A 70,704-nucleotide genomic window follows, 5' to 3' on the forward strand; every position below is an offset into this window, starting at 1 on the left:
CGCTGAGCTGTTGGATCTGATCAGTATATGGGGAGAGGAGTCTGTTCAGTCACAGCTGCAAGTGACCCATAGGAATCAGGACACATATGGGCAAATTTCTCAAGGCTTGTGTGAAAAGGGCTATGATCGGGACACGCAGCAGTGCAGAGCGAAGATAAAGGAGCTGAGGCAGGCGTACCATAAGGCGCAGGAGGTGAACCGTTGCTCCAGTGGTGCACCTAAGACCTGCCGCTTCTATAAGGAGCTGAATGCTATCCTCGGTGGTGATACTGCAGAAAAACCGGAGAGTCTCTGGATAAAGTTGAGAAGTGTGAGCAACAAGGGTGATGTCGTGGTCGGAGTCTGCTATAGACCACCAGACCAGGGGGTTGAGGTGGACGAGGCTTTCTTCTGGCAACTAGCAGAAGTTGCTAGATCGCAGGGCCTGGTTCTCATGGGAGACTTTAATCATCCTGATATCTGCTGGGAGAGCAATACAGCGGTGCACAGACAATCCAGGAAGTTTTTGGAAAGTGTAGGGGACAATTTCCTGGTGCAAGTGCTGGAGGAACCAACTAGGGGCAGAGCTTTTCTTGACCTGCTGCTCACAAACCGGGAAGAATTAGTAGGGGAAGCAAAAGTGGATGGGAACTTGGGAGGCAGTAACCATGAGATGGTCGAGTTCAGGATCCTGACACAAGGAAGAAAGGAGAGCAGCAGAATACGGACCCCGGACTTCAGAAAAGCAGACTTTGACTCCCTCAGGGAACAGATGGGCAGGATCCCCTGGGAGAATAACATGAAGGGCAAAGGGGTCCAGGAGAGCTGGCTGTATTTTAAAGAATCCTTATTGCGGTTGCAGGAACAAACCATCCCGATGTGTAGAAAGAATAGTAAATATGGCAGGTGACCAGCTTGGCTTAACAGTGAAATCCTTGCTGATCTTAAACGCAAAAAAGAAGCTTACAAGAAGTGGAAGATTGGACAAATGACCAGGGAGGAGTATAAAAATATTGCTCAGGCATGCTGGAGTGAAATCAGGAAGGCCAAATCACACTTGGAGTTGCAGCTAGCAAGAGATGTTAAGAGTAACAAGAAGGGTTTATTCAGGTATGTTAGCAACAAGAAGAAAGTCAAGGAAAGTGTGGACCTCTTACTGCATGAGGGAGGCAACCTAGTGACAGAGGATGTGGAAAAAGCTAATGTACTCAATGATTTTTTTGCCTCTGTCTTCACAAACAAGGTCAGCTCCCAGACTGCTGGACTGGGCAGCACAGTATGGGGAGAAGGTGACCAGCCCTCTGTGGAGAAAGAAGTGGTTCGGGACTATTTAGAAAAACTGGATGAGCACAAATCCATGGGGCCGGATGCGCTGCATCCGAGGGTGCTAAAGGAGTTGGCGGATGTGATTGTGGAGCCATTGGCCATCATCTTTGAAAACTCATGGCGATCGGGGGAGGTCCCGGATGACTGGAAAAAGGCTAATGTAGTGCCCATCTTTAAAAAAGGGAAGAAGGAGGATCCGGGGAACTACAGGCCAGTCAGCCTCACCTCAGTCCCTGGAAAAATCATGGAGCAGGTCCTCAAGGAATCAATTATGAAACACTTAGAGGAGAGGAAAGTGATCAGGAACAGTCAGCATGGATTCACCAAGGGGAAGTCGTGCCTGACTAACCTAATTGCCTTCTATGAGGAGATAACTGGCTCTGTGGATGAGGAGAAAGCAGTGGATGTGTTATTCCTTGACTTTAGCAAAGCTTTTGATACGGTCTCCCACAGTATTCTTGCCGCCAAGTTAAAGAAGTATGGGCTGGATGAATGGACTGTAAGGTGGATAGAAAGCTGGCTAGATCGTCGGGCTCAACGGGTAGTGATCAATGGCTCCATGTCTAGTTGGCAGCCGGTTTCAAGCGGAGTGCCCCAAGGGTCGGTCCTGGGGCCGGTTTTGTTTAATATCTTTATTAATGATCTGGAGGATGGTGTGGACTGCACTCTCAGCAAGTTTGCAGATGACACTAAACTGGGAGGTGTGGTAGATACGCTGGAGGGTAGGGATCAGATACAGAGGGACCTAGACAAATTGGAGGATTGGGCCAAAAGAAACCTGATGAGGTTCAACAAGGACAAGTGCAGAGTCCTGCACTTAGGACGGAAGAATCCTATGCACTGCTACAGACTAGGGACCGAATGGCTAGGTAGCAGTTCTGCAGAAAAGGACCTAGGGGTCACAGTGGACGAGAAGCTGGATATGAGTCAACAGTGTGCTCTTGTTGCCAAAAAAGCTAATGGCATTTTGGGCTGTATAAGTAGGGGCATTGCCAGCAGATCGAGGGACGTGATCATTCCCCTTTATGCAACATTGGTGAGGCCTCATCTGGAGTACTGTGTCCAGTTTTGGCCCCCACACTACAAGAAGGAGATGGAAATATTGGAAAGAGTCCAGCGGAGGGCAACAAAAATGATTAGGGGTCTGGAGCACATGACTTATGAGGAGAGGCTGAGGGAACTGGGATTGTTTAGTCTCCAGAAGAGAAGAATGAGGGGGGATTTGATAGCTGCTTTCAACTACCTGAGGGGGGGTTCCAAAGAGGATGGAGCTCAGCTGTTCTCAGTGGTGGCAGATGACAGAACAAGGAGCAATGGTCTCAAGTTGCAGTTGGGGAGGTCTAGGTTTGATATTAGGAAACACTGTTTCACTAGGAGGGTGGTGAAGCACTGGAATGCTTTACCTAGGGAGGTGGTGGAATCTCCTTCCTTGGATGTTTTTAAGGCCCGGCTTGACAAAGCCCTGGCTGGGATGATTTAGTTGGGAATTGGTCCTGCTTTGAGCAGGGGGTTGGGCTAGATGACCTCCTGAGGTCCCTTCCAACCCTGATATTCTATGATTCTATGATTCTATGACCGCACCTCCATCGCTGATTGCCCCATGGATACTTCAGAGGCAGCAGAAAGAGGGGGTAACCCGGAGGCTGAAATTCTGGATGAAGAAGTCGAGCTAGAAGAGGACGTGGAGCTCCCAGCAGGGTTGCCCAGTGGGTCAGACAGCCAGGAATTTTTCTCCACTCCAGAAGTGCTCTACGGGGAGCAGGAAGCAGATGAGACGCCGGGTAAGTTGCTGTGGCTTGTGTAGGGAATCGAAAAGTGGGAGGCAGGTAGTGTTCTCTGTGAGCTGGACGTTGCCCTGTGTAGCTAATCTGCATGGCTAAGCAGGGTGTTGATGGACATCGAGAGCTGCAGGGAATCCTCCAGAGAGAGGCTCTGGAAAGTTTCCAAGAGGTACTTGTTAATCCTCTGCCGCAGATTCCAAGGGATTGCAGTCTTGTTAGTTCCCCCATTGTAGGAAACTGTCCCCTGCCATTTAGCAATCACTGGGGCTGGGACCAAAGCGGCACATAGCTGAGCTGCATATAGACCGGGGTAAAAGCCGCAAGCATTCAGCAGCTGAGCCCTGGTTTCTCTGGTCACCTGCAGCAGCGAGATGTCAGCCAGCGGTTGGCCGCCTGTGAAAAAGTGTGGGATAATTTTATAATGAGTTTCCTGCCCTCCCCCCATCCCGACACACACCATGATTGGGGTGCTTGCGGAGCTGTGTGCCTGCCTAGAGCCAGTGAGAAAGTGATAGCTGCTACTTACAAAAGGCCCTTGTTACTGAAATGTTTCAGTCGTTTGCTGGAATGTAACAATCCCTCTTCTGTGAATTGTCCCCAGCAGCCGAGACCTTGAGGAACACACCACACACCCCCGCCGACTGGCTTCAGCAGATAAGGAAGAAGCCGAGACGCAGCAAAGAAGACATGTTCAGGGAGGTGCTGCAGCGTGATGAGAGACAGACCAGGGACAGAATAAAGAATGCAGTATTTGCCAGGCAAGCAACAGAGCGGATGATAAAAGTGATGGAGGATCAGTCAGAGATGCTCAAGTCCTTAATACAGCTGCAGACTGAGCAGATCCATGGTCGACCTCCACTGCAGCACGTGCACATGCACAATTCTTTGCCACCCCCTCTATGCCCACACATTCCTTTTCACTTCACAGTACTCCTCAGTTTCCCCATCACTCCACCCCCTCTCACAGCTTGGACAATGATAGCTGGAGCTACACACAGTTGTGAGGTTTTACACTTTTTACACTTATACACTTTTTAACAATAAATAAAGGCAAAGGATTTTAATGGTACAATGTTTCTTTTCTGTGTTCTACAAAATCGTATACCAATCAATTCAGTATCAGGAACAGACTTCTAAAGCATTGTATTGCATGTGTCTGGGGCCCCAAAAGTTAACATGGATGCACCAGAGAATCAACTCCAAAGCAGAAATGTGTTAGTGTCCCTCATTGTTAAAGTGGTTCCTCAAAGCATCTCGGAGCCTGTCCACTCTAGCGCTTTAAAGCACTCAAACTTGCTGCACTCGCGGGGGGTGGCATTTTTTCACACCCGTGAGCCAGGAAGTTAGAGCGCTTTAATTTGCCAGTGTAGACATGGCCTTAGTGTCCCCAAAAGCAAAGAAGAAGACTGCACATAATCCAATTATGTCCTATGGTTAAAGCTGTCAGTGATCCCAAGTTCCCACTGCTTCTCCTGGAAAAACAAGAGATCATTATCATGTAGTAATTGCAAATCAGACTTCGCACAGCAAACTTTTTACAGCTCAGGAGTAGCTGCATCACCTGCTCACACCATGTCTCTGCTATAATCTTACACCTGTATAACTACAAATCTACACCCCTGAGCAACATAGTGACACTGACCTAACCCCTGGTGTAGACAGTGCTATGTTGGTGGCAGAGCTCTCAGAGAGGTGGATCGACTGACGGGAAAAGCTCTCCCAGCAGCGTAGGCAGCATCTTCATTTAAGTGCTACAGCTGCGCAGGTGCAGGGTATAATGTGTAGACTGACCCTCATTCTGGTGGGCACAGAGGCTGCAGAGTTTGCTCTGATCCCACTCACACAGGTTACACACTGGTACAACTTCACCTAGTGGAGTTACTCCTGATTTCCAATGGGATGAGTGAAAAGCGGAGTCAGATCCAGCAACTGCAGTGGAGTTACTCCACTTTTACACAAATGCGATTGATGGCTCAGAAAGAAACATTTCCAAATATTGTAACTTTGCCAAATCAAAATCAGATTTCAGCTGGACACCTCCTGGCTGGATTTCCAAATTTCCACCTTTGGCCTGTTTCAAACAAAAACAAATAAATTTATAATAACCAAAGTGTACATTTTTCACTATCTTTGTTGTTAGAAAAAAGATAAAACTGTTTGATTGATTAAATTTTCCTGAAAAAAAATCACCCTCAGGTAACAGACAGAGCTCTGTGCAGGTTGATTATAGACAATGCAGTCATGAGGGGATTGAGGGAAAAGGGTAAGAAATTAAGTGTGAGACACTAAGGCCTTGGCGACACTTGCGAGTTACAGCTCAATAAAGCCACCCACAGTGCTCTACCTCACTCCCCGTGCACACCGGCAAGGCACGTACAGCGCTGTATCTCTGCGGCTACAGCACTGCTGTATTCCACATCCCCGAGAGGAATAAATTTTATTGTGCCACCGCTGCTGCACAGCGGCGCCAGTATGGCTGCCCAATGTGCTCTGATTGGCCTCCAGAAGTATTCGGCAGTATCTCACAATGCCTGTTCTAGCCACTCTGCTCATCAGTTTGAACTCTACTGCCCTGGCCTCAGGTGACCAACCATCAGAACCACCCTTTACATTCTCCGGGAATTTTAAAAATCCCCTTCCTGTTTGCTCAGCCAGGCGTGGAGTGCTATCAGCGAATCTTTCCAGGTGACCATGTCTTCACGCGCCAAGCGAGCCCCAGTATGGAGCAATGGCGAGTTGCTGGACCTCATCAATGTTTGGGGGGAGGAAGCTGTCCAGTCCCAGCTGCACTCCAGCCGTAGGAATTACGATACCTTCGGGCAGATATCAAGGGCCATGATGGAAAGGGGCCATGACCGGGATGCATTGCAGTGCAGGATTAAAGTGAAGGAGCTGTGGAATGCCTACTGCAAAGCCCGTGAGGCAAACAGCTGCTCGGGTGCTCCTGCCGTGACCTGCCAATTCTACAAAGAGCTGGACGCGATACTTGGGGGTGACCCCACCTCCACTACAAGCACCACCATGGACACTTCAGAGCGGGGGGAGGAGGAGAAGGAAAGTGGGAGTGAGGGTGCTGGGGCGGGGGGAGACACCCCAGAATCCCTGGAGGCATGCAGCCAGGAGCTCTTCTCGAGCCAGGAGGAAGGTAGCCAGTCGCAGCGGCCAGTACTTGGTGGAGGACAAATAGAAGAGCAGGTTCCCGGTAAGCGGCTTTTTTTTTTTCGGGAAGGAATTTTTTTGGTGCGGGCTCTTTGGGAGAGGAGGGTTATGGCTGCATGCATGCCTAGATGCGGAATAGCGCATTGATGTGGTCTATCACATCGCGGTTTCTTGGGAGAGCCACCGTGGTCCTTTTCCCAGTCAGGCTAACGTGTCCGCACCACTGTGCCGCGAGGGGAGGGGGAACCATTGCTGCACACTGGCAAGCTGCATATGGGCCAGGGCGGAATCCGCATTGCAGTAGAAGACCCTCCCTTGCTTCCCAGGTCACCCTCAGCAGCGAGATATCGTCCAGGACGAACTCCTGTAGAAAATGTTGGGACAGTGTTCAGTGTAGGTGCCCCCTGCAGGTGTTGGCTCTCCCCAAGGCACAGAAACCCAGAGGACAGTACAGCTGTGAAACAATCAGTCCCCCTTACTCACCGTTTTGGGGCTCCCGTGCGTTATGTGCGCTCTTTGGGACGGGAAAATTATGCTGTTGTGTAGACTGTGTGTATGCCCTCCTTAAGTGTGGGGAAATCATTACTCTGTCTGGTATAAACAATACTGCCTCTGTTAAGTGTTGCATTTTGCCTTTACAGATGAAACCTTGAGATCTCAGCCGTCCGTGTTATCACCGTCTGAGAGCCTGCAAAGACTCAGGAAGAGGCCGCGAAAAAGCAAAGAAGACATGCTGCAAGAAGTGATGCAACAATCTCTTAAAGAGAATCAAAAAGTGCAGGAGTATAGGGAAAGCGAAAGCAGGATCTGCCAGGAAAACGCAGCGCACCGGTGGTGAAGCACGGAGCACCGGCAGCAAAGCACGGATCAGCTGATAAGCATCATGGAGTGCCAAGTGGACTCTATCTAGGGTCTCGTAGCCATGTAGGCGGAGCACTACCACCCCGCCCCCCCACAGCACTTGTTCCAATACTCTTTCCCTTGTGCCCCCATGTCACTTCCAACCCACTTTCTCCAACATCCGGGTTCTTACCGCCACAAGCTGCCTCCAACACCTGTATCTTCACCACCCAGCCCTGAAAACTACGACCCTTACCCTCTGCACTCAACCCCCTCACCATGCAGTATAGCCATCCTGAAGTTCAGCACTCATTGCACAGCACTGCAGACAGGACATACGCAAATCTGTGATTGTACCATTCCCCACCCCACCCCCTTGCGCTTTCTGATTCCCAAACCGTTGTGTTTCTTTTCAATAAATGAATTTTTTGGCTTTGAAAACATTCTTTATTATTGCATAAAGTAAAAGACTCCTTAGCCCAGGAAAGAAACAGGCACTGCAAATCAGCTTAGCAAACACAGATTCCTACTTTGAACCCCTGCACTTCACTCCCGTGCAGGGCACCAGACATTACTGCTGGTTTTCAGCCTCAAATTGCTCCCTCAAGGCATCCCTAATCCTTGCAGCCCCACGCTGGGCCCCTCTAATAGCCCTGCTCTCTGGCTGTGCAAATTCAGCCTCCAGGTGTTGAACCTCGGAGGTCCATGCCTGAGAGAAGCTTTCACCCTTCCCTTCACAAATATTATGGAGGGTACAGTACGGGGATATAACTGCGGGGATGCTGTTTTCGGCCAAGTCCAGCTTCCCATACAGAGATCGCCAGCGGCCCTTTAAACAGCCAAAAGCACACTCCACAGTCATTCGGCACCGGCTCAGCCTGTAGTTGAACCGTTCCTTGCTGCTGTCAAGGCTCCCTGTATAGGGTTTCATGAGCCATGGCATTAACGGGTAAGTGGGGTCTCCAAGGATCACAATGGGCATTTCGACTTCCCTTACTGTGATCTTCCACTCTGGGAAAAAAGTCCCGGCCTGCATCTTCCTGAACAGGCCAGTGTGCCGAAGGATGCGTGCGTCATGCAACTTTCCGGACCAGCCTGTGTTAATGTCAATGAAACGCCCACGGTGATCCACAAGCGCCTGGAGAACCATAGAGAAATACCCCATCCGATTAACGTACTCGGATCCTAGGTGGGGTGGTGCCAGAATAGGAATATGTGTCCCATCTATCACCCCTCCGCAGTTAGGGAAACCCATTTGTGCAAAGCCATCCACAATGTCCTGCACGTTACCCGGAGTCATGGTTCTTCTGAGCAGGATGTGATTAATGGCCTTGCAAACTTGCATCAACACGATTCCAACGGTCGACTTTCCCACTCCAAACTGGTTTGCGACCAATTGGTAGCTGTCTGGAGTTGCCAGCTTCCATATTGCAATAGCCACCCGCTTCTCCACCAGCAGGGCAGCTCTCAATCTCGTGTCCTTGCACCGCAGGGTGGGGGTGAGCTCCTCACACAGTCCCATGAAAGTGGCTTTTCTCATCCAAAAGTTCTGCAGCCACTGCTCGTCACCCCAGACTTCCATGACGATGTGATCCCACCACTCGGTGCTTGTTTCCCGAGCCCAAAAGCGGCGTTCCACGGTGCTGAGCATGTCCGTGAATGCCACAAGCAATTTCGTGTTGTATGCGTTACGCGACTCGATATCATCGTCGGACTCATAGACTGTCAGGGTTGGAAGGGACCTCAGGAGGTCATCTAGTCCAACCCCCTGTTCAAATCAGGGCCAATCCCCAGATGGATTTTTGCTCCAGACCCCTAAATGGCCCCCTCAAGGATTGAACTCACAACCCTGGGTTTAACAGACCAATGCTCAAACCACTGAGCTATCCCGCCCCCCACTGTCACTTTGGATCTTAAGGAATAGCTCGACTGCCAAATGTAACGTGCTGGCGAGACTCGTCAGCATACTCCTCAACAGTTCGGACTCCATTTCCCGCAGACCAAAACGGAACACAGAAACCATTGCAAGATGGCGTTGAAAGATGGCGCCAAATGTGGACGGAAACACAGGGATTTCTGGGATGCGAAGCGATGCATCATGGGGAGTTGGGACAGGACGCAGAATGCCCCGCATCCCCCTCCCCTTCCCACAACCCACGGCGCCAGAATGGGAAGAGGTGCTCTGTGGGATAGCTGCCCATAATGCACTACTCCCAATGCCACTGCAAGTGCTGCAAATGTGGTCACGCCAGTGCGCTGGCAGCTGGCAGTGTGGACAGACTGCAGCACTTTCCCTACTCAGCTGTACGAAGGCAGGTTTAACTTACAGCACTGTACAGCTGCAAGTGTAGCCATACCCTAAGCATTTCCTGAGCCACTTTAGTGGGATCAGAATTCCCGTCCCCTCTGCTTGTAGAAGCAAAGAGGACAATGTGGGACTCACACACACTGATCTAAACCCCTTAAATCAATTGAAAAGTAGCTGGGTGGAGTTCACAGAACTTAGATCTGACTTTTGCTACGTGTTGGTTCAATGTTACTTTCAGTTTTGCTGTTAGTCATCTCAGACTTACAGGAAGAGAGAGGGTGGGGGGTGAAACACACACGGATTATCCTATTTCTTCAACTTCCCCAAGAAGGTCCCAGGGATGGAAGCACTCAGGGGTAGAAGGTAAGAGATTTTGTGCTCCAGGGTGGGTTGGTGAAATTGATTCTCGGTGTCCTTTTAGCAACTTCTTCACGGCAGAAAGTTGAAGGGACAACTGATTGAAACTGGTTGCTCTGCAGGTCACATAGAAAATAGCTTCTAGATACTGCATGTTCATCAACCCACAACACTAACTCCACCCTCGTAACCCGGCCATGGTTGGTGACACTGAAATGGTTTGTGAATTTCAGTTGGTTTTTGCCAAATTGTTCGTTGGGGAGAGGGAGGGGGGAACAGGGCACCCCAAATGCTGGGAAAAACCAGAAGTGTTTCCCTTTGACATTTTCTAAATGACAAGTTTCAATTTCTTGGCCGGAAGCAGCTTTTTGTTTCAAAATTTCCTGTTTTTTTTTTAATTCCAAAATTATTTTAAAAAGGGGAAAAACTGAAACGAAACTTTCCTTTGTCCCAGAACTAAACAAAAAATGTCTTGTTGATTACCTGAACATTTCAAAAAGTTTTGTTTTTTCCTCAAACTCAAATTCCCCTCACCCCCGACTTTTCAAAATTGCCAACAAACTGAGAAACCCATTATTTTCCCAGCTCTAGTACCCCCTACTCTCCCCAGCCTGGGGGGTAGCTACAAAGGAGACTTCTGGCAAACAGCGTGGGCCTGTTGAAGACATGGCTTTTAGCTACAGCTGGGCAAGTCTTTACTGGCATAAAATATTTGCCAAAAAATGCAGCTTTGGTCAACTCTGAACTAATTGCGAGTTCATATTGAGTTCACCAAATAGTTTCAAATGAACCAAAAAAATCTAAATGTTTCAGTAACGTTGAAACAAAATGGTTTGTTTTGAAGTTACTGAAACATTTTAATTTTTCAGGCTGGCATCACAAAATATCTGGCTGAAGGGGAAGTGGTCTCCTTGTAGCTTTTAGCCCAGTGTTTAGAGCTCACACCTGGCCTATGAGATTCAGGTTCAGTTATCCCCTCCGCTTGATGTGGAAAAGGGATTTGAATTTGGATTTGCGATCCTGCAGGAGAGCACCCAAACCAACAGGCTTTTGACTTGGCTAGCATGAGTCTTTCTCAGTCTGTCCTGTTGAATCTCTTCAACTTTGTACAGATAACTAGTCAGTTGACCCGGTGTGACATTCTATACCTTGGGGGAGTACGTTGTAACCCCATATTCCTCATTTCCCTGTAATTGTGATCTTAAGTATAAAGCATGACTTGTAAGGTATCAGGGGAAAGATTATGATCTGCTGAAAGTTATTTCTCTATCCATATATGTGTATCATTAATGCATATGAAGTTATGAGAATTGAGTTGTATGGTGGTCACTAAAACATGCTGTGCATTGGGGGAATCAGCCAGATATTAGCTCCCCAGAGGCAACAGCAAGGAAAGTAACCAACGCCCAGGCGGAGTGTCAAACAACCCATCACCAGCCATTGTTCAGCAAGGGAGCTACAATGCAATGACTCACCTGCATGAGGCCACACCAGGGGAATTGCTCCACCTTGACTGGAGAGAGTCAGTAATGCTCACCTGACTCTGAAGGGTGGGGCAAAGCCAAGAGGGAAGAAAGGACATGATAAAAGGGAGAGACATTGCCATGCTGTCTCTCTTTCTTCCACCTACATCTACAGACACCACCAAGTGACTGAAGCGCTGATCGAAGGGGAGAACCTGACTGAAAAGTAACGAGCTAGCCTCTGGTGAGAAGCATCTAAGTTTGTAAGGACATTGAAAGTGTTAAGATCAGCTTAGAATGCATTTTGCTTTTATTTCATTTGACCTAATCTGACTTGTTGTGCTTTGACTTATAAACACTTAAGATCTATCTTTGTAGTTAATAAATCTGTTCGTTTATTCTACCTGGAGCACTGCATTTGGTTTGAAGCGTGTCAGAGACACCCCTTGGGATAACAAGCCTGGGACATATCAATTTCTTTGTTAAATTGATGAACTTATATAAGCTTGCAGCATCCAGCGAGCATAACTGGACACTGCAAGACGGAGGTTCCTAGGGTTGTGTCTGGGACTGGAGATATTGGCTAGTGTCATTCGGTTGCATAATCCAAGCAGCGTACATGCCAGAGGCTGTGCATGAACAGCCCAGGAGTGAGGTTCTCACAGCAGAGCAGGGTATGGCTGGCTCCCAGAGTCAAGGATTGGAGTGACCTAGCAAATCACTGGTCCAGATCACACCAGAGGGAAATGTCACACCTCACTCTGAGACTCACTGCTCTGGGTTGTTGCATTTTTTCCACTGTGTAGACATAGCCTTTGGGACTAGGGTTCAAACCCTCCTAATAATCCATGGGAAAGGATGTTATAGCTCTATATGCTGTCATTTCCTCTCTAAAACTAGTATATTAATTTAATTTGAACCTACTTCGGGGCAGCCGAGAAAGAAAACAAAAGAAAAAGGAAGCTCACCTGGTGTATCAGCTGATGAACATATGCACAACCTCGTTACCTCCTAAGACACAGAAATCTAATCATCTTCTTAAAAAGGGTACATTTTATTGAAAAATGGAAGAAAACAGATCTGAAAACTCAGGCTGTTAGGGATTAAACACCAAAAATGACTTTCTTGGGGTCCAGCTTAATGGTTACAAGCAAACAAACCAAACCAAATGCACCTGGGTGTTAGCACAGAAGAATCCACAAGCCCAAAATGAAGAATTAAATCTGATCACATCTAACTAGACATTCCTGATCTACTTACATATCTGGGGTTTCAGAGGAGTAGTTTCTAGGTGAGAAGCTGATGATTTTTATACCTGGCCCAAATCTTATAACGTGTTGCTGCCCCATCGGCTTCTGCCCGACAGAACAAAAGACCCCTACGCCCAGCAGTTTTTTCCCAATTTGAAAAACAGCTTCCTTATTGGTTCCCCTGGTCAGGTGTCAACTCGTTTTAAGCTTCTCTTAACCCTTTACAGGTACGGCAATTCGGGTACAGCTGCTAAGGAGGATTCTACAGCTAACTGAATGCTTTGGGAGTTCCAGCGCTCTGGCCGCCGGGGGGAGAGCCGAGCCCCAGCCGGGGCTCGCCGCCCTCTCGCCGCCCTGCCCCCGGCGCTCTGGCCGCCGGGGGGGGGAGAGCCGAGCCCCCGCCGGGGCTTGCCGCCCTGCCCCCGGCGCTCTGGCCGCCGGGGGGGGGAGAGCCGAGCCCCCGCCGGGGCTCGCCGCCCTCCTCCCAGGGCTCTGGCCGGCCGCCGGGAGGAGAGCGGAGCCCCCGCCGGGGCTCGCCGCCCTCCCCCCCCGGCGCCCTGCCCCCGGCCGCCGGGGGGAGAGCGGAGCCCCCGCCGGGGCTCGCCACCCTCGCCCCGGGGCTCCAGCCGCCCTCCCCCCGGCGGGAGAGCGGAGCCCCCGCCAGGGCTCGCCGTCCTCCCCCCCCCACGCCCTGCCCCCGGCCGCCGGGGGGAGAGCGGAGCCCCCGCCGGGGCTCGCCACCCTCGCCCCGGGGCTCCAGCTGCCCCCCCTTGGGTTCCGCCCCCCCCCGTGGGGGGGGGGCGGCCGGAGGCTTTTTTGCCTGGGGCGGCAAAAAAACCAGAGCCGGCCCTGCCCACCAGCCTGGGTTACTCTTTGCAGGGTGACGCCAGCACACCCACAGTCCCAAATTTCCCCAAAGCTGCCTGCCCTGAAGTGTCCAGCCCTCTCCTGGGATGGTCAGAGATTGGATAGGTTCATTGCTTCTTTAAAGAGACAGAAGCCTGAGCTTATTAGGGCTGGTCTACACTATGAGGTTAGGTTGAATTTAGCCATGTTAGGATGATTTTATAAGCAATGCGGCTACACAACCAACCCCGCTCCATCGACCTAAAGGGCTCTTAAAATCGACTGCTGTACTCCTCCCCGACGAGGGGAGTAGCGCTAAAATCGACCTTCCTGGGTTGAATTTGGGGTAGTGGAGATGCAGCACTGTGCAATTTGATGATATTGGCCTCCGGGAGCTATCCCAGAATGCTCCAATGTGACTGCTCTGGACAGCACTTTCAACTCCGATGCACTAGCCAGGTACATAGGAAAATCCCCGGGGACTTTTGAATTTCATTTCCTGTAGGTCAGCGTGGTGAGCTCAGCATCACAGGTGACCATGCAGTCCCAGAATCACAAACGAACTCCAGCATGGAGCGAACAGGAGACACTGCTTCTGATTGCAGTATGGGGAGAAGAATCTGTGCAGACAGAACTCCAATTCAGCAGAAGAAATGCTGATATATATGCCAAAATCGCACAGGGCATGGTGGAGAGAGGCTACACCAGGGACACACAGCAGTGCCACGTGAAAGTTAAGGAGCTCAGACAAGCCTACCACAAGACAAAGGAGGCAAACAGTCGCTCTGGGTCACAGCCCCATACATGCCACTTCTGTGATCAGCTGCATGCCATTCTAGGGCAGGGAGACCCTACCAGTACCCCCACCACCATCCGTGGACACCTGAAAGGGTGGAGTTTCACGCAACATGGAGGAGGATTTTGTGGATGAGGAAGAGGAGGAGGAGGAGAATGTGCAGTAGGCCAATGGAGAATCCATTCTCGCAGGCAGCCAGGACCTTTTCATCACTCTGGAGCCAATAACCTCCCAGGGCGAATTGTTCTCAGACCCTGAAGGTGGAGAAGGCACCTCTGGTGACTGCACATTTGTAACTACACTACAGGGGTTAAAAGAAATTGTGTTTAATGTTTGATTTGTCCCGAAGAATTGGGATGCATTCGCAGCCAGTACAGCTACTGGAAAAGTCTGTTAACATGCCTGGGGATGGAGCGGGAATCCTCCAGGGACATCTCCATGAAGTTCTCCTGGAGGTACTCTGAAAGCCTTTGCAGAAGGTTTCTGGGGCAGGCTGCCTTATTTCGTCCTCCACGGTAGGACACTTTACCACAACAAGCCAGTAGCAAGTAGTCTGGAATCATTGCAGCACAAAGCATGGCAGCGAATGGTCCTGGGTTTTGGTCGCATTCAAGCAACATTTGGTCTTTATCTTTCTGTGTCAGCCTCAGGAGAGTGATATCATTCATGGTCACCTGGTTGAAATAGGGGAATTTTTGTAAGGGAACAGTAAAAGGACCCCGTTCATGCTGGGCTGTTTGCGCTTGGCTAAAAGTAATCATCCCAGAGAATAGCCACGCGGTGGGGGGAAGGGTGTGCTGCACATCCACCCCAAAACCGCAGCCCCTCCTTTTAAATGGCAAACCCAACCGGCATTACTTGCTATGGGAAAGGAGGGCGCTACAGTTTGAAACCGTTCCCACATGTTATGAAGGCAGAAGAAGCCAACCCCACATACCCTTTGGCTTACCATGGCTGCCTGGAAACCGAATTTTGTCACCCAGCCGTGTGTGATGTGTCACCATACCAGTAGGCACTCAATATAAAAGGCAAAATGCGACCTTGTACCTAAAACACATGTGCTGTCTGCTGTGAATTGCTTGATTCACTGTGAAAGAGTCTCCCTTTTGTTCTCAGAAATGTATCGTCTTAAATTGTACTCTCCCTTTCCCCCCCTGCAGCTGCAAATGTTTCTATGCTCCCTGTATCATCTCCGTCCCTGAGGTTATCGCAGATTAGAAGGCGAAAAAACACACTCGCTATGTCATATTTTCAGAGCTCATACAGTCCTCCCGCACTGATAGGGCCCAGCTGAATGCATGGAGGCATTCGGTGGCAGAGGCCAGGAAAGCATACAGTGAGCATGATTGGAACACAGAGGAGGAGATGCTGAGGCTAATGGGGGAGCAAATGGACATGATCAGGCATCTGGTGGAGCTGAAGGAAAGGCAACTAGAGCTCAGACCCCGCTGCATCCATTGTATAACTGCCCGCCCTCCTCGCCAAGTTCCATAGCCTCCTCAACCAGATGCCCAAGAACACGGGAGGGGGAGGCTCCAGGCACCCAGTCACTCAACTCCAGGGGATGGCCCAAGCAACAGAAGGCTGTCATTCAAACAGCTTTGATTTGTAGTGTGGCTACAATAAGCAATGTGGCCTTGTCCTTCCCTCCTCCCCCCAGGGCTACCTTGTCAGTGATCTCACTTTTCTTTTAATAAATAAAGAATGAATGGATTCAAAACAATAGGGACTTTATTTCCGTTGCCAGCTGTGGTCGAAGGGGGGAAGAGGGATTGGCTTACAGGGAAGTATATTCAACAAAGCAGGTGGTTTTGCATCAAGGAGAAACACACAACTTTCACACTGTAGCCTGGTCAGGCGTGAAACTGGTTTTCAAAGCCTCTCTGATGTGCAGCGCGCATAGCTGTGCTCTTCTGATCGCCCTGGTGTCTGGCTGCTCAAAATTGGCAGCCAGGTGATTTGCCTCAACCTCCCACCCTGCCATAAACGTCTCCCCCTTACTTTCACAGAGATTGTGGAGCACACAGCAAGCACAATGGGGATATTGGTTGCGCTGAGGTCTAACCTACTCAGCAAACAGCACCAGCGCGCTTCTAAATGTCCAAAGGCACATTCTACCACCATTCTGCACTTGCTCAGCCTATAGTTGAACTGCTCCTTACTACTGTCCAGGCTGCCTGTGTATGGCTTCATGAGCCATGAGTGCAAGGGGTAGGCTGGGTCCCCAATGGTAATTTTCTTGTCTGTGAGGAAAGACCCTTCTTGCAGTTTTTCGAACAGCCTGGAGTTCCTAAAGATGCTAGCGTCATGCACATTTCCTGACCATCCCACGTTGATGTCAGTGAAACATCAACCAGTTTGCAACACCATTGAGAAGTACCCCTTGCGGTTTGTGTACTGTTTGGCAAGGTGGTCTGGTCCCAAGATAGGGATATGCGTTCCATCTATCGCCCCACCACAGTTAGGGAACCCCATTGCAGCAAAGCCGTCCACATGACCTGCATATTTCCCAGAGTCACTACCCTTGTTAGCAGAAGGTTACTGATTGCCTTGGCTACTTGGATCACAGCAGCCCCCACGGTAGATTTGCCCACTCTGAAATGATTCCTGACTGACCGGCGTTGCAAGCTTCCACAGGCCTATCAGCACTCGCTTCTCAACTGTCAGGGCAGGTCTCATCTTGGTATTCCTGTGCTTCAGGGTGGGGGAAAGCAAGTCACACAGTTCCATGAAAGTGCCCTTATGCATGCAAAAGTTTTGCAGCCACTGGGACTCATCCCATACCTGCAACACTATGCGATCCCACCAGCCTGTGCTTGTTTGCTGGGTCCAGAATTGGCGTTCCACTGTATCAACCAGCCCCACTACCGCCATGATATCCCAATTGCCACATCCGATGCTTTCAGGAGTGTCTGTGTACATGTCCTCCTCACAATCGTCCTTGTGCTGGCAATTCCTAGCTAGGCTCTGCACATACTGCAGGATAATGTGCGAGGTGTTTACAATGCTCACAACAGCAGCGGTGAGCTGAGTGGGCTCCATGCTTGCCGTGCTATGGTGTCTGCATGGATAACCCAGGAAAAAAGGCGCAAAATGATTGTTTGCCATTGCTTTCAAGGAGGGAGGGAGACTGACAACATGTACCCAAAACCACTCAGGACAATGTTTTTGTCCCATCAGGCACTGGGAGCTTAACCCAAAATTCCAATGGACAGCAGGGATTGTGGGATAGCTACCACAGTGCACCACTCCATGAGTTGATGCTAGCCATGGTATTGAGGACGCACTCTGCTGACCTATTGCGCTTAGTGGGGACATACAAGATTGACTGTATAAAATCACTTTCTAAAGATCGACTTCTATAAAATCGACCTAATTTCGTAATGTAGACATACCCTTACTTTTGCTGGAGTTACCACTCACTTCAGTTCATACCCAGCACTGCGGGGGGTTAGATGAAAAGTAAAACAGGTTTGTTAACAAGAGAGAGGTTGTAAGTGAGTTCAGGTACAAGGGATAAAGACAAAAATGATGACAAGCAAATAAAAGTAAATGCGCTTTCTAGTTGCTCAGACTTAGCCAGCTACAGTCTTGGTTCAAGTAGATTTCTTCTAACTTTGTCTTCTTCCAGCCACAGCTGAAATTCTCTCTCTCCATGAGCTCCCTGGTGCCTCCACTATCCCCCTCTATTTGAAGGACTCCCTGCAGCCCCAACCCCACGCCAGGGGCTCTGTATGCTCCCCCTCCCCCTCCCGTTATCATGTCTTTTCTTTCTGTCTGCGAGATCAGTCATTAAGGTGTCAACATGTTACTTTCCATGGGGAAAATATTGTTTGTGATGTAGCTGTATCCGTTTCAGTCCCAGGATATTAAAGGTGAGTGCGGGGATAGCTTTTATTGGACCAGCTTCTGTCGGTGAAAGAGACAAGCATTTAATCTAGTAGCATTGCCTACTAACAGGCAGGCAAACAAACAAACAAACCAACCAACCAACAAACAAATGCCATCAAGTTGCACGTAGGACCTCACATAGTAATAATAATAAAATAATTAAGGGGCAGATCCCAGTTGGGGTCAATCAGCTGTGGCCTCAGGATCTGGCCCTAGGTCCTGAGGACTTCTGGTCGATATAACAGCAGGGTCATATGGGAGATTAATTCCATTTATTTTTAATAACTGAAATATTTGTTCTCCTTTTCAAAGACTGGCAGCTGAGGTCGACTGAGCTACTCACAGGAAGTCACAGTAAAAGTCCAGCAATTCATCCAGTAGTGGTTGGGAATAAATCTCCCGCTATGAGTGAAGGCGAATTCAAAGCTGCTGTCCAAGAAGGAAACCTTAAAAAAGCAGCTTTGATAGTGCAGCAGATGATGAAGTCACTTGGATGTTTCCACATTGCTGTCATCGGGGAGTCGGATTCTGGAAAGTCATCGTTTGTCAATGCCTTTCAGGGCTTAGGTGATGATGATGAAGGAGCCGCTGAGGTCGGGGTGGTGGAAACAACAAAGCGGCCAAGCCTATATTCACATTCTGAATACCCTAATGTTTTCTTATGGGACTTTCCAGGAATTGGAACTCCAAATTTTCAGTCAGATAAACTTGAGTTGACTGTTACATGCTTAATGTATGATTTTTTCATTATCGTCACAGCTACACGCTTCAGCGATATCCATGCCAAACTTGCACAAAAAATTCAGGAGAAGGGGAAGAAGTTTTATTTTGTGAGCTCCAAAGTGGACCAGCACTTGGAGGTTGAAATGAGGGGAAAAAACTATTGTGAGGCGAGAACCCTGCAGCAGATCAGAGAGGACTGCAAAGCCCATCTACAAAAAGCAGGAGTGAATGACCCTCAGGTTTTTCTCCTCTCCAACTGGGAATCTGACAAGCACGATTTCCCCCTCCTGAAGGAAACTCTGGAAAAGGTGCTCCCCTATCATGGTACACGGCAAAAGCTGCTTAATATCTCGAACCAGACCCTGCAAGAAAAGAAAAAAGCCATGCAGAAGACCACATGGAAACCAGCTACCTTGTCAGGTGGTCTTGCAGCTATTCCTCTTCCAGGTCTTTCTCTTTTTGCTGACATTTCTATCATGGTGGATTGCATGAGAGATTACTGCAAGGACTTTGGCCTGAATTCTGAGTCCCTCACTGCACTCGCTAAGGAGGTTGGGAAGCGGGAGGAAGATCTGAAGGCCGTGATAAGGTCTCCATTGGCCACAGAAATAACAGTTGACCTTGTACTGAAGCTACTGGCAAAGTCTGTAGGTGGGGGAGTGAAATATATGTCTTACTTTGCCTGGAGTATGCCAGTGCTTGGGTCACTGTTTTCTGCACAGGTTTCTTTTGGCACAACAATTATTATGCTGGATAACTTTATAAGCGACCTTGCTGAAGATACCCAAAGAGTCCTGGCAAAGGCTTTGGGGGAAGAAGAGAAAAAGTCAAAATAGCATTACTGAGAAACAAGGGCAAATGTATAGAAGCCCCTCAAGTTTTGTACCCTAGGTGGGAGCAACACTGCTTACTCCTCTGCCTCCTCCCCTCAGCTGCCAGGAGCAATATGGCTCACCCTCCCCCCCATCTTCCCCTCCCCTCCCTGGGCTGGCTATTCTCTGCTCAGCCAATAAGAACGCAGAGGTGTATCTGGCAAAGCCAATAGCAGGGCTGGGAGCTTCTGCGGCACTCTTTTCAAATTCATTCCTGGCACAAACACGTTCAGGGGGAGGTCAGAGGAAAGAAGCTCTGGGTTTAGGTTAGGAGATGCCTGCTGCAGACATAATCTGCCCCTCCCCTTCCCATGGTGACACGTACAAAGGCAGGAGCAGCCCCTTGGGACACCAGTAGACAGGGAGCTGCTCAGACAGGGGAGGGGCTGCTGCCCCAGGCACATTCAGGGGTTAAATATCCCCACAGCCAGCCCCGCTTTGGGGGTTTCAGGCTGCAGGAGCAGCGCTGCAATGAGCACCTGTAACCTCTCCCTGCTGGGAAGAAACAAACGTGCTGTCACACCTCAAATAGTGTTTACATTACAATGAAACTTTCCCATTTTTCCCAACTCGCTATTTTTGGGGAATGGTAATATTCCAGCATGGCCATTTATTCTCTGAACTTTTCCTTTGCCTACACTGGGGTTTGGGTCAGGTTCCCAGGTAGGGCCACTTGGGCTGTTACACTCAAAGGGCACGTCTTCACTACCCGCCGGATCGGCAGGTAGCAATCGATCTATTGGGGATCGACTTATCACGTCTAGTGAAGACGCAATAAAATCAATCCCCGATGGCTCTGCTGTCGACTCCGGAAATCCACCGCGGCAAGAGGCGGAAGCGGAGTCGATAGCGGCGCAGCAGCGGTGGACTCGCCGCCGTCCTCACAGCCAGGTAAGTCGACCTAAAATACACAACTTCAGCTACGCTATTCATGTAGCTGAAGTTGCGTATCTTAGGTCGACACCCCACCCCCCCCATAGTGTAGACCTAGCCAAAGGCTGATTCCTCTGGGAATACCCTGATCTTACCAAATCTCCCCAGGGCTGCACTTTTCCCGGACCTTTTCCCCAGAACACCTTTTGAGGAGCTGCTGCTCCTTTACATGAACAGATACAAGCAGCTGCTGCCCTCAATCAGCCATTGTATAGCTGTGTTTGTGTGTCTGCTGGGCTGTATGTCCTTCTCTTCCAGTGGTAAGTCATTTAGAATGGATATAAACTGGCCGTCGGGAAGTTTAGGCTTGAAATTAGACGAAGGTTTCTAACCATCAGAGGGGTGAAGTTCTGGAACACCCTTCCGAGGGAAACAGTGGGGGCGAAAGACCTCTCTGGCTTTAAGATTAAGCTTGATAAGTTTATGGAGGGGATGGTTTGATGAGATAAATTGGTTTTAGTCAATAGCTCAATAACGTGTCATCGCTGGTAATTAGTAACAATGGTCAATGATGGGATATTAAAAGTTACTACAGAGAACTTTTTCCAGAGGGTCTGGCTAGAGAATCTTGCCCGCATGCTCGGGGTTCAGCTGATCGCCATATTTGGGGTCGGGAAGGAATTTTCCTCCAGGGTAAATTGGCAGAGGCCCTGGAGGTTTTTCTCCTTCCTCCGCAGCATGGGGCAGGGGTCCCTTGCTGAAGGATTCTCAGTGATTTGAAGTCTTTAAATCATGATTTGGGGACTTCAACAGCTGAGTCAAGGGAAAGAATTCTTCCAGGAGTGGGTGGGTCAGCTTTTGTGGCCCGCATCATGCGGGAGGTCAGACTAGATGATCATAATGGTCCCTTCTGACCTTAGAGTCTATGAGTCTATGAGCTCCTGGTTATGGACTCTTCAATATTTCTGAGGGTGGCAGAATCTCACAAACTTGAGTACCAGCTATGAATTTCATTGTTGTGATGTTTATTCTCTCAAATCCTTCCAGCTTAATCCTTTGTATTTATCATAACCCTTTGTATAAACCCTTCCATGCACAGAAACCCAAACCAATCTGAACAGTTTGTAAGATTTGGCTGCAAAAATGTATTTGTTATAGACCCATATGCTGCTAACATCCATCATTTAATTACACTCTAGGTAGTTTTCAGAGGGGTAGCAGTGTTAGTCTGTGTGAGCAAAAACAATGAGGATACCTTGTGGCACCTTAGAGACTAACAAATGTATTTGGGCATAAACTTATTTTTAAAGGTGTAGACCAATGTGTTAATTAAAAAACTGTTTAAATAAATAGATTGCGTAATCGACAAAACACAAATTGTTGGTGTTTTATGGTGAATGCAAACCTATCCTGTAATTCTGGGTGTAGGAGTATGGCAAAGAAACAGTTAGCCAAATTGATCACTGAGAAGTATTTGGAGGTGGCTTGTACTTTCTGTATAATCTGTGTCATATCTGACACAATTGGAGCCATAGGTACAGATCCTTTATTAATCCTTCTATAGTCTATAGTTAACCGCCAGGACTTCCCGTCTGCCTTTAAAACTGGCCACATGGGAGAGTTAAAAGGAGAGTTAGTTTTTCTAATAACTCCCTGTTGTTCCAAGTCCTGTACAATCTGTATCAGTTGGGCTTCTGCTTCCTTTGGGTAGGGATATTGTTTTTGAGGGGGTACTAATTCACCTATAATTTTAACACAGGCCTTGATCTTTCCACAGTCTGTTTTTCTTTGTGTCCAGACCATGGGGAATTTTGAGCGCCACTCCTCGGCTTGCTCTGTAGTGAGAGCAGCAACAAGTTTACCTCCCCCTTTGGTTACAATGAGATTCTGCTTTTCCTGGTCAGAGCAGTCAGAGGGGATTTCTTGTTTCCATAATATGCCCCCAGGTAAATTGATTATTATGTTGTTATGATACAGCCCATCTGCTCCTAAAATAATGTCATCAGTCATGTCAGGGATCTGCATTAAGTTCCATTTTGTTTCAAAGCCTTTTATTGAAAATGGGACCTGTGCCCATTCCCAGCCCTTACTTGGCTTTCCTTGAAAAGATTTCAAAGTGACTTGCTTCACTTTCTCCCCTGCCTTTGGAGTGGCTTTAATCAAAGAGACAGAGGCTCCGGTATCAAGTAAAGCCAGGGTAGGAGCGTGATTCTCCTGCTGGACAGAAATGTACGGTCGCCCCCCAGAATCCCATGAAATGTTACCTGTGAGCCCCATTGCTGCACTCCTATATTATGTGGGGTGCTCGTGTACAGCCAGCCCCCCTAGTTCTGATTGCTCGGGGGGAGGCACTTGGTAGTTACACACCCCTGATTCTCTTGTGGTTTTAGGGCTTCTTGGACTAAATCTTGGGTTGGGGCTCCATCTCAGTGCTCCCGATCACCTCCTTGTCGCATTACAGCCCGCAAAGCCAATCAGCAGATCTGGGAGTCATAGGAATCTTGTCCCTCTTTTTCATGTCGTTGGGAACCATTGGGATTATTTTGAGAAGGTCGGGGGTCTGAACATGAATAATGCCCCCCTTGCTTATAACTCCCCCGTCCATGGTAGCGACCTCGAGAAAACCCCTAGTCCCATACTGCCACTCTCATTTGAGTAAGTTATTTGCTCAAGCGCAACCACAAAGGGAGTTCTTTCCTTTTTTATTTGGAGTGGGGGGCCAGAATGAGCGGTGATCTGTGTGATCAGATCTCAGAGCTCAGTCATGCTAGCGGGTTGGTTAGGTGCCCATACGCTGAGCTTATTGGCACAGTAAGGGAGAAGAGTTGCAGCACGGTCCCTTAAGGCATTTGTGCCATATGCTGCTGCATCAGGGTTATCTGAGGGGGCTCCTTCTGTGTTTTCAGGGCGGGTTATGCCTGCCATGACCTGCATTAGTCCCCAGTGGGACAGATACCCTTTGGGGTCTTCATTAGGTTCCTGCATCATTAGATGGCGGCGACCCATTTGTTCCCTGGGCCTGCATAATTCACACACAGCTTTCCAGTAATACAAAGGAGCAGAGCTGGGACCTCTATGACACATGAATTAAGCTAAATGGCTATAAGACACTCAGGAACCAGTTAAAGGTGTCCTCACAGAGGTTTGCTCTAGTCTAACTAAATCAAATTAAAAAGGGATTTTGGTTAAACTGGTACAACTTTTGCCTGTAGACCAGGCCTGAACTTGGCATCATTCTGTCACGCTGCCTGGAGAGACTCAAGGTCATGAGTACCAACCGCAGGGCAAACTGCCAGAAACAGGGCACAAACCCCCAAACTGGCTGTGAGTTCTATGTTTTGATTTCACCAACCAAGAATCAAGTGTAAACCCCTCAGGCACCATAACAGCCCAATCATGGAGTCACAGACAGTCCCCTGGGGTACCCTGATTGATTTTGCCACCCAGACAAACCTGCCTTTATGATAGATGGTCACTTACACCAAAAATCACAGCAATATTTAGGTTTCTCCCAGTTCCAATGGATCCATCACTTATCCCACGTCAACTGCATGTTAGATCTCGCACCAAAGACAATGCTTTTGGTCAATCTTATAATAAAGGACAGAAGAGTTCCTTATTTACAAGATTAACGAAGGTAAATTTACACACACACAACACAGTAAAATATCAGCTTTATATGCTCCTTAGGGCTAACCCAGGCTAACCTGGGACTCTTTTGCCTGTGTTTTGCCCTTTTAGAGTTCAAGCCAGATAAAGATTATATTTTTTCTTGTCAGGTAGTTTTAGTCCCTCCTTTCCCCCAGAGTTTAAGCTGACAGAATGACTGCTTCTGCCCCTCCCCTCTTTATGGGTGTGCAAGGGAACAATCAACAAAGTCTTTGGTTTATGACAATGGCTCTCAATCTTTCCAGATGACTGTTTCCCTTGCAGGAGTCTGATTTGTCTTGTGTGCCCCCAAGTTTCCCCTCACTTAAAAACTACTCGCTTACAAAATCAGACAGAAAAATACAAAAGTGTCACAGCGCTGTCAAAGGACATTATTACCGAAAAATTGCTGCCTTTCTCATTTTTATCATATAATTATAAAATAAATCAACTGGGATATAATATTGTACTTGCATTTCAGTGGATAGTCTATAGAGCAGTATAAACAAGTCATTGTCTGTATGAAATTTCAGTTTGCACTGACTTCGCTAGTGCCTTTTATGTCACCTGTTGTAAAACTAGGCAAATGTATAGATGAGCTGATGTACCCCTGACAGAGCTCTGCGTACCCTCAAGGGAACATGTACCACTGGTTGAGAATCACTGATCTATGATGTCCCACAATGGCCTGTTTGGATCAATAAGCCTTCCTGATGGGCAGGAGATAACCCCTCCCGGGGCAAACCAGTATTTCACACCTGATGAGGTTTCTTTCCTGACTGGGTTTACAGTTTCAGAGCAAACATTTTTACAGAGCCCTCAAATATTACCTTATATATAGCAGGGGATACAGACATTAAAAGCGAGATTCATGCAGGCAGGAACTCACTAGTATTTCCTAACGTCTTAGCACATTTTTGCAAGCTTAACATCTATATTAGCAATCCTCACACACAGACTGGTTTCCAGCTATGAATTTGTCAGGGCTGAGGCCTAGAGTCTTGGCATGAGCTGGCACCTGGTCTGCCAGTGTCACACATGCCTCCAGCTGAGATTGGATTGGTTGGGTTTTTTCCATGCATTACAGGCAAATTGATTTCTTGGTGATGTTGTTTTGACTTTTTCTCTTCTCCCTCCAAAGCCTTTGCCAGGACTCTTTGGGTATCTTCAGCAAGGTCGCTTATAAAGTTATCCAGCATAAACACTGTTGTGCCAAAAGAAACCTGTGCAGAAAACAGTGACCCGACCACTGGCATACTCCAGGCAAAGTAAGTCAGATACATCACTCCTTCACCTGCACACTTCTCCAGCAGCTTCAGTACAAGGTCAGTTGTTATTTCTGTGGCCAGTGGAGACCTTATCATGGCCTTCAGATCTTCCTCCCGCTTCCCAACCTGCTCAGCGAGTGCAGAGAGGGAGTCAGAATTCAGGCCAAAATCCTTGCAGTAATTTCTCATGCAATCCACCAAGACAGCTGTGTCGGCAACAAGAGAAAGACCCGGAAGAGGAATAGCACGAGGACCGCCTGAAAAGGTAGCTGATTTCCATGTGGTCTTCTGCATGTCTGTTTTCTTCTCTTGCAGGGTCCTGCATGAGGTATCCAGCAGGTTTTGCAACATAGCATGGCGGAGTTCTTTATCCAGAGTTTCCTTCAGGAGGGGAAAATCATGCTTGTCAGATTCCCAGCTGGAGAGGAGAAAAACCTGAGGGTCATTCACTCCTGCTCTTTGTAGATGGGCTTGGCAGTCCTCTCTGATCTGCTGCAGGGTTCTCGCCTCACTATAGTTTATTTTTCTCTTTTCAGCCCCCAAGTCTTGGTCCACTTTGGAGCGCACAAAATAAAACTTCTTCGCGTTCTCCTGGATCTTCTGTGCCAGGTTGGCATGGATATCTTTGAAGCGTGTGTGACGGGTTGGATCACAGAAACCCCCTTGGGAGCTGCCACCCGAAGTGCCAAGACTACCCCTGCTTCTGTTTTCCCTGCCAGCTCAGGACTCCAGCACCCCGTCTTGCTGAGCGAGACACTCCAGTCTGGCTCCAACACAGACCAAGGGTCTGAATTACTTGTCCCAAAGCTGCAAGTTTACCTAAAAACAGCTCACAGGAGTGTGCTTGTCTTTAGCACTCAGATGCCCAACTCCCAATGGGGTCTAAACCCAGATAAATCCGTTTTACCCTGCATAAAGCTTATGCAGGGCAAACTCATAAATTGTTCGCCCTCTATAACACTGATAGAGAGATATGCACAGTTGTTTGCTCCCCCAGGTATTAATACATACTCTGAGTAAATTACTAAATAAAAAGTGATTTTATTAAATACAGACAGTAGGATTTAAGTGGTTCAAAGTAGTAACAGACAGAACAAAGTAAGTCACAAGCAAAATAAAATAAAATGCGCAAATCTATGCCTAATCAAACTAAATACAGATAATCTCACCCTCAGAGATGCTTCAGTAAGTTTTTCTCAGACTGGACACCTTCCAGGCCTGGGCACAATTCTTTCCCCTGGTACAGCTCTTGTTCCAGCTTAGGTGTTATCTAGGGGATTCTCCATGATGGCTCCTCTCTCCTCTCTGTTCTCTTCCACCCCTTTATATATCTTTTGCATAAGGCGGGAACCCTTTGTCCCTCTGGGTTTCCACCCCCTCCCCTCACTGGAAAAGCACCAGGTTAAAGATGGATTCCAGTTCAGGTGACATGATCACATGTCACTGCAAGACTTCATTACTCACTTGCCAGCACACACATATACAGGGAGACTCACAGGTAAACAGCCATCTGCAGACAATGGGAGTCATCAAGATTCCAAACCATCATTAATGGCCCACACTTTACATAATTACAATAGGCCCTCAGAGTTACATTTTATATTTCTAGTTTTAGATACAAGAGTGGTACATTTCTACAAATAGGATGATCACACTCAGTAGATTATGAGCTTTGTAATGATACCTTACAAGAGACCTTTTGCATGAAGCATATCCCAGTTACATTATATTCACTTATATTTTTATAAAACCATATAGACTGCACAACGTCACAGCGTGTAGCAGTGACAATAAGGAAAAAATCATATCCTGACAAGTATGTATCCGTCATCTTGTGTTCAATTGACTGAAAATTTGGCGTTCCAATTCCTGGAAGATCCCATAAGAAAACGTTAGGGTACTCAGGATGTGAATATAGGGTTGGCCACTTTGTTGTTTCCACCATCCCGACCTCAGTGGCGCCTATATCATCATCAGCTAAGCCCAGGAAGGCATTGACAAACGATGACTTTCCAGAGCCCGACTCTCCGACGACGGCAATTTCGAATAATACAGGTGACTTCATCATCCGCTGCGCTATTGAAGCTGCTTCTTTAAGGTTTCCTTCTTGGACATCAGCTTTGAATTCTTCTTCGATCATAGTGGGAGATTTATTCCCAACCACTACTGGATCAATTGCTGGACTTTTACTGTGACTTCCTGTGAGCTGCTCAATCGACCTCTGCTACCAGTCTTTGAAAAGGAGAACAAATATTTCAGTTATTAATTCCATTTAGTTTTAATCACCCCTATGACCCTGCCATTATATCTACCATACGTCCTCAAGACCTAGGGCCAGATCCTGGAGCTATGGCTGTTTTATCCCAGCTGGGAATCTGTTCCCAATCTCCCCAGTGGAGCTACGGCCCATTGACCCCAGCTGGGGATCTGCCCCTTAATTATTTTATTATTAGGACTATTATATTTTGGCCAAGCAAAGTGAGGTCCTACATGCAACTTGGTGGCATTTCTCTGTTTGTTTCTCTGTCCGTTGGACAAGCAGAACAGGGAAATAGACACACTGGGTACGTCTACACTGCAGTAAAACACCCGTGGCTGGCCTGTGTCAGCTGGCTCAGGCTCATGGGGCTTGGGCTGTGGGGCAATAAAATTACAGTGTAGACCTCTGGGCTTGGGCAGGATCCTGGGCTCTGGGCCCCTTGGGGGACACGGGCCAGTTGCTGATATTTTATTGCAGTATAGAGGTACCCACTGAGCCCTTGGCTACTGGTTAGCTGGCCAAGCAGCTTTAATCAACTCTGTAAGGGCAGATCTACACTACAAATTGGCACCGATGCAGCTGCGCCGCTATAGTGCTTCTGGTGAAGATGTTCTCAGCTGACAGGAGAGAGCTCTCCTGTCTGCTTAATAATTCCACCTCTGAGAGAGGTGGCAGCTATGTCGGGGGAGACAATTTCCTTCCGACAGCTCTGTCTACACGGGGGCTTAGATTGGTATAAACCAGGTCGCTCAGGGGATTTTTTCACACCCCTGAGCATCCTTGTTATACCGAAGTAAGTGTGTAGTGGAGACCTAGTGTCTGTAAATCAAAGAACCAGTTGATGGCCCTATTAACACCTCCACAGCTCTCCGCTCTCTCCTTCCCCAGATCTGGAGAAGAGCCCAAAGCTTGTCTCTCTCTCTCTCTCTCTCGGACAGAAATTGGTCCAATAAAAGCTATCCCCGCACCTTCCTTGTTTCTCTAATATCCTGGGACAGGCATGATTACAACTGTACCACAAACAACATTCTCCCAACGGAACGGAACATGTCGACATCTTAATGACAGATCTCACAGACAGAAAGGAAAGAAATGATAATGGGAAGGGGGATGGGGAGCATACAGAGCCCCTGGCTTGGGGTAGGGAGTCTTTCAAATAGAGGGGGATGGGGGGGCACCCAGGGAGCTTGTGGAGAGACAGAAGGTCAGGTATGGCTGGAAGAAGACAAAGTGGGAAGAAATCTACCTTGGACTGAGACTGTAACTTGTTAAGTCTTAGCCGCTAGAAAGTGTATTTATGGACTTTTATTTGCTTGTCATCATTTTGTCTTTAGCCCTTGTACCTGAATTCACTGAGCCTAACAAAAGAGAGGTTTTATGTCTACACTGTGAACCTTACACCACCACAGCCGTGCCACTGTAAGGTACGCAGGGTAGCCGCTCTGTGTCAGCAGGAGAGAGCTCTCCTGCCAACAAAATAAAACCACCCCCAATGAGGGACAGGACCAAGAGCGTCTCCCACCGACAAAGCGCTGTCCATACTGGTGCTTTTCACTAGTAAAACTTTTGATGGTCGGGGGGGTATTTTTTTCACACTCCTGACTGACAAAAGTTTTACCCCTAGAAATTGCAGTGTAGACATAGCCTTAGTAAACTGGTTTTACTTCTCATCTAATCCCCCACAGTGTGGGGTGTGAACTGAAGTGACTGGTAACTCCAGCAAAAGTAATAAACTCGGGCTTCTGTCTCTTTAAAGAACAACAAACCTATTGTGTCTCTGACCATCCCAGGAGAGGGCTGGACACTTCAGGGCGGATGGCTTTGGGGAAATTTGGGACGGGGGAGTGCTGGTCTCACCCTGGAAAAGGTAACCCAGGCTGGTGGGTACCAGAGCGGGTCTGTTGTGTTGCAGGCGGGCTGCTGGGGGCAGAGCGCTGGACCGTGGCTGTCCCTCCCATGCTCAGAGGGCCGCAGGCTTGTCTGCTGGCTTCCGGAGTCTGAGCTGTGTGCCACAGGGGCAAAGCATTTAAAGTTCCCCATGGCTACAGGGAAGGCAGTGACACAACCCATCACTGTTCTGGGTGGAACCCCAAAGCATGACAGCCACCCACTACTTGTATTTTATTGAATGAATGGAGGATTCTGAAACACATGAGGGCAGCATCTAGGACTGTTTCCAGTGTAGACATACCCATAGAAAGACCAGTACAATTGCTAGTGTGGACACAATTATATGGCTAAAAGGTGACTCATACCAATATGGCTTATTCCCATTCCCATACAGGACTAATCTGTCCTGGCACCTGCGTACTGATCTAACTTCATGTACACTAGAGGAGCTGTAGCACCGGTATCTTTAATGCAGTATAACACTCTTGTGTAGAAAAGCCCTCGGATACTGGTCAGATCACAAGAAAAGCAGAGTTTGGTGCAGTCAATGCTTAGATAGGAGAGAGCCAGAAAATATCAGGGTGATGTAGGGAATGGGGCGGGGTGGTCAGCGGGCTTGTCTGCATGTGAAAATGAATCTGAAATAAGGTCTGGTCTGACTCTGAAGTCGATTAACTAGTCCTGATTAGCTCAGGTGAGTCCACACATGGAATTGAGCAAGAATAGTTAAGCGGGATTAGTTAATCCAGAATAACTCCCTGTGTAGACAAGACATTACACAAAAGCCCCTTACACTGCTCTGACAGTCCAAAAGAGCCTTAAAATACCCTAGTATTTGATGAGGGGGACTTTTAGCAACCAGCTGGGTGAACAAGCCACTGCCAACTGCCAGTACTGTAATATCAATTATTTTGCTTATTGACAAGAGTGGCTATTTAGCAGGACTTTGCAGGAATTTAGCATAATCAAGGAGAGCCGGGAGGGGGTGTGCAGCAATCACATGGAGTAAACTTGACTCTATGTCCTCTCTTATATGTTGGGGTAAGTGTATGTGAAAAACAGCTAACGGCTTAAAAAGTGCTTGCTTAATGGTTTTTTCTTTGAGAGGATGGTAGATGATAGAATATGGGAAGGATCTGATGAGGAACAGTCAAATGAAAAACAGTCCCATTCAATTGCATCACGTAATGGCAGACAGCTAAAAAGTGACCATTTTTTAAAGTGCTTATATACAAATGATAGAAGTCTAAATAATAAGTGGGTGAACTAGAGTGCCCCATATTAAATAAAAATATTGATATGGTAGGTATAGTAAGAAGATGGCCTGAAACATAAACCCATGTATCAAAGGCCTGGTATGAGGTCTGAGGCCTGGGCTAAAGTAGTGAAAACTTTGCTGATATGGTATAAAGCAAAAGTAAGTTGTAAGCAAGAGGCAGGCCCTGCTTACAGAATTTGGCAAGCATAGGGTTAATATTGTAAAAAACACGTATTCCTGAGAGGTGCTAGGCACAAAACACTCATGCAAGCACATTGCAGAAGGGTGGTACCAAAGCACCACAATGCCAGTGCATTCCCCAAAGATAACAGGAACACGCTGACCCATCTTAAGGACAAGGTCAGGATGACAGCATAATAAATACAAATGTTTTAATGAAACTAACATGTACAAGGCAATGGGTGGCACCCTAATATGTCAGGCGCAATACGCAATTTGTTTGTATCTGTGTATAAAGATGTATCTCAGAGGGAGTGTCTTTGGGCAGCCTAAAAAGCAGTGAAAAGTCTTGCCACTGACAGAGCTTCCCTCCATTGTCTCGGGCATACACGTCTTAGTATCTTTCTAGAGCCTGCGAGGTGCTATTACTGTGCTTCGTCGGCAATAAACATGGCCAGGCGCCTTCGCACCTTAACGGATTTTGTGGGCATTGGGCGGTTTGTTCGGAATCTGCTGTGCCAGCTGTCTGCGCAGAGCTGGAACAGCACACAGAAAAACACACACGCAGCCAAACATCTAATGATAACAGGCATCACAGAAACTTGGTGGAATGAGGATAATCAATGGGACACAGTAATACCAGGGTACAAGATATATCCGAAGGACAGAACTGGTCTTGCTGGTGGGAAGTGGCACTATATGTGAAAGAAAGCGTAGAATCAAATGAAGTAAAAATTGTTAATGAACCAAACTGTACCATAGAATCTCTATGGATAGTAATCCCATGCTTGAATAATAAGAATATAGCAGTAGGGATATATTACTGACCACCTGACCAGGATGGTGATAGTGACTGTGAAATGCTCAGGGAGATTAGAGAGGCTATATAAATAAAAAAAATCAATAATAACGGGGCATTTCAACTATCCCCATATTGACTGGGTACGTCACCTCAGGACGGGATGCAGAGACAAAGTTTCTTGACACCTTAAATGACTGCTTCTTCGAGCAGCTAGTCCTGCAACCCACAAGAGGAGAGGCAATTCTTGATTTATTCCTAGGTGGAGCACAGGACCTGGTCAAAGAGATGAATATAGCTGGACTGCTTGATAATAGTTAAATTTAACATCCCTGTGGCAGGGAAAACACCCCAGCAGCCCAACACCATAGCATTTAATTTCAGAAAGGAAAACTACATAAAAAGGAGGAAGTTAGTTAAACAGAAATTATAAGGTACAGCACCAAAAGTGAAATCTCTGCAAGCTGCATGGAAACTTTTTAAAGATACCTTAATAGAGGCTTAACTTAAATTTATACCCCAAATTAAAAAAACAGAGTAAGAGAACCAAAAAACAGCCACCGTGGCTAAACAACAAAGTAAAAGAAGCACTGAGAGGCAAAAAGGCATCCTTTAAAAAGTGGAAGTTAAATCCTAGTGAGGAAATAGAAAGGAGAATAAACTCTGGCAAGTGAAGTGTAAAATTATAATTAGGAAGGCCAAAAAAGAGTTTGAAGAACAGCTAGCCAAAGACTCCAAAAGTAATAGCAAAAAAAATTTCAAGTACATCAGAAGCAGGAAGCTGCTAAACAACCAGTGGGGCCACTGGACGATCGAGATGCTAAAGGGGCACTCAAGGATGATAAGGCCATTGTGGAGAAACTAAATGAATTCTTTGCATTAGTCTTCACGGCTGAGGATGTGAGGGAGATTCCCAAACCTGAGCCATTCTTTTTAGGTGACAAATCCGAGGAACTGTCCCAGATTGAAGTGTCATTAGAGGAGGTTTTGGAACAAATTGATAAACTAAACAGTAATAAGTCTCCAGGACCTGATGGTATTCACCCAAGAGTTCTGAAGGAACTCAGATATGAAATTGCAGGACTACTAACTGTGGTTTGTAACCTAGCATTTAAATCAGCTTCTGTACCAAATGACTGGAGGATAGCTAATGTGACGTCAATTTTTTAAAAGGGCTCCAGAGGCAATCCTGGCAATTACAAGCTGGTAAGCCGAACTTCAGTACTGGGTTCAGACACATAGATGTTACCTAGCAGCTCTGTGTTCTAGGGGGACCAGGACACAGTACCCAGCCTGTCTGACTCACAAAAGACCCCCCTCCCCCAGCCTCTGCCTGAACCAAATTCTGCATCGGAAGAAAGACTTACAAAAAGCAATGAAAAGGCCCTGGGAGACACACCTAAACCCATGGGATAAGGGTGACATAATTAAGGAAACTCCCCTAGCCTCATTTGCATCTAAAATGGGACAAGGAGGCATCTCCATTAGCATACAGAATGGAGAACAGAGATTCCAAGGCAAGAACCGCATGGAACTCTGGGACCAGAAAACCAGGGAAGCACTGCATGATGGGGGATCTCTGCTCCAGATGTTAATGAACCCACCTGCACACACCCAGCTCAGTAGTTATCAGACCAATTCTAGTAATGAATCCTTTATTGGTATCCAAAATAGTGAAGCTCCATAATTGCACTGTGAGCTCCCTCCAAGGAACACCGCCCCAAACCAGGAATGATCAGTTCCTATTGTCTAGCCTGAACAAAACAACTTTGGTATACTACCTTGTTTACACATAAACAAATCTAGTATTCTCCAATGAACCATTGTTGTTTCTCTACAAAAACCCCTACCCACGCTCAAGTAAGTGTCCTGATGCCTGGATCCAAAATCTGCATCAGTTCCATTGGGACTTCATCTTCTCCTGACTGATCGTGCTGGGGGCTCTGCCTGGCTCCAGGACTCCAGACCCTCAGCTACCACCACCACCTGGGACCCCCGATCGATTCAAACTTCACGGAGTGGTGAGAACCCAGTTCTCTCTCTGTCTCTCTCTCGGTGTACCCTTCTGACCCTGACTTCTGTGATCAGTTATAGTTTTGTAAACGTGACTTTTATAATCATATTTAAGTTAGATTTAATATTATCAGTGCTTTGTTTGTTTGGCTCCCCTACAGTTATTACCTGGCAATAAATAACTTTCAGGATTAAGCTGGTTACTTCTCTCTCTCTCTCTCTCTTTTGCTCCCCCTTGTGGGTGTTTTTTGGTTTCCTCATTCGCTCTGCAGCAACGCTCCTCGTACCTAAGCTGAAAGATCCCTGCAGCGCCCAAAAATCCTGTGGGGTTTGCTCATCAAGTGGGTTACTCCCAGAACAATTGTAATGTGACAGTGGGAATAGGGACGTGCTGAACCTGGGACATACGAGGGTGGCAGCTTGGAGATCCTGCTCGATCCAATCAGCTGAGTCCAGGGACATATAAGGGGTCAGCTTGGGAGTGCTGATTAACCCGGTCCTCTCAGACGCACTCTGTTAGTGTGTGTGTGTGTGTGGGGGGGGGGGGGTGTTCATCTGATTCTGGGGCTGGAAGACCCCAGACCTGGGGAACCGAGGTCCTGAAGGATAGCTCCATTGGGAGGGGACTTGCAGAAGGGAGAAGTAGAGCTCCGTATGAGAACACAAGTGACACAAGCAGCACATTGATAGAATTACAGAACCCCCCACCCCGAAGAGTAACCCTAATAAATGAGAATACCCAAAAGTAACGGGCAAAGCCGGTAACATAGATGAACATGATTTGCTGGGGAAGAGTCAACATGGTTTTTGTAAAGGGAAATCACACCTCACCAATCTACTAGAATTCTTTGAGGGGGTCAACAAGCATGTGGACAAGGGGGATCCAATGGATATAATGTACGTGGACTTTCAGAAAGCCTTTGACAAGGTCCCTCATCAAAGGCTCTAAGCAAAGTAAGCTGCCATGGGATAAGAGGGAAGGTCCTCTCTTGGATCGGTAACCGGTTAAAAGATAGGAAACAAAGGGCAGGAATAAACAATCAGTTTTCAGAGTGGAGAGAGGTAAATAGTGGTGTCCCCCTGGGGTCTGTACTGGAACCAGTGCTGTTCAACATATTCATAAATGATCTAGAAAAAGAGCCATATAGCAGACAGAGGTGTTGCATCTCCCTTGTTTTATTTCCTGATACTGCCTCGCAGACAGTAAAGTTACCAAGAGCTTTGGGTTTAGAGAACCCCTGGTAACAGAACTAGCACTGTAGCAAACAAATTTTGTTACTTTTTATTAGGTGTATTATGTAGTGCCTAGATGCCTCACTCCTGGCCCTGACGGCATTGGGCTAAGTGCTGTACATTATTGCTATTGTATATTGCTATTTATTAGGTGTATTACAGTAGCACTGAAGAGATCCAGTCCTGACCTAGACCCCTATTGCGCTAGGTGCTGTACATTATTATTGCTATTTATTAGGTGTATTACGGTAGCACCCAGAGGCCCCAGTCCTGGCCCGGGGCCCCAATTATCATCAGAAAGGCCCTTATAGGTACAAATTTATCCAGTGTTAAACAGTGGAATTGCAGCAGATTATATAGGCTTCATCCTGCATATAAATCACAGCAAAATACTGACGCAGGGGCCAAATTTTACAATCTTAAATTTTTAATTTCCAAGATTTTCCAGGGGTCGAATTAGCCTCTGGACTCCTGGAAGTCTGTTTGTTTTTTAAACAGCAATATCTCGGAGCCCCCAAAATACTCAATTCTTCCCCTCCCCAATAATTGGATGGTAGAACTAGCCCTGCCTGTCACTTAAATACGTTCGGCTTTCACTGAAAGTCACCGGGAGTTAGGTTCCAATGTGCTCCAGGCATCCTCGAAAATAGGATTCAGTCTCCTAAGTCACTTTGATGCTTTTGAAAATTTTAACCATGATCTCGAAACTTGCCCTCCCAAGGATACTGAAGTGCCCAGGGCCAGATCCTCAGCGGGTTTAAATCACTGTAGTTCTGGATTTGGCGCATTTTCCTCTATCTTGTACCAGCTTGAACCATTCCTGATCCTAATAAACTAATGACTCTGTCCCTTCTTAGTTCAGCTAAACATCAAGTGCTGCTAATGCCACTGGCTGATTTGGTTATAAACCCCCAAAGCATGAAAAATACAGTATTTTACCCAAGGAGCTCAAAGACTGTGTGTCACCATGAGAACCTGGTGTCACGACTTCAGAGCCTCTCCGGTGTGTGGTAGTAGCCTCTCCTTTGGACTGTGAGTTCAAGTCTGTCTCCTAGAAAAGATTCACATTTGGGGAGAGGAAAGAAAATCTATGTTAGGAGCTATGGATCCGCAGCACTGCTGTGCCTGACACATGAAGTGTTTGGCATTGCAGAAAGGGAACTCTCTTTAAGTGACACTTTGTTAGTTATACCACAGGATGTCCCTTTGTGCATTTCACTCCCTCCCTATGATTTAAATGCTGCACCTGTGACATAGCTGGCACTTGGTAGATTATCTGGTCAGTGCCAGCACTGAAGGACCAAGGAGCAAATTCCTATTGAAAGGCCTTTCCAGAGGGGTTTGCTGTATGTGGCAACACTGGAACTTGAACCCAACTTGGGAGAAGCTTCACCACAAGGTCAACCTCCCCCCTGCAGGTTCTTGTTCCCCTAGTACGTGCTGTGGTTTCACCTTCTGCTGCTGCTCAACTTTTGCAATCCTCCCCCATATCCCGCCATCATCCCCCCGTGTACAGGACGTGGGTCTCCTGGCTGCTGCTGCTCCATAACAACTAACAATATCAATAACAAAACCAGCCAGGAAACAATGCCACAGTTTAAAGCAAAACCAAATATTTGTAACGATCTAAGAATCCTCCTTGTCGCCCAGCAACCCAACCCCATAACACCCCCCAGCACATGCAAACAAGAAGGAATCAAACATGTCTCGTGTCGCACCAGGAAGGAGCTGGCAGGTGGCGGCAGGAATGTGTTTGGATTTGCTGATTCATTGGCTGTCAACGGGTTTGACTCAGGCTGGTCTCTGCCTTCCTGCTGGTTCCATTGGGACCCACCCTGAAAAGACTTGAATTTTCGCACTTGGGAAGGACGGCACTTCTTAATGATAATATACAGTATAATTAATAATAATGGAGCTAAAACCAAGACATAGAACACAACTGATGGTGCTGGTCACTCACAGAGCCTGTAAAAGACAAACAGAAAACAAAATAAAAACTCTCATGGATGCTATTAGCACATTCTCAGCCTTTTCCTTCCCACCCCTTGTGCAGCCTAACATCTGGTTGGTTTTTCCCCTGCCGCTGCACATTAAGCAGCAGCTTTCGTTGAGGTATCCACAAGGCCTCTTCCTTGTGTGGCTATGGGGGGCAGGGTCAGAACCCAGCAATGCACGTATGGCTCATACTGACCCTAGGGGGAAGCAGGGACACCCTGGACCAGAGCTATCAAGGTAGATCCTGCCGAGGCTGGGGAAAAGGTTAAGGTTCGATCAAGGTAGCTACCTCAAGCGCTTTTCTCAAGTGTAGGAAAACCCCTCGGGCCTTGTACTACACGCTGTCCCGTACCTTCAACTGTAACTTGCATCCGCACAGAAAACCGCCCCAGTTCCGGCTTGACATGGCAGATGTAGAATCCCTCATCCTGGCTGCGAACTCTCCGTAACGTCAGGGACGCATTTCCCTGCGGGAATCTCTCCAGGTGGAGCTGTGTTCTGCCCTTGTAAGCGACATCTTGTCTCTGCAACGTGTCCATCCGTTATAATAGCTGTGAACCAGGAGATCCCGCCCCTCGGCTTCTTCCTTCTTCCAGGTGATGTTCAACGGCTGGAGGTTTAATCCGAATTCAAAGGGGCAGCGCAGGGTGACGTCCTGCCCCCGCTACGATGGGAGACTCCATTTCACTCTCCCCTGAACGAGAAACAAGGCTCAGAATTATTTACCCCAGCTCCAGAGGCAACTTTTTGTCACATTTTTCATTCTATTTTATAGAAACCAACCAGCAATGGTAACACATACAAACATGCCACACTCGTAACATGCACACAACAGAATAGACACCCAATACACCCTCTATAAATATAACATTTACAACACTCCCAACTCACCATACTTACATGACACACAAGCACAACACACACACAGACCTTCCACGTTACTGAGAAGACTAACAGCGTTACACTACTTCACATTTTCTGTGCAGTAAAAAGTTTGCACCCACCTACCATTTCCTTCAAAATTCACATCCACAGAAAGACCTAGACCATCACCAGCCCTCTGCTTAGGCTGTCAGGGGGCTTTGAACCCATGACCCTTAGAACTAAAGACACACGTTTCTGTCCCATGAGCTAAAGGAACAACTCCAACAGCTGTTACCACTAGTAGGCTATTATCTCTTTAGGTGATACAGCCGCGAGAGGGGGACAAAGGTAAGCACTGTGCTTGTGTGGGCTAAACCTATGTGGAAAAACATAAGGCTACATGGCGGCTGAAAGTCAAGGCAAAGCGCTGCTGGCGCAAACATGGCCTGTGTCTGCACTGGGGGATTGTGGCGCTTTACCCAGACCTGGCTCTGCTGGGCGATCACATTGTACACAGGCAGAGGAAACCTACTTAGCACAGCCAGTGAAATCTTCTGGGTTGAGGTTCTCAGCTCAGAGGTGACGTAGCAGAGGTAGGAGCCCTCGTCCTGGAAGCGCACAGCCCTGAGTCGCAGGGACGCATTTCCTTTGTGGATTCCCTCTCGGTACAGCTGCGTCCGGCCCCGGTAAACCTTGTCCTGTCCCTGCCACAGGTCCCTCTGCCCATAGTAGCTGTGAACCAGAAGAGCTGCTCCCTCGGCTCTTTGCATCTTCCAGGTGATGTTCAGTCGCTGGAGTTTTACCCCCGGTATGTGGTGGAAGGTGCAATCCAGAGTGATGTCCTCTCCATAGTGAGCTGTGATGGATGGCTGTGCTCCAGCGACTCCTTAAAGGGAAGCAGAGGTTGGTGTGGGAGCCTTTCACCTTGAACCCACATTTCCTCTCCCTCCCCAAATATTTGCACTGACGAGCTGAAAAGCCTGCCACCGTCGGACACGTGCATCCGTGGAAGGTGCACCCCATTCCCACAGACCCACGGGTTACTGATTAGTAACAAAAAGCATCACAGCACTGCCACGTACAATTCCTCCATTAACCCTGCTGGGCTGGAGGAAGTCCCTTGTGCACACGGCTATCCCAGCCAGTCTGGGCTTTTATTGATGGCTTGTTGCGCTCACAGGGGATGGTTTTACGCACTATGCTATAGGCCTGGCCACACGAGAAGAGCTTTGCTGGGATAAGTAAACGGGCAAAGTGCTCCTAGCGCAGACAGGGCCTGCGTCTACACTAGCGGGTTGTAGACGTGAACTAGACCCAGTGTAGGGGGTATAAATAGCCGCGGAGCCACGGTAGGACAAGTAGCGGCAACAGGGGCCTGGCTTAGCCATGCTGAGTATGTGCCCACTGGCTGCAGCTGTTGTTGTCTGTGCTACTGCATTTACACGGCTTTCTATACTCGCCCCAGCTATCCCTGAACTACCGCGAGCTGGGGAATCGGACCCCTAGTTCATAGTGGAGACAGGGCCTGTGCTGGCAGAAGGGTGTAGTGTAGACGTGGCTGCAGCTGCAGTGGTATGAAGGGGTTTAAAACCAGTACAGCTAGTTCTGTATATGAGGGGGACTACCCTAGACCAGTGTTTTTCAAACTATTTTTCTGGGGACCCAGTTGAAGAAAATTGTTGATGCCTGAGACTCAACGGAGCTGGGGATGAGGGGTTTGGGGTGTGAGAGGGGCTCAAGGCTGGGGCAGAGGGTTGGGGTCTGGGGGTGAGGACTGCAGGGTGGGGCTGGGAATGAGGGGTTCAGGGTGTGGGAGGAAACTCAGGGCTGTGGCATGGAGTTGGGGTGCAGGAGGGGGTCAGGCCTCTGGGCTGACGGTGCAGGCTCTGGGGTGGGGCCGGGGATGAGGGATGCAGGAAGGGGCTCCGGGTTTGGGGGGGGCACAGGGCTGGGGATTGGGGCGTGGGGTTCGGGCGTGGGCTTTCCTCCGGCGGCTCCCGGTCAGCGGCACAGCGGGGTGCTAAGGCAGCCTTCCCGCCTGTCCTGGCACCACGGACCGCACTGCAGCCTGGAAGCGGCCAGCAGCAGCTCCGGCATTTAGGCAGAGTTGCGGAAGAGGCTCCGCACGGTTCTTACCCGCAGGCAGTGCCCCTCCCACCCGCAGCTCCCATTGGCCAGTTCCTGGCCAATGGGAGTGCAGAGCCGGTGCTCACGGCGGGGGCAGCGTGCGGACCCCAAGGCCCCACTCCCTAGAAGTCAGATCCATTGCTGGCCGCTTCCAGGGTGGAGCGCGGTTTCAGAACAAGTAGGGACTAGCCTGCCTTAGCCGAGCAGCACTGCCAACGGCACTTTTAACGGCCTGATTGGCGGTGCTGACCAGCGCCACTAGGGTCCCTGGGTGCTGAGCCAGGCGACCCAGTGCCTGACATGCCGCGACCCAGTAACACTGCACTAGACTGGTATAAGGCAGGTTTACCCCAGAGTCAGTGCGTGCGCTCTCGGGGTTGTCCCAGTATAACTGTATCAATGGAAAAGCACATACATAACCGAGGCCTGGTCTACACTAGGAGTTTATGTCGAATTTAGCACCGTTACATCGAATTAACTCTGCACCCGTCCACACCACGAAGCTATTTAGTTCGACATAGAGGTCTCTTAAATTCGACTTCTGTACTCCTCCCCAACAAGGGGAGTAGCGCTAAATTCGACATGGCCATGTCGAATTAGGCTAGGTGTGGATGGAAATCGACGCTAATAACTCCGGAAGCTATCCCACAGTGCACCACTCTGTTGACGCTCTGGACAGCAGTCCGAGCTCGGATGCTCTGACCAGCCACACAGGAAAAGCCCCGGGAAAATTTGAATTCCTTTTCCTGTCTGGGCAGTTTGAATCTCATTTCCTGTTTGGACATCGTGGCGAGCTCAGCAGCACTGGCAACGATGCAGAGCTCTCCAGCAGAGATGGCCGTGCAATCTCAGAATAGAAAGAGGGCCCCAGCATGGACTGATCGGGAAGTCTTGGATCTGATCGCTGTGTGGGACGATGAGTCCGTGCTTTCCGAGCTGCGATCAAAAAGACGGAATGCAAAGATCTACGAGAAGATCTCAAAAGCCATGGCAGAGAGAGGATACAGCCGGGATGCAACGCAGTGCCGCGTGAAAATCAAGGAGCTGAGACAAGGCTACCAGAAGACCAAAGAGGCAAACGGACGCTCCGGATCCCAGCCCCAGACATCCCGTTTCTACGAGGCACTGCATTCCATCCTAGGTGCGGCCGCCACCACTACCCCACCACTGACCGTGGACTCTGAGGATGGGATATTGTCAACGGCCGGTTCCTCGGACATGTTAGCGGACGGGGAAGATGAGGAAGGAGATGAGGAGGACGAGGCAGTCGACAGCGCTTACAACGCTGATTTCCCCGACAGCCAGGATCTCTTCATCACCCTTACAGAGATCCCCTACCAACCGTCCCCAGGCGTTAACCCGGACACAGAATCAGGGGAAGGATCAGTCAGTAAGTGTTTTAAACATGTAAACATTTATTTTTAACAGAACAGGAATATTAACAATATTAACAATGGGTTTTTCATGATTAGTTTGCCCTAGGCGCTTAACGTTTCAGTCCTTGGCAGTGCAACTACTGAAAAAAAATCTAACAATGTCCGGTTTAGCATGATTGTTTTGCCCTAGGCGCTCTACTGTTTAGTCCCTGCCAGTGCAGCTACAGTAAAATCCGGTCTATATGTCCGGGGATAGAGCAGAAATCCTCCAGGGACATCTCGAGGAAGCTCTCCTGGAGGTAATTGGAAAGCCTTTGCATCAGGTTCCTGGGGAGAGCGGCCTTATTGGGTCCTCCGTGGTAGGAAACGTTTCCGCACCAGGAGACAATCAAGTACTCGGGTATCATTGCCTTGCAGAGCATGGCAGCATAGGGCCCTGGTCTTTGCAGGCTTTCCCGAAGCATCCGTTCTTTCTCCGTCTCTGAAATCCTCATCAGAGTGATGTCGCTCATGGTGACCTGCTTTGAATTAGGTAGGGGAATGTTAGTATTGGGACTGCTTGCCTGTTCCTTTACAGAACTGTAACCGGCGGTTTACAGCCACGCGGTGGAGACGGGAGAGGAGCAGCATACAGGGATCTTTCCCTGGGACAGCCGCGAGGGGGTGGGACAGGGGCAGAGTTCATGCTTGCCGGATTACTGGCAGCAGGGACTGGCATTGCTTTGAACGTGAAAGGAGGCCAGTGCTATTATTAAAGTTTTAAGCAGCCACAAGTCTACGGCTTACCATGTCAGCCTGTTACCCAAATTCCGCTGTCCTGTCCCGCTTGTCTGATCTGCACTGCAAGACCCCAGGCACTGAATGCGAAGGCCGAAAATTCGACCTTGTCCTGAGTGCGCATGTGATAGGTGCTGTGCATGGTCTTGTTCACAGAGAAAGACTATGTTCTTTGTTCACAACTAAATTTATCTTTCTGAGGAATTCACTCCCTTTTTCCCATCCCACAGCTGCGACTGTCTCCCGACCTACCCTGGCATCACACTCCCAGAGGCTAGCGCAGATTAGGCGTAGGAAGAAGAGGACACGGGAGGACATGTTCTCGGAACTTATGGGCTGCTCACGAGCCCAGGCAGCACAGCAGACCCAGTGGAGGGAGAACTTGTCCCAAATCCACCGATCACACATGGAACGGGAGGAGAGGTGGTGGCAGGAAGACCAGCAGGCGACTCAAACGCTGCTTGGACTAATGAGGGAGCAAACAGACACGCTCCGGCGCCTTGTGGATGTTCTGCAGGATCGGAGGCAGGAGGACAGAGCCCCGCTACAGTCTATCTCTAACCGCCCTCCCCCACCACAAAGTCCCATACCCCCCTCACCCAAAGTCCCAAGAAGGAGGGGCGGCAGAGTCCGTGAAAACTCTCACTCCACCCCTGCAGACTGCTCAAGTACCAGAAGGCTCTCATTCCCCAAAATTTGATAAGTCCTTTCCTTCCCGCCTCACCCAAGCCCCCGTCCCAGTTTCATCCTCCAGTTTCATTTGTGGTTGCTAATAAAAAATACGTTTCTGTTAATTACTGTTTCCATCATGTTCTTTTAGAGGAGAGTCTGTTTGAAGGGGGGGAAGGGGGTTGGTAATTGGACAGGACAGTCACCTTTACCAGGGTACAGACGCGGGGGCAGGTTCAGCAGCAGGGCACACACACATTGCAGTCACTAGTTACCCTGGTCAGTCTGGGAGGTGGTTCTGTGGGGGGGGGGGCTCTGTGACTTTGTGGCGGGGGAGGGCGGTTAGAGATCTTATGCAGCGGTCCTTATCCTGGATCACAGAGCCACGCAGCAGGGGATCTGTAACCGTCCTCCCCCTGCCACAAAGTCACATAGCCCCCACACACGGAGTCCCGAACAGGAGGGGTGGCAGGCTCCGTTGAAACAACCAGTCCACCACTGCGGAGCCTGTCATTCCTGGAGTTTAGAAGCGTCCTTTGCATCACTACACTACACCTGCTCCCCACCACAGTCTGCGTCCCAGGTTCAACACTTTACCGCAAAAACAGTAATAAAGAAAACGGTGTTCATTAACAAATTTCAAGTGATTTTATTTTTAAACGTGTGTTGGAAGGGGGGGAACGGGGGGAACGGGATATGTAACTGGAGAGGATAGTGAACATTTACTGGGTAAAGAAACGGGGGCAGGTTCAGGTTCTCTGTAAACAAACGTAATAGTCACAGGTTACCCTGCTCACTCAGGAACCTAGCTTTCAAAGCCTCCCGGATGCACAGCGCATCCCGCTGGGCTCTTCTAATCGCCCGGCTGTCTGGCTGGGCGTAATCAGATGCCAGGCTATTTGCCTCAACCTCCCACCCCGCCATAAAGGTCTCCCCCTTGCTCTCACACAGATTGTGGAGCACACAGCAAGCAGCTATCACAATGGGGATATTGGTTTCGCTGAGATCACAGCGAGTCAGTAAGCTTCTCCATCTCCCCTTGAGATGGCCAAAAGCACACTCCACCACCATTCTGCACTTGCTCAGCCGGTAGTTGAAGAGTTCTTTTTCAGTGTCCAGGGCGCCAGTATAGGGCTTCATGAGCCAGGGCATTAGCGGGTAGGCTGGGTCCCCGAGGATCACTATAGGCATCTCCACATCCCCAACAGTTATTTTGTGGTCCGGGAAGTAAATACCTTCCTGCAGCCGTCTAAACAGACCAGAGTTCCTGAAAACACGAGCGTCATGAACCTTGCCCGGCCATCCGACGTTGATGTTTGTAAAACGTCCCCGATGGTCCACCAGTGCTTGCAGCACCATTGAAAAGTAGCCCTTTCGGTTAATGTACTGGCTGGCCTGGTGGTCCGGTCCCAGGATAGGGATGTGAGTTCCATCTTTAGCCCCACCGCAGTTTGGGAATCCCATCGCGGCGAAGCCATCTATGATGACCTGCACGTTTCCCAGGGTCACTACCTTTGAGAGCAGTAGCTCAACGATTGCGTTGGCTACTTGCATCACAACAACCCCCACGGTAGATTTGCCCACGCCAAAGTGGTTCGCGACTGACCGGTAGCTGTCCGGCGTTGCAAGCTTCCAGAGGGCTATGGCCACTCGCTTCTGGACACTCAGGGCTGCTCGCATCCGGGTGTCCTTGTGCTTCAGGGCAGGGGACAGCAACTCACAAAGTTCCAGGAAAGTCCCCTTCCGCATGCGAAAGTTTCGCAGCCACTGCGATTCATCCCAGACCTGCAGCACTATGCGGTCCCACCAGTCCGTGCTTGTTTCCCGGGCCCAGAATCGCCGTTCCACAACATCAACATGACCCATTGCCACCATGATGTCCTCGGCGCGGGGTCCCGTGCTTTGTGACAGGTATGTGCCACTCTCAGACTTCAGGTCCTCACCGCGCTGCCGTAGCCTCCTCGCCCGATTTCTCAGCATCTGCCTCTGGGAAAGGTGGATGATAAGGTGCGAGGTGTTGACAACGGCCATAACTGCAGCGATGATCGCAGCGGGCTCCATGCTCGCAGTGCTGTGGCGTCCGCGCTGTCACTGACCAGAAAAGTGCGCGAACTGATTTCCCGCCGGCGCTTTCAGGGAGGGAGGGCGGGAGTGACGGTTCGATGACGACAGTTACCCAAAACCACCCTCAACACATTTTTTTCCCCAGAAGGCATTGGGAGCTCGACCCAGAATTCCAATGGGCAGCGGGGACTGCGGGAACTGTGGGATAGCTGCCCACAGTGCACCGCTTCCAATGTCGACGCTTGCCCCGTTAATGTGGACTCACAAAGTCGAATTACTGTCCTTAGTGTGGACACACATGTTCGACTTTGTAATATCGATTCCACATATTCGATTTAAGTAAAATCGAACTACTCTCGTAGTGTAGACATACCCCGACATACACAATTTTAGACACTGTGCAGATTGTACAATTATTTTCCAATTGTATTTTTAATTATATCTGTAAAATAACTTAAAATTCGTACACAAATAAAATCTGTATTATCTCCTGATTGTTCTAAACTTACATCTAAACTTAAAATATGGCTTTCATTGGGGTTGGTATCTATATTTTTCTTTCTTGTAGAAAGATTTAGATACAGGGCTCCTGTCAGTGAATTTCTAACTTATTATCTGCAAAAAAACCTGGAGTTTTCAGGTGCCTAAGTAGCCCCTTGAAATCACAGTTAAAGTTGGTCCCCACCCCCCAAAAAATCTGAAACGGCGCCACTGGGACAGACTGGGACCAGCTAAAAAAAAGGGGAGGGGGGCAAACCCAGGAGGGAAATGGACAATTAAAGTGACACCAGATCTCTCAATAGAAGCAGGAGAGCAAAGCAGGAACAGGCAGTACCTACCATAGAAAGGCCACAGAGCCATCAACCGCAGTGACCAGCCAGGGCTCGTTCCCATCCTGCCTCTGACCATGTCGCATCTGCGAGAGAAGGAGAGAAAATGCTCCGATTAGCTGCGTTCCAGACACCAGCCCCTGGGAACAACATTCACACTGGCCCTGCAGCTCCGGTTCCCTGCAGCCCCATCACCCCAGCACAAACCGGGAGTCACTCCGCTGAAGGCCGCTTAACTGGGCCTGATTCTCAGCCACGTCCTGGCTCCTTCACCGGGGTCGTGCAGTGAGCAGAGAGTTGTAAAGGGGACTCGGTGTGAATGAGAATCAGGATGAACAGCTTTAAACCGGGGTAAGCAGCATTTGCATGCAAAAGGGGCCAGATCCCAGCTGGGGTCCATCGGCCGTAGTTTCATTGGAGTCAATGGAGCCAGATCGGGGTGGTCAAACTACGGCCTGTGGGCTGGATCCGGCCTACAAGCCGTTTTAAGCCAGCCCTTGAGCTCCTGCTGGGGAGCAGGGTCTGGGGCTTACCCCGCTCCGGTGCTCCAGCTGGGGTACAGGGTCAGGGGCTGCACCACGCAGCTCCCGGAAGCAGCGACATGGCCTCCCTCCGGCTCCTACGTGCTCCAATGGCCCTGCTCCAATGGGAGCTGCAGGGCACTGCCTGCAGATGGGGCAGCCTGCAGAGCCGTCTGGCTGTGCCTCCGCGTAGGAGCTGGAGAAGGGACATGCCGCTGCTTCTGAGAGCCGCTTGCAGTAAGTGCCGCTCGGAGCCTGCACCCCTGAGCCTCTCGCCATGGCCCAACCCCCTGCCCCGGCCCTGATCCCTCTCCCGCCCTCCAAACCCCTCAATCCCAGCCCAGAGCACCTGCCTGCACTCCAAACCTCTCATCCCCGGCCCCACCCCGGAGCCCGCACCCCCACCCAGAGCACTCACCTCCCCCCTGCATCCTACTCCCCCAGTCCAAAGTCCCCTCCCACACTCTGAACTCCTCATTTCTGGCCCCACCCCGGAGCCCGCACCCCCACCCAGAGCCCTCACCCCCTCCCGCGCCCCAACCCCATTTTCGTCAGCATTCATGGCCCGCCATACAATTTCTCTTCCCCGATGTGGCCCTCGGCCCAAAAAGTTTGCCCACCCCTGATCTGGAAGCTGTTTTCAAGGAATCCTTCATAGCAACCAGTTTCAATCAGTTTGTGCCTTCCACTTACAGACACGAAGAAGCTGCTAAAAGGACACCGAGAACCAATTTCACCAACCCACCCTGGAGCAGAAAATCTCTTACCTTCCACCCCTGAGTGCTGCCATTCCTGGGACCTTCTTGGGGAAGGTAAAGACATAGGGTGAGTGATCCTTTCGTGTTTCAGATGTCTCTTTCTTTCTCTAAAAGGCAACAGAGAGTCCTGTGGCACCTTTAAGACTAACAGATGTATTGGAGCATAAGCTTTCGTGGGTGAATGCCCGCTTCATCAGACGCAATCTGCTTTTTACAGATCCAGACGAACACAGCTACCCCTCTGATACTCTCTCTTTCTCTGTCTCTCTCTTCCTGTAAGTCTGAGATGAAGTAATAGGGAAACTGAAAGTACTACACAATCCATTGAAACAAAAGGCAGCAAAGTTCAAGTCTAATTTCTGTGAGCTCCAAACAGCCACTTTTCAACTGATTTAAGGGGTTTCGATCAGTGTCTGTGAGACCCACATTGACCCCGGGAGCAGAACACGCTGGGGCCGCCTGTTGGCCCCGCGCCACCCTCACCCCCAGCCCTCACCCTCGCACTGCCTCTTCCCTGCAAGACAACACGCCCCCCCCCGCTAGCCCGTGTGAGCGGCTGGCTGCTACAGGTGCGGATGTGGATCACGGGTCGGATTCACGTTGTTTCTGGTGCCTGCAGATCCACGTTTGTATCCGCGGCAGGGCTCTAAATGTACAAACCACCCCCGGGCTGTGGGTGCCTGGCCAGGCACATGCTTCTCCACGCCTGCTCTCCTGCCCCATCCCACTCCTGAATCCCCTCCCCCTTCTCTTCCCCCTGCCCCATCCCACTCCCCCATCCCCTCCCCGTTCTCTTCCCCCTGCCCCATCCCACTCCTCAATCCCCGCCCCCTCCCCCATCCCACTCCTCAATCCCCTGCCCCATCCCACTCCCCCATCTCCTCCCCCTGCCCCATCCCACTCCTCAATCCCCTCCCCCTGCCCCATCCCACTCCTCAATCCCCGCCCCCTCCCCCATCCCACTCCTCAATCCCCTCCCCCTGCCCCTATCCCATTCCTCAATCCCCTGCCCCATCCCACTCCCCCATCTCCTCCCCCTGCCCCATCCCACTCCTCAATCCCCTCCCCCTTCTCTTCCCCCTGCCCCATCCCACTCCCCCATCCCCTCCCCGTTCTCTTCCCCCTGCCCCATCCCACTCCTCAATCCCCGCCCCCTCCCCATCCCACTCCTCAATCCCCTGCCCCATCCCACTCCCCCATCTCCTCCCCCTGCCCCATCCCACTCCTCAATCCCCTCCCCCTGCCCCATCCCACTCCTCAATCCCCGCCCCCTCCCCCATCCCACTCCTCAATCCCCTCCCCCTGCCCCTATCCCATTCCTCAATCCCCTGCCCCATCCCACTCCCCCATCTCCTCCCCCTGCCCCATCCCACTCCTCAATCCCCTCCCCCTTCTCTTCCCCCTGCCCCATCCCACTCCCCCATCCCCTCCCCGTTCTCTTCCCCCTGCCCCATCCCACTCCTCAATCCCCGTCCCCTCCCCCATCCCACTCCTCAATCCCCTGCCCCATCCCACTCCCCCATCTCCTCCCCCTGCCCCATCCCACTCCTCAATCCCCTCCCCCTGCCCTATCCCACTCCTCAATCCCCGCCCCCTCCCCCATCCCACTCCTCAATCCCCTCCCCCTGCCCCTATCCCATTCCTCAATCCCCTGCCCCATCCCACTCCCCCATCTCCTCCCCCTGCCCCATCCCACTCCTCAATCCCCTCCCCCTTCTCTTCCCCCTGCCCCATCCCACTCCCCCATCCCCTCCCCGTTCTCTTCCCCCTGCCCCATCCCACTCCTCAATCCCCGCCCCCTCCCCCATCCCACTCCTCAATCCCCTGCCCCATTCCACTCCCCCATCTCCTCCCCCTGCCCCATCCCACTCCTCAATCCCCTCCCCCTGCCCCATCCCACTCCTCAATCCCCGCCCCCTCCCCCATCCCACTCCTCAATCCCCTCCCCCTGCCCCTATCCCACTCCTCAATCCCCTGCCCCATCCCACTCCCCCATCTCCTCCCCCTGCCCCATCCCACTCCTCAATCCCCTCCCCCTGCCCTATCCCACTCCTCAATCCCCGCCCCCTCCCCCATCCCACTCCTCAATCCCCTCCCCCTGCCCCTATCCCATTCCTCAATCCCCTGCCCCATCCCACTCCCCCATCTCCTCCCCCTGCCCCATCCCACTCCTCAATCCCCTCCCCCTTCTCTTCCCCCTGCCCCATCCCACTCCCCCATCCCCTCCCCGTTCTCTTCCCCCTGCCCCATCCCACTCCTCAATCCCCGCCCCCTCCCCCATCCCACTCCTCAATCCCCTCCCCCTGCCCCTATCCCATTCCTCAATCCCCTGCCCCATCCCACTCCCCCATCTCCTCCCCCTGCCCCATCCCACTCCTCAATCCCCGCCCCCTCCCCCATCCCACTCCTCAATCCCCTCCCCCTGCCCCTATCCCATTCCTCAATCCCCTGCCCCATCCCACTCCCCCATCTCCTCCCCCTGCCCCATCCCACTCCTCAATCCCCTCCCCCTTCTCTTCCCCCTGCCCCATCCCACTCCCCCATCCCCTCCCCGTTCTCTTCCCCCTGCCCCATCCCACTCCTCAATCCCCGCCCCCTCCCCCATCCCACTCCTCAATCCCCTGCCCCATTCCACTCCCCCATCTCCTCCCCCTGCCCCATCCCACTCCTCAATCCCCTCCCCCTGCCCCATCCCACTCCTCAATCCCCGCCCCCTCCCCCATCCCACTCCTCAATCCCCTCCCCCTGCCCCTATCCCATTCCTCAATCCCCTGCCCCATCCCACTCCCCCATCTCCTCCCCCTGCCCCATCCCACTCCTCAATCCCCTCCCCCTTCTCTTCCCCCTGCCCCATCCCACTCCCCCATCCCCTCCCCGTTCTCTTCCCCCTGCCCCATCCCACTCCTCAATCCCCGCCCACTCCCCCTCCCCCATCCCACTCCTCAATCCCCTCCCCCTGCCCCTATCCCATTCCTCAATCCCCTGCCCCATCCCACTCCCCCATCTCCTCCCCCTGCCCCATCCCACTCCTCAATCCCCTTCCCCATCCCACTCCCCCATCCCTTCCCCCTTCTCTTCTCCCTGCCCCATTCCACTCCCCTTTCCCTTCCCCCAGTCCTATCCCATCCCTCTTCTCCCCCGCTGCCTCGCCCTGCCCCCACATGGGCACTCACCCTTGTACAGAAACAGGACCAGGCAGGGAGCGTCCCGAGCTGCCAGCCCAGCCGGGGAGCCGCACCGAGCGAGCTGTTGCCGCATGGGAAGGACAGAACCTGCCTCCCAACTGGACAGGCTGTGCACAGCAAGCCCTGCTTGGCGCTCGCAGAAATCAGGGGGAGGGGGCAGTGGGGGGGCAATGCCCCCCCAAACTACGCCCATGGCTGGCGCGGGTTGATGTCCGGGTGCCTCCCCCGACACTGGCAACCCTACAGGGTGTCCCTGTGGTGTGGGAGCTCCTCCCCAGCCACAGGGGGCTGCTTCGCCCTCCCTGCCAGGTGTAGTGTATTAAACTGCTCCCCGTAGGAATGTGCTACTGGTAGCAGTTACTGATCGGTAGGATTGTAAAAAACTGCTACTTGATGTAGCAACCTAAACCTCCCTTGCTGCAATTTAAGCCCATTGCTTCTTGTCCTGTCCTCAGAGGTTAAGGAGAACAATTCTTCTCCCTCTTCCTTGTAACAACCTTTTACATACTTGAAAACTGTTTCAATCTTTCCTCATAGGTCATGTTTTCTAGATCTTTAATCTTTTTTTTTTTTTTTGTGCTTTTCTCTGGACTTTCTCCAATTTGTCCACATCTTTCCTGAAATGTGGTGCCAAGAACTGAACACAATACTCCGGTTGAGGCCTAATCAGCGCGGAGTAGAGCGGAAGAATGACTTCTCGTGTCTTGCTCACAACACACCTGTTAATGCATTCCAGAATGATGTTCAGTTTTTTTGCAGCAGCGTTACACTGTTCACTCATATTCAGCTTGTGGTCCACTATGACCCCTGATCCCTTTCCACAGTACTCCTTCCTAGGCAGTCATTGCCCATTGTGTGTGTGCAACTGATTGTTCCTTCCTAAGTGCAGTACTTTGCATTTGTCCTTATTGAATTTCATCCTATTTACTTCAGACCATTTCTCCAGATCATTTTGAATTTTAATCCTATCCTCCAAAGCACTTGCAACCCCTCCCAGCTTGGTATCGCCTGCAAACTTTATAAGTGTACTCTCTATGCCATTGTCTAAATCACTGATTAAGATTTTGAATAGAAAGGTATCCAGAACTGATCCCTGCAGAACCCCACTCGTTATGCCCTTCCAGCCTGACTGTGAATCACTGATAACTACTCTCTGGGAATGATTTTCCAACCAGTTTTGCACCCACCTTATTGTAGCTCCATGTAGGTTGTATTTCCCTGGTTTGTTTATGAGAAGGTCATGGGAGTCAGTATCAAAAACTTTACTAACGGCAAGATAGACCATGTCGACCACTTCCCCCCATCCACAAGGCTTGTTACCCTGTCAAAGAAAGCTATCAGGTTGGTTTGACACAATTTGTTCTTGACAAATCCATTCTGGCTGTTACTTATCACCTTATTATCTTCAAGGAGTTTGCAAATTGATTGCTTAATTATTTGCTCCATTATCTTTCCAGGTACACCTGTTAAACTGACTGGTTAATTCCCCGGGTTGTCCTTATTTCCTTTTTTATAGATGCGCACTATATTTGCCCTTTTCCAGTCTTCTGGAATCTCTCCCATGTTCCATGAGTTTTCAAAGATAATTGCTAATGGCTCAGATATCTCCTGTCAGCTCCTTGAGTGTTCTAGGACACATTTCATCAGGCCTTGGTGACTTGAAGACATCTAACTTGTCAAAGTAATTTTTAACTTGTTCTTTTCCTATTTTTGCCTCTAGTCCTACCTCATTTTCACTGGCATTCACTATATTAGGCATTACCTTTTGATGGATTTGTTTGTGTTTTCAGCCAATCCATTGGTTCGTGCGTGGTATGGGCTGGTGAAGCTACGCTGTATTCCCAATTTTTTGCAATGTCTAAGTTATACTGAAAGAAAAAATGTTATGCCACATTTGGTGGGTAAAAAGAGACCAAAGAATAAAATGTTATAGCAACCTGGATGGGGTGCCCAGCAGTAATCCTTGCCAAAGTTGAGTAGGAGTTCATAGAAACTTGTCAGCAAAAATGCCCATAAAGAAAAACTCACCAGGGCAATGAAGCCTATGTTCACTGTCAACTATCTGTGATCTCAAAGCGTGGTTGAAGACATGGTCAAAAACAACCTCAGAAAAAAGTGTTTACCTCATTATTGAATCCTGGCCCATGATATGTCAGTATACGCTGTGGACATCCAAGTCACTGCATAATTTCATACATTTTTTTGGACTGGAAATGCTTCAACCCATCTTGTATGTGGCTGTCAGTATATCCCTCCTTTGTTGCCGGGAATGGCCCTATTAAATCCATTCCCACCAATTCAAAGGGCCGACTGACCTGTATGCAAGGGAATGGGTTGGAGTCAGACTTGGGATTTCTCTTATTTCATAGTCTCAATAAGCCCAGGAAAAGTATGAGGGTGGACTAAGATTCATTCAGGTGTTTAGGCTCCAGCTTTGGTGGAACTGGCCATACTGCTCCCTAAAGGCTCAAGAACAAAGAGGTGCATAAGAACAAAATACCATTTATTTATTAAAATGTCTTGACTGCCGGGTGTATAACTCATGTTTTTAGAATTCTTGTGGTTGTCAAGGTATCTTGGGGTTGTAGATGTGTACATTATGTTCTGAAGGCCAAAACTATGAATGGGTTCAACAAAAAATTAGATCAGTTCCTCAGGATAGGGGCATCAGCTGTTCGCCAAGATAATCAGAGCTCCGTGCTCTGCTTGTTCCTAAACCGTCCTCTGACTGCCAGATGCTGGGAGTGGACAATGGGATGGTTCACTCAGTGTTTGCCTGTTCTGTTCATTCCCTTAGAAGCACCTGGTACTGGCCGCTGTCAGAAGACAGGATACTGGACTAGATGAACTGTTTGTCTGACCCACTCCGGCAGTTCTAATGTTCAGCAAAAATTACAATCGATTTTTGCCTTTGAGAAAGATGTTATAGGAGATAGGATACTGCCTTTAGTGAATATTTGAGACTCAAGTTCTACACACAAGCAATGGCATGCGGAAAAACACTAAGGGCTGGACCGAGCGGCCAAATAACAGCTGCAAAAATGCAATCCCCATTGGTGGATCGAATCAGGACAAAGTTTTGACACTAGGCCAGAAATTCAGTCAGGCTGGAAGTTAGATGATCCAACAGAATAAACATCTGCTCTAAAAATAAGAAGAAAAAAATAGAAATAAAAAGTCAGGGAATCCCAGCAGCAGAGAAAACAATTTGGGAAACTGGGAGCTCACAGGAAGCAGAAGAACCGTGTCTGGCAAAAGCCACAAGGGCCAAAATCTGCTCCCAGCCTGATGTAAATCAGGAGTAAGTTAGATTTGGGTGGAGGAGGAGTACTGCAGGGTGTGGGGCACTCTAGGCAGGGTCTCTATGGATAGGGGAGGGTCACTGCAGTGTGGGAGCGCTCTAGGCAGGGTCTCTGTGGTTGGGGAGGGTCACTGCAGTGTGGGAGCGCTCTAGGCAGGGTCTCTGTGGTTGGGGAGGGGAGGGTCACTGCAGTGGGGGGGGTGCTCTAGGCAGGGTCTCTATGGTTAGGGGAGGGGAGGGTCACTGCAGTGGGGGGGTGCTCTAGGTGGGGTCTCTATGGTTAGGGGAGGGGAGGGTCATGGCAGTGGGGGGTGCTCTAGGCAGGGTCTCTATGTTAGGGGAGGGGCACTGCAGTGTGGGGGCACTCTAAGCAGGGTCTCTATGGTTAGGGGAGGGAAGGGTCACTGCAGTGGGGGGTGTTGTAGGCGGGGTCTCTATGGTTAGGGGAGGGGAGGGGCACTGCAGTGTGGGGGCGCTCTAGGCGGGGTCTCTATGGTTAGGGGAGGAAAGGGTCACTGCAGTGGGGGGGTGCTGTCGGTGGGGTCTCTATGGTTAGGAGAGGGGAGGGGCACAGCAGTGTGGGGGCGCTCTAGGCAGGGTCTCTATGGTTAGGGGAGGGGAGGGTCACTGTAGTGGGGGCGCTCTAGGTGGGGTCTCTATGGTTAGGGGAGGGGAGGGTCACTGCAGAGAGGGGGTGCTCTAGGCAGGGTCTCTATGGTTAGGGGAGGGTAGGGTCACTGCAGTGTGGGGGCGCTCTAGGTGGGGTCTCTATGGTTAGGGTGCGGGAGGGACACTGCAGTGGGGGGTGTTGTAGGCAGGGTCTCTATGGTTAGGGGAGGGAAGGGTCACTGCAGGGGGGGGCGCTCTAGGCAGGGTCTCTATGGTTAGGTGGTGGAGGGGCACTGCAGAGTGGGGGTGCTCCAGGCAGGGTCTCTATGGTTAAGGTGCGGGAGGGGCACTGTGTAAGGGGACTCTTGTCCCCTTACTAAAACTCAGTGGGGTTTTTGGTCGCTGGCTCCCAGTAGCAAAGGAAAGGGGAAGGATCGATGGGAAATCAGGACCCTGAGACTGACAGTCCTCAGGCACAATGGGGAGAGGCCAACTCTCCAGGTCAGCCTGATTGACAGGGGGCTGGCTAATCAGGGAGTCAGGAGGCCAGGGGGGTCCCGTCCCCCATGTGAGCTGGAATTGCCTGGGTCAGACAGAGTGGGGCCGAGCTAAGGAGAGAGCAGGGGCCTGGGCTGAGCTGGGGAGCAGACCCAGGCCTAGGCCAGGCTTTTAGGGTTTCTTATGCCTCCCCCCCATGCCCTTTGCCCCTCCCAACTGGTTGCTTGACCTTGGCTTGAGAAAGCCAGGCAGCCTCCCAGTGTATGCTCATGTTATTCTCCCACCATGCCCTGTCACACATTAGCTCTATCCTTTATCTCTTCCCATTACACTAACAAACCCAGCTGCCCAGGCAGAAGCAAGACACATGGTGTCTTTGTTCTTTGTTCACACATATCAGACATAAGTGTATCAAAAAGTCAAACCTCAAATTCTCTCTCAGGCTGACAAACCAGCTATATACTAACAAGTGACCCAACTGGGTCATGCTTAACTGTGCCTTAATGAAAATACAATCTGACAAGAGACGTCTTAAATGTTAAGAAAATTTGCCCTCTAAACACTGTCCTTTCTAGGGCATACTCAGATACTAAGGAAGTTAGGAATTGTTAAAAAAAAAAAAAAAAAAAGTCCCAGGGTCCATAGAATAATTGAAGAAAGAAACAATTTGTATTTGCTGATGGAGACGCCGAGGTACGGACAATATCGTCCTCTGGTTTCCATCAGGAGAGCTGAAACGTCTCAGGGCAGCACCGACTGTGACACTAGAAATAAAACTGCCCGGCTTTGTGGGGGAGACTCCTCGAGCTCAGCACTCACCAGGTCCCTTCTCTGGGCCAAGGCTGGCCAGGACCTGCCCTCCCCTGGCTCCACCAGCGGGGGACCGAGGAGCTATTTCCCCACAGGAAGAGCTTTGAGTGTCCTCTGGTGCCAGGGCTGCGAGCGCTGCTGCTGGCTGCGGGGGCTAGCGGGGGGGGGCTAATGTAGGGCTACCATACGTCCGGATTTCCCTGGACATGTCCGGCTTTTCGCTCTTTAAATAGCCATCCGGGGGGGATTTCTAAAAATCAAAAAATGTCCGGGATTTCCACCCGGTTGGCTATTTATCGACCGAAAAGTGGCTGACAGGGCGGTGCACTGGGGCCTCGGCAGCCAAAGCCCCTTTCCGGCTCCCCCCATCCCCTGCAGCCTTAGCACGCCGCCCGGCAGCGCTCAGGCCGGGCTGGGCGCTCCTTGGGGCGCGGAGCCAGACACCTGCTCTAAGCCGAGTGGCACGATAAGGGGGCCGGGGAGTTGGAGAAGGGGGGCAGTCAGGGGACAGGGAGTGGGGGGGGAGGGTTGGATGGGTCGGGAGTTCGGTGGGGGCTGTCAGGGTGGCAGGGGTGTGGAGAGGGGTTGGGACAGTCAGGGAGCAGAGGGGGTTGGATGGGTCGGGAGTTCTGGGGGTCCTGTCAGGGGGCGGGGAGCAGTTGGATAGCGCATGGGAGTCCTGGGGGTCTGTCTGGGGGCAGGGGTGTGAATATGGGGTGGGGGTGTGGATAAGGGTCGGGGCAGTCAGGGGACAGATAGGGTCCTAGGGGGGCAGTTAGGGTGTTGGGTTCTCAGGACGGGGCAGTCAGGGGACAAGAAGCAGGGAGGCTTAGATAGGAGGTGGGGTCCTAGGAGGCAGTTAGTGGCAGGGGTCCCAGGAGGGGGCAGTCAGGGGACAAGGAGCAGGGAGGGGGGTTGGGGGTTCTGAGGGGGGCAGTGGGAGGGAGTGAATGGGGCGGGGCTAGAACGGGGGCAGGGCTAGAGTGGGGCTCCCCCCCCCCGCCGTGTCCTCTTTTTTGATTGTGGAAATATGGTAACCCTAGGCTAATGAGCTCCCAGGCTCTCAGCCGCCCAGCCGGAGGGGGCATGTGGGGATCTCGTTATACCAGCTCTGCTCAGGGTGGGGGCGGACAGAGCCATGCTGACAGCTCTCAGCCACACAGGACAAAGCTGGGGAATTTACATTTCCCACAGCCCGGGGCGGGACAGGCGGGGGCAGGGACAGCCCTGTGCCAGCAGCAACTTCTCAGACCCCACCCAAGGCCTTCAGGGGAGCACGGAGCAGCAGTTCCTCTTCCTGTTTGCACTCCATTGCGATAGGAACCTGGGGTGAGGGAGGGGCAGGTGTCCACCCCCACTCTATAAATAGTGCCTCTGCCAAGAGGGCATGTCTACATGGCTATTCTTAGCCTTGCAGAGCACGTCCAAGTCAATTGATCCGGGCACTAAGACCTGGTGCCTCGGGCCTTTTTTTTTTTTTTTTTTTTGCTGTGTAATTTCTCCCTTCCCTCTGGGCAGGGAAGATAAAACTGTTGCTTTCTCCGGTAGGCTGCAGCTCTTTAGCAGAGCGATTGTGGTCAAAGTGTCATGGCTGAGTGTCGAGTACCTTCCCGGCGTGTGTCTGCTGTGTGCACTGTCGGCAGAGGTGGATCCGGCTTTCTACGACAGGGTGATACAATTTCATGCATCACCCAGAATTCAGAAGGTCCAGAGACAGCTCCCCAAACCATCACACCAACCCTCCCGCAGAACACCAGGGGAGCAGGGAAAGAACTGTGACTCCCTGGCCAGTGGGACTCCTAGTAAATCGTAGGCACCTGATTTCGCTGGCAGAGGGACACAAAAATAGGACATGGGCCAAATTCTCTGGTAAATTGGAGTTACATGAGTAGAGAGTTTGGCCCCATGTCTGCTCTGCCTCCTACAATGACACTTTTATCTTGTGCAAAATGGGCAAAGATCTCTTTGAGAGAGCCGGCTGCAAAGCACGCACCCTGTGACGGTGGAATTCCTTGGCTAACGTTCGCTGCAGGCGGGGGAAACGAAACTTGTCAGGGTCCCAGCTGGATATAAGGAAAACGTCTGTTTCTCCTCCAAGGTGTGACATACACTCCTCTCTGATCGTCTGCAGGGCGCTCTCCTCACGGCCGTTTTTTCTCCTTGCAGACGCCTCATCCAAGTCCACTTTGGAACGGACAAAGTAAAACGTCTTCCCCAGCGTTCGAATCTCCTCCACAAGTCTGGCGTTGGTGTTTGTGAAGCGCCCACAGGGGATGACGATGACCAAGTCACACTGTCTGAAGTGATGCTGCTCAAGGAAAGTGTCTGAGGGACAATTCATTGTCCTGATCCCTGGCAGGTCCCATAGCGTTACATTGGGGTGTCCGGGATGTGAATAACCCTTGGGCTCCACCATCATTTCTCCTGCCACCCCAGTCTCAGCAGCTCCTGTATCGTGTTCTTTCAGACCCCGGGTGGCATTGACAAAAGACGACTTTCCAGATCCCGTCTCTCCGACTACGGCAACGTCGAGACTTTCATTCTTGACTGCCTCACTGACCTCTTCAAGGTGGTAGCAGGAGTGTGTTTGGCTTTTCTGATTCATTGGCTGTCAACCGGTTTGAGAGGCTGGTCTCCGCCCTCCTGCTGTTTCCGTTGGGACCAAAACTGAAAACTCTTTAATTTGCGCAGCAGGAAACGACGGTGCTTGTTAATGATAATAAACGCTATAATTAATAACGGAACTGAAAACATGGCATAGTACACATCTAGTGATGGCCGGTTACTCACAAAGCCTGTAAAAGACAAACAGAAAACAAAATAAAAACTCTCATCGATGCTATTGGCACATTCTCAGCCCTTCCCTTCCCAGCCCTTGTGCAGCCTACAATCTGCTTCGTTTTTCCCCTGCTGCTGCACATTAAGCAGCAGCTTTCGTTGAGGTATCCGCAAGGCCTCTTCCTTGTGTGGCTAAAGTTGGTCAGAAGCCAGCAATGCACGTATGTCTCATATTGACCCTAGGGGGAAGCAGGGACACCCTGGACCAGAGCTATCAAGGTAGAACCTGCCAAGGCTGGGGAAAAGGTTAAGGTTACATCAAGGTAGATACCTTAAGCGCTTTTCTCAAGTGTAGGAAAACCCCTCGGGGCTTGTACTATACGCTGTCCCATACCTTCGACTGTAACTTGCATCCGCACAGAAAACCGCCCCAGTTCCGGCTTGACATGGCAGATGTAGAATCCCTCATCCTGGCTGCGAACTCTCCGTAACGTCAGGGACGCATTTCCCTGCGGGAATCTCTCCGGGTGGAGTTGTGTTCTGCCCTTGTAAGCGACATCTTGTCTCTGCAACTTGTCCATCCCGTTATAATAACTGTGAACCAGGAGATCCCGCCCCTCGGCTTCTTCCTTCTTCCAGGTGATGTTCAACGGCTGGCCGTTTAATCCGAATTCAAAGGGGCAGCTCAGGGTGACGTCCTGCCCCCGCTGAGCTACAATAGGAGACTTCATTTCACTCTCCCCTTAATGAGAAACAAGGCTCAGAATTATTTACCCCAGCTCCAGAGGCAACTTTTTGTCACATTCCCCCTTTTACACATACAAACATGCCACACTCGTAACATGCACACAACACGACAGACACCCAGCACACCCACAACGCACACAACCTTCACAACACTCCCAACCCACCACACTTACATGACACACATGCACAACACACAATGCTCACACAGCACACACACAACAACACACACAGACCTTCCAAGTTACCGAGAAGACTATATTACTTCGCAAAATTCACATCCACAGAAAGGCCTAGAACAGGGGTAGGCAACCTATGGCACGCGTGCCAAAGGTGACACGTGAGCTGATTTTCAGTGGCACTCACGCTGCCCAGGTCCTGGCCACCGGTCCGGGGGGCTCTGCATTTTAATTGAATTTTAAACGAAGCTTCTTAAACATTTTTAAAACCTTATTTACTTTACATACAACAATAGTTTAGTTCTATATTATAGACTTATAGAAAGAGACCATCTAAAAACGTTAAAACGTATCCCTGGCATGAGAAACCTGAAATTAGAGTGAATAAATGAAGACTTGGCACAGCACTTCTGAAAGGTTGCCGACCCCTGGCCTAGACCATCACCAGCCCTCCACTTGGGCTGTCAGTGGGATTTGAACCCATGACCCTTAGAACTAAAGGTATGTGCATCTATCATGTGAGCTAAAGGAACAATTCCAACAGCTATTACCACTCTTAGGCTATTATCTCTTTAGGTAGAGGACAAAGGTAAGCACTGTGCTTGTGTGGGCTAAACCTATGTGGAAAAACATAAGGCTACGTAGTGGCTGAAAGTCAAGGCAAAGCGCTGCTGGCGCAGACGTGGCCTGTGTCTGCACTGGGGGATTGTGGCGCTTTAACCAGACCTGGCTCTGCTGGGCGATCACATTGTACACAGTGAGTGACTGTGTCTCAGACGCTCAGACAGGGACACAGACAGAGGAAACCTACTTAGCACGGCCAGGGAAATCGTGTGGGACGAGGTTCCCAGCTCAGAGGTGACGTAGCAGAGGTAGGAGCCCTCGTCCTGGAAGCGCACAGCCCTGAGTTGCAGGGACGCATTTCCTTTGTGGATTCCCTCTCGGTACAGCTGCGTCCGGCCCCGGTAAACCTTGTCCTGTCCCTGCCACAGGTCCCTCTGCCCATAGTAGCTCTGAACCAGGAGAGCTTCTTCCTCAGCTCTTTGCATCTTCCAGGTGATGTTCAGTCGATGGAGTTTTACCCCCGGTATGTGGTGGAAGGTGCAGTCCAGTGTGATGTCCTCGCCATAGTGAGCTGTGATGGATGGCTGTGCTCCAGCGACTCCTTAAAGGGAAGCAGAGGTTGGTGGGGGAACCTTTCAGCTGGGGAATCGTACCCCTAGTTCACAAGTGTAGAAATAGCCTATGCTAGCAGATGTCTCTAGTGTAGACAGGGCTGCAGCTGCAGTGGTATAAAGGGGTTTAGACCAGTACAGCTAGTGCTCTATCTGAAGGGGAATACGCTAGACTGGTATAAGGCAGCTTTACACCGGAGTCAGTGCGTGCGCTCTAGGGATTGTACTGATATAACTGTATCAGCGGAAAAGCACATATGTAACTAACATACGGGGTGGCGCTGGGGGATGGGGTTTGCAGGGGGTAAAGCCACCCCAAAATTTGCCTTAGCCCACTTGTAGCCACCCCTCCTAGAGCTGGGCACCCTGCCAGCAGCTACCAGCCGCTCTCTGGCCTCCCATCTCCCACTGCAATAGAGTCTCCCCTTCTTTGGGAAGCAGTTCAGTGGCTGGCGTGGCGCTGGGTGAACTCGCCCGATGCCAGAGGTGGCCGTGCCCACGTGGGTCTCCGCTGAGCTGGGCCGGGGGCAGGGCACCTGTCTGTGCTGGTGCCCCTGGCTCAGGAGTGGGGGCTGCAACTGCTGCTGTACTGAACAATCATTCAGGCTCCTGGGTGCTGGGCTTAAAGAGACAGCGCGCTGACACACTCACTCAGGCACACACATACGGGCTCTATCACACACTGCCCCCCCCTCCACACACACACACTCATACACACACTTGTATTATTAATGTTGTTATTTTTTGGTACTTCCTGTCGAAATGCGCAATGCACGTATACGCGCTGTAATTTTATTCTTTCAAAGTTTAAGGATTACTGTTATTTGAGTTTTTTGGCTGGTCTGTGCATTTCATAATTTTATTTCTCTCCTATTCTTAAATTTAATTCTTTCAGTAGTGAGTTCTAAAATACCTGACCTGTCCTGGTTGGAGTAATTACCATTATTACTTTTATTACCATACTGTGCTTTGTCATTCATTATTTAAAGTGGTACAATCAAATAATAGTATCCTTCTAGTATGTAAAATTAGCTTGTACTCACCTTAGCACTGACAGTTTTAAAAAAATAGTAAGCTAAACAGGGAGGGATAGCTCAGTGCTTTGAGCATTGGCCTCCTAAACCCAGCGTTGTGGGTTCAATCCTTGAGGGAGCCATTTAGGGATCTGGGGCAAAAATCCATCTGGGGATTGGTCCTGCTTTGGCCTGGTCTACACTACGACTTTAATTCGGATTTAGCTGCTTTAATTCGAATTAACGCTTGACCCGTCCACACAACGAAGCCATTTAATTCGAATTAAAGAGCCCTTTAATTCGATTTCTGTACTCCTCCTCGACGAGAGGAGTAGCGTCAAAATCGGTATTGTTAATCCGAATTAAGGTTAGTGTGGCCGCAATTCGATGTTATTGGCAATTCAATGTTATTGGCTACCCACAATGCAATGCTCTGGAAATCGATGCTACTACGGTAGCTTGGACGCACACCACCGAATTAATGGTGCCTAGTGTGGCCGAATACATTCGAATTTATAAAATCGGTTTCCTAAATTCGAATTATATAAATTCGGATTAATCCCGTAGTGTAGACATACCCTTTGAGCGGGGGTTGGACTAGATTGGACTAGATACCTCCTGAGGTACCTTCCAACCCTGATATTCTATGATAATTTTAGACACCGCGCAGATGAAGGTCACTTATTTTCAAATTGTATTTTTAAATATATCTGTAAAATAACTTAAAATTTGTACAAAAATAAACGTGGTTCCAAGCTGATACTAAGAGTAATATTGGAGTCAAATGTTAGTGAGTCACGTATGACTGCCTAGGAAGGAGTATTGCAGAAAGGGATCTGGGGGTCACAGTGAATCACAAGCTAAATATAAATCCACAGTGTAATTCTGTTGCAAAAAAATCGAACATCATTCTGGGATGTATTAGCAGGAGTGTTGTAAGCACGACACGAGAAATAATTCTTCCGCTCTACTCTGTGCTTAGACTTGTGGAGTCTTGTGGTTAGGTGTAAGCTGGAGTCTTGTGTCCAGTTCTGGGCAACACGTTTCAGGAAAGATGTGGACAAACTGGAGAAAGTCCAGAGAAGAGCAACAGAAATGATTAAAGGTCTAGAAACATGAGCGATGAGGGAAGATTGAAAGAACTGGGTTTGTTTAGTCTGGAGAAGAGAAGACTGAGAGGGGACATGATAACAGTTTTCAAGTCCATAAAAAGTTGTTACAAGGAGGAGGGAGAAAAATTGTTCATGTTAACCTCTGAGGTTAGGACAAGAAGCAATGGGTTTAAATTGCAGCATGGGCGATTTAGGTTAAAAATTTTCCTAACTGTCTGGGTGGTTAAGCACTGGAATAAATTGCCTAGGGTGGGTGTGGAATCTCCATCATTGGGGATTTTTAAGAGCAGGTTGGACAAACACCTGTCAGGGATGGTCTAGATAATACTTAGTCCTTCCATGAGTGCAGGGGACTGGACTACATGACCTCGTGAGGTCCCTTCCAGTTCTACGATTCTATGATTGTAAATGGTAAACATAAATGTCAAAATAATTAGGAAAAAACCCTTAATCATAATGTTAAAATTAAGTAACTACATTTTTAGTGGAGTGAAAAACAATTGGCTAAAATAAAGGAGATAATGGCAGGAACACAGAGTGTGTCTGTGAGAGAAAGTGAGCTGATTTTTAGCAGCTTTTATTTATTGGTATTCATCTCTACGAAAGACAGTGTACAAAGTATCAAGAGTGTGTTTCTGAGATCTGCGCTAAAGCTCCAGAACTGATACCACAAGGCTTGGGGTGGGGAACACCTTGCTGAGTTATCTCCTGATTGTTCTACACTTACATATAAACGTAAAACATGGCTTTAATTGGTGTATTTCGTTTTCTTTCTTTCTATAGAAATTAGACACAGGGCTCCTGTCAGCTAATTCCCAAGTTATTATCTGAAAAAAACTAGAGTTTTCAGGTGCCTAAATAGCCCCTTGGAATCACGATTAAAGTTGCCCCCACCCCCAAAATCTGAAACGGCGCCACTGGGACAGACTGGGACCAGCTAAAAAAAAAGGGGGGGGCATATGGGGCAAACCCAGGAGGGAAATGGACAATTAAAGTGACACCAGATCACTCAATAGAAGCAGGAGAGTGAAGCAGGTGGCATGTACCATAGAGAGTCCACAGAGCCATCAAAAGCAGTGACCAGCCAGGGCTTGTTCCCATCCTGACTCTGACCATTTCAAATCTGCAAGAGAAGGAGAGAAAATGCTCCCATTAGCTGCATTCCAGACACCAGCCCCTGGGAACAACATTCACACTGGCCCTGCAGCCCCGGGTTCCCTGCAGCCCCACTCACCCCAGCACAAACCGGGAGTCACTCCGCTGAAGGCCGCTTAACTGGGCCTGATTCTCAGTCACGTCCTGGCTCCTTCACCGAGGTCTTGCAGTGAGCCAGAGGTTTGTAAAGGGGATTTAGTGTGAATGAGAATCAGGATGAACAGTTTTAAGCTGGGGTAAGTAGCATTTGCATGCAAAAGGGGCCAGATCCCAGCCAGGGTCAATGGGCCGTAGCTTCATTGGAGTCAAAAGGGGCCAGATCCCAGCTGGGGTCAATGGGCCGTAGCTCCACTGGAATTAATGTGGTTGTGCCAATTTACACCTAACCCTTAACGGGGGTTTATAGAAATTACACTCACAGCTCTAGAATCAAATAGAAACTCAGAGCCTGGTTTTCATTTACACTAAGGCCCCTTTAAAACTCTCTGGCAGTGTAACGGGGCTTTAACATCGGTGAAAAAAAATGTGCTTCCACTTTAAGTCCCTTGTTCACTGTCACAGCAGTGCAATAGGTCTTCAGTGTGAATGAAATCACACCCCCACATCATTTCTGCAGGTTTTTTTTAACCACGCTATAAAAGTTCAGAGAGGGAAAATAATTCTCTATTATATTCTATGCGATGCTTTAAACAAAACCCGTTTGAGTTGCACATTGCACTCTATTCAGCGCTGATAAGGCCTCGGCTGGAGTACTGAGTCCAGTTCTGGACACCACACCTGGGGAAAGGGGTGGACAAATTGGAGGAAGTCCAGAGGAGGGGAGCAAACATGATGAAAGGTCTAGAAAACATGATGTATGAAGAAAGATTGAAAAAAACAGGTTTGTTTAGTCTGGAGAAGAGAAGACTAAGGGGCGGGGGGACCTGATATCAGGTTTCAAGTAAATCAAAGGTTGTTATAAATAGCAGGGTGATAAATTGCTCTCCTTAATCACCGAGGACAGGACAAGAAGCAATGGGCTTAAATTGCAGCAAGGGAGATTTTGGTTAGACATCAGGAAAAACTTCCTGTCAGGGTGGTTAGGCACTGAAACAAATTTCCTAGGGAGGTTGCGGCATCTCCGTCACTGGAGATTTTTAAGAGCACATTGGACAAATCCCTATCAGAGATGGTCTAGATAATACTTCATCCTGCCTCAGTACAGGGGATGGACGAGACGACCTAGCGAGGTCCCTTCCAGTCCTGTCATTCTATGATTGCCGGTCATATAGGGTGACCAGACAGCAAATGTGAAAAATCAGGACGGGGGTGGGGGCGGGGCATAATAGGAGCCTATATAAGAAAAAGGTCCCTATAAAATCGGGACATCTGGTCATGCTACGGTCATATGACTCAGCAGTCATTTTAGTTCAGAGTAGCAGCCGTGTTAGTCTGTATCTGCAAAAAGAACAGGAATACTTGTGGCACCTTAGAGACTAACACATTTATTTGTGCATCAGCTTCCGTGGGCATCCGATGAAGTGGGCTGTAGCCCACAAAAGCTGATGCTCAAATAAATGTGTTCGTCATTTTATTGTTCATTTTGCAGCTGCCATTTGAAATGTCTCTTGTAGTTACAGGCAAAAGGCAGCCAGACGAGAGAGGAGTCTCTTACCTTCCACCCCAAGTGCACCAGACCCTCCGACCTCCTCGATGAACTCAGAGAAGCAGAATAATCCCCGTGTGTTCCTCCATCTTCCTCCCTTCCTGTGTCTCTCGGCGTGGCTGAGCTCTGAGGAACATGGAAAGTGAAAGTAAATTAGGCAACGATCTAGAGCCCGGAGCAAAGTTCAGCTCGCTCAGGGCTTTCAGGGGAGTGGAGGATCAGGCCCGCACACCCGGAGTTTGTCGCCTGTCACCAAACGCACCACCCTCCTGACCGGCGATAGCCCCCCAGTGTGTAGTGTATTAAACTGCTCCCCGTAGGAATGTGCTACTGGTAGCAGTTATGGATAGGTAGGATTGTAAGAAACTGCTACTGTATAAAACTGCTCCCTGATGTAGCAAATGCCCACCGGTAGCAGTTTCTTTTACTATAGTGTGTGAAATTGCTACCTGTAGAAATGTGCTATCTGTAGCAGTTATTGATATGTATAGATTGTAAGAAGCTGCTGTTGTAAAAAACTGCTACTTGATGTAGCAACCTAAACCTCCCTTGCTGCAATTTAAGCCCATTGCTTCTTGTCTTATCCTCAGCGGTTAAGGAGAACAGTTCTCCCTCTTCCTTGTAACAAGCTTTTATGTACTTGAAAACGGTTATCATGTTTCAATATTCCCTCAAAGGTCATGTTTTCTAGACCTTTCATCTTTCCCCCCCCCCTCTTCTCTGGATTTTCTCCAATTTGTCCACATCTTTCCTGAAATGTGACGTCCAGAACTGGACACAATACTCCAGTTCAGGCCTAATCAGCGCGGAGTAGAGCAGAAGAATTACTTCTTGCGTCTTGCTTATAACACTCCTGCTAATACAGCACAGAATGATGTTCAGTTTTTTTGCAGCAGCGTTACACTGTTCACTCATATTCAGCTTGTGATCCACTATGACCCCCAGATCCCTTCCTGCAGTTCTCCTTCCTAGGCAGTCATTTCCCAGTCTGTATGTGTGCAACTGATGGTTCCTTCCTAAGTCAAATACTTTGCATTTGTCCTTACTGAATTTCATCCTATTTATTTCACACCATTTCTCCAGTTTGTCCAGATCATTTTGAATTTTCATCCTATCCTCCCAAGCACTTGGAAACCCCTCCCTGCTTGGTATCGTCCACAAACTTTATAAGTGTACTCTCTATGCCATTATCTAAATCATTGATTAAATCATTAAATCATTTTGAATAGAAACGTATCCAGAACTGATCCCCGCAGAACCCCACTTGTTATGTCCTTCCAGCCTGACTGTGAACCACTGATAACTACTCTCTGGGAACGATTTTCCAACCAGTTTTGCACCCACCTTATTGTAGCTCCATCTAGGTTGTATTTCCCTGGTTTGTTTATGAGAAGGTCATGGGAGTCAGTATCAAAAACTTTACTAACGGCAAGATAGACCATGTTGACCACTTCCCCGCAACCACAAGGCTTGTTACCCTGTCAAAGAAAGCTATCAGGTTGGTTTGACACAATTTGTTATTGACAAATCCATGCTGGCTGTTACTTATCACCCTATTATCTTCTAGATGTTTGCAAATTGATTGCTTAATTATTTGCTCAATTATCTTTCCAGGTACACACGTTAAGCTGACTGGTCTGTAATTCCCCAGGTTGTCCTTATTTCCTTTTTTATAGATGGGCACTATATTTGCCCTTTTCCAGTCTTCTGGAATCTCTCCTGTCTTCCATGACTTTTCAAAGATAATTGCTAATGGCTCAGATATCTCCTCAGTCAGCTCCTTGAGTATTCTAGGACACATTTCATCAGGCCTTGGTGACTTGAAGACATCTAACTTGTCTAAGAAATTTTTAACTGCAGTATGTGGGACACTCTAGGCGAGGTCTCTATGGTCAGGATGGGGGTGTCACTGCAGTAAGGGGTGCTCTAGTCAGGGTCTCTATGGTTAAGGGAGGGGAAGGGCACTAGATAGGGTTGCCAGGTTGTCTCTGTCTCACAAAACTGGGTGACTGGATGAGAAAATGGCAGATGAACACCTTCCATATGAGGAGAGATTAAAACGATTGAGACTGTTCATCTTGGAAGAGAGACGACTGGGGGAATACAATAGAGGTCTATAAAACCCTGAAAGGCACAGAGGAAGTAAATAAGGAAGTGTTATTTACCCCTTCACATAACACAAGAACCAGTCATCACCTGATGAAATTAACAGGCAGCAGGTTTAAAACAAACAAAAGGAAGTATTTCTTCACACAACGCACAGTCAACCTGTGGAACTCCTTGCCAGGGGATGTTGTGAAGGCCAAAAGTATAACTGGTTCAAAAAAGGAATTGGATAAGTTCCTGGAGGATAGGTCCATCAATGGCTATTAGCCAAGATGCTCAGGGATGCAACCCCAGGGTCTGGATGTCCCTCAGCCTCTGGCCACCAGAAGCTGGGACAGGACGACAGGGGATGGATCACTCAATAATTGCCCAATTCTGTCCATTCTCTCTGGGGCACCTGGTATTGGCCACTGTCGGAAGACAGGATACTGGGCTAGATGGACCATTGGTCTGATCCAGTTTACTACAGTAGAAGAGATTGGAGACCCAGGCCCAATGAATGGCTATCTAATCTTATCTATCTATCTATCCATCCCAAAACAGACCCCTCTATCTCTCCATTACATATACACCCTACAATCTATCATTCTCTCTCTCTCTCTCTCCCCCCAGACACACCCATCTGATTCATTGACTCCAATGGAGCTACGGCCCATTGACCCCAGCTGGGATCTGGCCCCATTGACTCCAATGGAGCTGCAGCCGATTGACCCCAGCTGGGATCTGGCCCCATTGACTCCAAGGGAGCTATGGCCCATTGACCCCAGCTGGGATCTGTCTATATTTTACATACCTGTCCCCTTCTGGGTAATCCCAGAGCAGAGCAAGTGAGTGGAAGACACTAGTCCAGTCCCAGCTCTGATGGGATGGTGCATGATGCCCCCTAGTGGTCACTGATGGAATATTCTGGGCCATGGGGGAGGGCTCTTTCCGACCTCCTCAATCAGAGATTGATGGGCTCAGAAACAGGTAGGCCTGTGTCCCTTTTATGCTCATCTCTCTAATGAGGCTGTGGATCATCTCATTGTCTGTCCAAATGGCCAATCATGTCTGAATCCTGGTGCTGGCGGTTTCCAATGTCAGGGAGTTCTGCAGGTTAACGCCATCTCAACAGAAAAAACTTATCATTTATCATCTTTAAATCTAAGGTTTTAAAGGGGCAGCTCCGCAGGGTTAAGGGGTCATCCACATTATCCATGGCGGGTGGGTCTCTGTTGATCCTAGAGGGCTCTCTCGCTTTCCCCCCACCCTCTCGGTGGGATGGTTTACTGTAGCACCGATGTAACCCGGATCCATACCAGTGTGTGTCTGTCACCCCCTCTAGTGGCTGGATCCTGTAAAGTGGTTTAGGGAGCTGTGATGCCACACACAGCTATAGATGCGTCTCCTTTAATTCCAATGTTAAACTCTCCTGCGTTTACCCCCCCCCCCCCAAGTCCAAGGTTCAGTCCTGGTGTCCGGTATCTTTCCAACAACTGCTCTGTGCAGGAAGCAGAGCTGCCCCGGCATCCCCAAGCATGGGGCGGGGAGGGAGGGGGCAGGGAAAGCTGCTTTAACCCTTTAGGGTCTCCAGGCCTGGTTGGTGGGTCCTGCAACAAAAAATATTTACGTTTAAAAAAAATCGGGTTTTTCAGCTGAATATTTTTCAGTTTTATGACAAAAAATATTCTAAGAAATACGCCCCCCCCAATAAACAAACCCCATTTTTCAACAGACTCTAGGGCCTGTAGGAGGGTGGGTGTGGCATGGGAGATGGCTGTGTCCCTATAGTGTGTGTGTGCTCTCCTGATTCCACTGCTGGGAGTCCTCCTAGATCCAAACAGCTACAGAACCGGGTTTCTGACAGCCCCACGACCCCTGCTAGAATTAAACATGGGGAAATAATCCCGATCATCACAAACACACACATGTAATCCCAGACACAAACCCGCACACGCACACACTCACTATCTCACACACAGACACATGATCCAAGACTCACAGTTACACAGACAATCCAGGAGTCAGAATTATACACACCACACACACAGTCCAAGACATGATTACACACACATAAGATTTGCTATCACACAGAGATGCACACACACAGTCCAACACTCATGATCACACACAGACACACACGAGACTCATGCTTGCATACACCCAGAGTCCAACATTCACAATTACACACAGACACACAGTATCTGAGATTCATGATTACAGACAGACACACACACAACAATTTTCTCTTGTCTGTTTTATTCCGTTAATGCCACTAAAGAGGAAGTGAATCTGAGCTGAGCATGGGAGCCTTTAGCAGGGGTGCGTCCGTCTGCCACCTGCGGTGTGGTTATATAGGGCCACGTGGCTGGGACACGGGCATGGGGATCAGGAGAGGACGTTCGCCAGCAGGACGGTAACGAGGGCTGGGAGGACGAGTCTGGCTGGTTCTGGAGCCATGCTGGCCACACGGAAGGCTGGTCTGCATTCGGCCGTAGTGAGATCCGCACTGAATCCCGCAAAGGCCCCTTTGAACTGTTGTATATTGGTGCAGGCAGACTCGGTGGCGCAGCCTTTCAGGGTGCTGTGCACGGTTGTCCCACCTGTGGGGGGGGGGGGCAAAACAGCAGGGTCAGTGTCTGGGGACCTCTGGCCTCTTACGGCTCTGACCCTATACAACACCCTCCCCGTCCTCCTCTGCGCCACTCCCTGCTGCCCATCTAGACCCGCCCCCAACAGTCTCCCTTCCTCTGCTCTGATATAGTCTCACTCTGTGGACCTCTGGGCAAGTCATGTAGGGCTCTGATCCCTAATGAACTTTGGAGCAGGCCTGTGTTAGTCCCACCATTCACCTGGCAATGGTGTAGCTCACCGATGGTGGCAGTAGTGGGATCCCTAAGAAGTTCTCAGTCAAGGCGTCTGTACAGAACCTGGCATGTTGGGACTCCCAATTTCAGATGGGGAGGGGGGGCATGCAGCACCTTGCACAGCAGGGATCCCCGTCTCAGCCAAGGGGGTCTGTGCAACATCCGGATCAAAAAGGTCCCGATCTCAGTTGGGGCATCTGTTATACCATTCTACCATCAGTAAGAAAGAAATATCTCTGGGACCGCCAGGTCAAACCAGCTGGGGGATTTCTGCAGCAGTCCCAGGGATGGTGTGTTTGTGCCATCACTTTTTCTGTATTACTTTTGATTTGTAGAACAGTCGGCTCTAGAGACACCACGGCAGTTTGGGGGCCTATTGTGCAGGGTGCTGTGCATAGGACAGTATCCCGTCTCCATCAGTGGCCAGCACTAGATTCTGCAGAGAAAGGGATCAAAACCGCCCAATATGTGGGATAATCTCCTCCTACTCTAGATCTCGTCCTGATTGCTAATAGCTAGAGATCATCTTAAGACCTGAAAGAGGAGGTTCAATA

At 49.6% G+C, this 70,704-nt stretch overlaps 4 protein-coding genes across 4 annotated transcripts in view; 1 reads left to right on the top strand and 3 right to left on the bottom strand.

Moving 5' to 3' along the window:
- The first annotated feature begins 18,400 nt into the window (after positions 1 to 18,400).
- Positions 18,401 to 19,555, top strand: LOC135892155 (interferon-inducible GTPase 5-like). Its single transcript, XM_065419853.1, has one exon. The coding sequence runs from the start codon at positions 18,401 to 18,403 to the stop codon at positions 19,553 to 19,555; it is 1,155 nt and encodes a 384-aa protein (XP_065275925.1).
- Positions 19,556 to 25,092: 5,537 nt separating this feature from the next.
- Positions 25,093 to 27,590, bottom strand: LOC135892591 (interferon-inducible GTPase 5-like). The gene is made up of 2 exons (XM_065420389.1): positions 27,162 to 27,590; positions 25,093 to 26,017 (listed from the first exon to the last, which is right to left on the bottom strand). Exons 1-2 carry the CDS (start codon positions 27,518 to 27,520, stop codon positions 25,093 to 25,095), a joined length of 1,284 nt encoding a protein of 427 aa, XP_065276461.1. The 5' UTR covers positions 27,521 to 27,590.
- Positions 27,591 to 56,518: 28,928 nt separating this feature from the next.
- On the bottom strand, positions 56,519 to 65,317 carry LOC135892400 (myelin-oligodendrocyte glycoprotein-like). The gene is made up of 5 exons (XM_065420175.1): positions 65,208 to 65,317; positions 63,445 to 63,521; positions 59,910 to 60,263; positions 58,570 to 58,917; positions 56,519 to 58,192 (listed from the first exon to the last, which is right to left on the bottom strand). The coding sequence occupies exons 2-5, from the start codon at positions 63,512 to 63,514 to the stop codon at positions 57,999 to 58,001; spliced, it is 966 nt and encodes a 321-aa protein (XP_065276247.1). The 5' UTR covers positions 63,515 to 63,521; positions 65,208 to 65,317; the 3' UTR covers positions 56,519 to 57,998.
- Positions 65,318 to 69,671: 4,354 nt separating this feature from the next.
- The window catches only part of LOC135892844 (phospholipase A2 inhibitor gamma subunit B-like), a 3,854-nt gene continuing 2,821 nt past the window's right edge, over positions 69,672 to 70,704 (bottom strand). The window contains exon 5 of the mRNA XM_065420638.1: positions 69,672 to 69,886. Coding sequence (XP_065276710.1) covers positions 69,672 to 69,886 — 215 coding nt within the window. The remainder of the gene's footprint in view (positions 69,887 to 70,704) is intronic.

This window comes from Emys orbicularis, chromosome 20 (genome assembly GCF_028017835.1).
Source record: "Emys orbicularis isolate rEmyOrb1 chromosome 20, rEmyOrb1.hap1, whole genome shotgun sequence".
NCBI lineage: Eukaryota > Metazoa > Chordata > Testudines > Emydidae > Emys > Emys orbicularis.

Coding starts and splice junctions, on each gene's coding strand:
- LOC135892155 (XM_065419853.1), top strand. CDS start 18,401: ATGAGTGAAGGCGAATTCAAAGCTGCTGTCCAAGAAGGAAACCTTAAA.
- LOC135892591 (XM_065420389.1), bottom strand. CDS start 27,520: ATGATCGAAGAAGAATTCAAAGCTGATGTCCAAGAAGGAAACCTTAAA. Junction 26,018..27,161: donor TTTTTCCTTATTGTCACTGC/TACACGCTGTGA, acceptor TCCAACCCGTCA/CACACGCTTCAAAGATATCC.
- LOC135892400 (XM_065420175.1), bottom strand. CDS start 63,514: ATGGTCAGAGTCAGGATGGGAACAAGCCCTGGCTGGTCACTGCTTTTG. Junction 60,264..63,444: donor GGCTCTGTGGACTCTCTATG/GTACATGCCACC, acceptor CTTCCCTTTAAG/GAGTCGCTGGAGCACAGCCA. Junction 58,193..58,569: donor GATGCAAGTTACAGTCGAAG/GTATGGGACAGC, acceptor TGTCTTTTACAG/GCTTTGTGAGTAACCGGCCA.